The sequence below is a fragment of the Carassius gibelio genome, chromosome A20 (genome assembly GCF_023724105.1).
Source record: "Carassius gibelio isolate Cgi1373 ecotype wild population from Czech Republic chromosome A20, carGib1.2-hapl.c, whole genome shotgun sequence".
NCBI lineage: Eukaryota > Metazoa > Chordata > Actinopteri > Cypriniformes > Cyprinidae > Carassius > Carassius gibelio.
In genome coordinates this window covers 25,185,785-25,251,393 of record NC_068390.1, presented here as the reverse complement: position 1 = coordinate 25,251,393, position 65,609 = coordinate 25,185,785, and the positions used below count along the sequence as shown (strand labels likewise).

General features: G+C 39.7%; 7 protein-coding genes and 1 pseudogene across 11 annotated transcripts; all 8 read right to left on the bottom strand.

Annotated features, from left to right (window-relative positions):
* Window positions 1-7,516: 7,516 nt before the first annotated feature.
* Window positions 7,517-8,694, bottom strand: LOC127938522 (trace amine-associated receptor 7e-like). Its single transcript, XM_052535185.1, has one exon. It carries the CDS (start codon window positions 8,510-8,512, stop codon window positions 7,517-7,519), a length of 996 nt encoding a protein of 331 aa, XP_052391145.1. The 5' UTR covers window positions 8,513-8,694.
* A 5,289-nt stretch (window positions 8,695-13,983) lies between these two features.
* Window positions 13,984-14,979, bottom strand: LOC127938521 (trace amine-associated receptor 8b-like). Its single transcript, XM_052535184.1, has one exon. The coding sequence runs from the start codon at window positions 14,977-14,979 to the stop codon at window positions 13,984-13,986; it is 996 nt and encodes a 331-aa protein (XP_052391144.1).
* An 8,206-nt stretch (window positions 14,980-23,185) lies between these two features.
* LOC127938523 (trace amine-associated receptor 7e-like) lies at window positions 23,186-24,302 on the bottom strand (annotated as a pseudogene).
* Window positions 24,303-29,777: 5,475 nt separating this feature from the next.
* On the bottom strand, window positions 29,778-31,225 carry LOC127938512 (trace amine-associated receptor 7e-like). Its single transcript, XM_052535176.1, has one exon. The coding sequence runs from the start codon at window positions 30,908-30,910 to the stop codon at window positions 29,891-29,893; it is 1,020 nt and encodes a 339-aa protein (XP_052391136.1). The 5' UTR covers window positions 30,911-31,225; the 3' UTR covers window positions 29,778-29,890.
* Window positions 31,226-41,302: 10,077 nt separating this feature from the next.
* On the bottom strand, window positions 41,303-54,760 carry LOC127938526 (syntaxin-7). Of its 5 annotated transcripts, none has more exons than XM_052535189.1 (10): window positions 54,707-54,760; window positions 52,071-52,181; window positions 47,632-47,701; window positions 47,445-47,535; window positions 46,995-47,132; window positions 46,240-46,289; window positions 46,056-46,152; window positions 45,858-45,930; window positions 44,679-44,761; window positions 41,303-44,235 (listed from the first exon to the last, which is right to left on the bottom strand). In XM_052535189.1, the coding sequence occupies exons 2-10, from the start codon at window positions 52,147-52,149 to the stop codon at window positions 44,140-44,142; spliced, it is 777 nt and encodes a 258-aa protein (XP_052391149.1). In that variant the 5' UTR covers window positions 52,150-52,181; window positions 54,707-54,760; the 3' UTR covers window positions 41,303-44,139. The 5 variants fall into 5 exon arrangements, with proteins under 5 accessions (XP_052391149.1, XP_052391150.1, XP_052391151.1 ...); XM_052535190.1 differs by having other exon boundaries at window positions 54,610-54,707; XM_052535191.1 differs by lacking the exon at window positions 44,679-44,761.
* A 371-nt stretch (window positions 54,761-55,131) lies between these two features.
* On the bottom strand, window positions 55,132-56,130 carry LOC127938518 (trace amine-associated receptor 13c-like). The gene has a single exon (XM_052535181.1). The coding sequence runs from the start codon at window positions 56,128-56,130 to the stop codon at window positions 55,132-55,134; it is 999 nt and encodes a 332-aa protein (XP_052391141.1).
* Window positions 56,131-57,572: 1,442 nt separating this feature from the next.
* LOC127938510 (trace amine-associated receptor 13c) lies at window positions 57,573-58,598 on the bottom strand. The gene has a single exon (XM_052535174.1). It carries the CDS (start codon window positions 58,596-58,598, stop codon window positions 57,573-57,575), a length of 1,026 nt encoding a protein of 341 aa, XP_052391134.1.
* Window positions 58,599-61,378: 2,780 nt separating this feature from the next.
* On the bottom strand, window positions 61,379-62,404 carry LOC127938511 (trace amine-associated receptor 13c-like). Its single transcript, XM_052535175.1, has one exon. The coding sequence runs from the start codon at window positions 62,402-62,404 to the stop codon at window positions 61,379-61,381; it is 1,026 nt and encodes a 341-aa protein (XP_052391135.1).
* Window positions 62,405-65,609: the final 3,205 nt, after the last annotated feature.

Sequence of the window (65,609 nt, the reverse complement as noted above, 5' to 3'; positions counted from 1 at the left end):
GCTTTTCGCCGAGGCGGAGCAGTGGTTGTGCCAGCAGGTTTCGCTTTCGGATCCGCTGGAAGGAATGTAGACGGGCAAGTCCCTATCTTCTTCCTTAACTACCAGATCCGGTGCCCGCTCTCGGGGGTTTTGAAGCCCAAGTTTGCGGATGGATGTGGAAGGCTTTGATGAGCTCGCCAGTTGCACAAGCATCAGTTTAACAAGCACCAGTTACACAAGCATATTATGCCTAATATTATAATAAGCAGCATTAATGAGGAGTGGAGCTCGCTCTGTCGGCTCTCGGGGGCTGATTGTGCTTTTCTGGCATTTAAGCGCTCCACTCTTGACGGGCACGCTCCGAGGAGTGCGTCCGTTCATGCGATCTTGCAGTTGTGGTCGTGCTGCTGCTGAGGCTAAGGCCTAGGACTTTTTGAGGGCCATCTCTCTCTGGGGAAGAGCGGTGTACACCGCATTAGATGGTGCCCGTCTCTCCTCAGTGCCCTCAGGAGATCGATCTGCCAACCCTGACAGTGTTCCAGGGTTTAGTGGTCTCCACGGAGGTCTCTAGAGCAGCTAGTACGGCCATTCTCTGCCGGTCCGACCGCTTCTGGGCACAGAGCTAGTGGCTCTAGGTGTACCAGAGGCCAGTCTCGCGAGACTGGTTCCCTTTGGAGGTCACATGGTGTGGGAGCCACTGCCAATTGTGCTTCATGGGGCCCTGCCCTGTACAGGCTCTGGTCTAGTCTTCCTAGCAGACGACGTGGGTCTGAGGACCGTCGTTTTTAGGAGACTTCAGCTACAAGTGTCCTGATGCTGTGGCTCAGGACCTCGGAGGGCAGGCCCCTCTGGGGAAGAGCGGTGTCCACCGCATTACACAATGCCTAAGGAGATTGATCTGCCAACTCCAGCACTTCTCTCAGTTACTGCCTGGAAATGTAGTGGTGCTAAGATCCTCGCGATCCTCTTGAGAGGATGATTCCATCAGTAGACTATTTGGCAGTGTGAAAGCTAATGCCAGATGTGTCTCAGTGGGTCCTGCATACTGTAGTGAGAGGCCACAAAATCCAGTTCTGGTGGGCCCCAAGCAGGCTCTGGTAATGGAACAGAAGTAGACTCTCTCTGAGGACGGAGGCCATCAAGGTGGTTTCTCCTCGGGTTGCAGAGTCCTGGTGCTACAGCCAGTACTTCACTGTTCCGAGGAAGGATGAGGTGTTGTGTCCTTTTTTAGATCTGTGTTTTTTTAACCGCTCAGTTAGGGGACTGAAGTTCAGCATACTTGCACAGGCCAACTCCAAGGACTGGTGTGTGACGATCTCTCAAAAAGATGCACTTATCTCCATCCTTCTTCATCTGAAGTTCCTGAGGTTTGCTTCTGGGGGCAAAAGCCTACCAATACAGATCTTCCTCAGACCTTGCACTCTCACCCCACACTTTCACAACTCAACCACATTGATGATTGGTTGATATTGGCTCAATCAGAGCAGATGACGATTTGGCATCGAGGTGTCGTTCTCGCTCAAATGAAAGAGCTGTGGTTAAGTCTTAACGCCAAGAAAAGTGTGCGTTTCACCCTGCCTGCGATCTGTGGAGTGGCCACCATCCGACATGGCATATCATCTGCCAGAGGATGCTGGCCATGCTTCAAACATTACATTACTTTTTTCCCAGACCTAAGAGGTCACCATGTGCTGCTGCACACCGACAAAATAGCAGTGGTCTCTTGCATCATCCACCAAGTTGGTTTGCGCTCATGCCATTTATACAAACTAGTGTACCAGATCCTTGTGTGGTCCCAGGGTGAACTCCTTTCACTGAGAGCAGTCCACATTCCAGGGCATATTAATATGGGAGCAGACATCCTGTCGAGGCAGGGGCCGAGGCCTGGGGAATGGCGGCTTCACACCGAGGTGATGAAGCAGAGTTGGAGAGGTTGGCCAGACTCGGTGTATCTGTTTGCAACTCAAGACATATTGCACTGTCCCCTCTGGCTTCCTCTGACTCATCCAGCTCCTCTTGGGCTGGACGCCATAGTACAGATGTGGCTGAGGCTTAATCTGTACATTTTCATCAGGAGAGATCACCTCATCGCAGGCGGAGGGTGCACCCCTGCATGGAGCTTAGAGGCTGTAGGTGTGGTCTCTGAGAAGGCACAACTCTTAGCTTCCGGTCTCTCAACCAAGGTTGTTAAGACCGTTCTCCAATCCAGAGCTCCCTCAATGAGGAATCTGTATGCCTTGAAGTGGAAGCTTTTCAGTTCTTGGTGCAGAGACTGCCAGTTCAACCCAGATAACTGCCCAGCTGGTACAGTGCTGGAGTTCCTGCAGGCCAGGGCTGGACTGGGACAAAAAATCAGCCCTGGACTTCATCCAGACCGGCCCACTATTCATGTAAACATGCACATGCACACACACACACACACACACACACACACACACTACATGTCTATACATACATTAATCTGCATGTAAAATTACTGATTAGAATGTATTACTATCAAAACCAAGAAAAAAATATTAAAATAATAAAGAAAGAAAATGCAAATGATTTTATCAGGCTTTATTTTAAATATCTCTGACCTGTTAGCTGCTATAATAGGCTATAGTATTAAGACCACTGATCTACAGTAAACGTGATTTATAAAGACCACTGCTATACAATAAAATAAAAGTAATTAAAACAAAGAATGTTGTGTAGTGATTTATTTAAAAATTTTCTTAACATAATCAAAGGCCTTTAAAAATCCTTGAAGTAGACTGGCTTATATATTCAAATGCAGATCTCAATGCTAGGGTTCAAAACTGTACTTGCCCTGCCAAAAATAAATATATACAAATAAAATTGCTATTGTTTTCTTTGTAAATAAGCTGCAATCTCATTTCACAATTCTAATTTCAATACCACAATAAACACTAACTATTAAGTTCAAACATTAATGAAGACAAGTGAACAGTCAGGAATAAAATAAGAAAAAATTATCATAAATAGCACCATTTTCAGGTACAGATATTACATATCCAAATATAAAATACTTCATTTAACACACACACACACACACACACACACACACACACACACACACACACACACACACACACACACACACACATACATATATATCCTTGTTAAAGCTGTTATTCAAGAGCAGTGAGTTATTTCTCTTTGTCTTTTGTTCACATTAATGACAGAGACCGACAGTAGGTATAAGGCTTCTGCCTGGCACTATTAAGAGATTTTTTTCTCAATTGATTACAAATTGAAAAAATATATATGCCATAAATGCTGTAAATATACAGAGACATAGAGCATCAGCTTGTATTATTAAATGTTAAAAATAATTGAATGTAATGCAGTTTTCATTATAATAACAATTATTTAATGGCAGGTGAAAATATAATAAATATGTACTATAGTGCACACATTTAGCAAAATACTCCTTTCTTATGGCTATTTTTCTCAACTAACCTGCTATGGTCTTTAAATGACTTTCTTGAGGTAAATGTAACATTCTGTGATAATTGTTCTCCTGCTGTTTTGACTGATGACTGATTGATAGATATTATTTATGAGGCATATATACATTTCGGTAAGTTGTACTGTATCTTTAAACAGAAAGTAACAGATGATCGGTTTACTCGAACTGAGGCGCTAAAGCGATCTGTCACGTCACATTTTCTGACGCCAAAACGGTATTGTCTGAATTTTGTATTAACCTGAGAGCTGAGAATTTTAAATGTAATTTATATAGATCAGTGAGTGGTGGCATATTACAGCATGAATATCCTAACTTTTTGAAACAAAACAATGCAGTAGCCTACGTGTATCACTACACTTCTGTCTCACCTCAGCAGTAAAGTCCCGCCCTGCTGACATCTTCACTGAATCTTTTGCCTTCCAGCAAATAATTTATATATCTTGACACATTTGGTGGCATCTGCCTCAAGTGCTTGTCGTTTTCTCTCTCTCAACGTTCGGCCCCTCCTTTACACGTAGATATTTTATTATTTAACATATTGAATTTCGTTGCAGTTGTAATGGGCCGCTTTTCAAGGCTAGAACTTGATTCTGATTGGCCAATGAGCAGTGAACACGTCACGTCTCGCAGCTCGCATCAGCATCATGTGCACGCGTCGTTTTATCTGTTATTTATAGTGCTTTTTGTAATGTTTTAAATAATTAATTGTGATTAACGTAAAAAAAAAAAAAAAGCATCATGCAGCTTCATGAGAGAGACAAATAAGGCCGGAATTGTACCATACAACAATATAATTACGAATATAGTTGCGATTATTAATGATTTAAAAACAAAATACATAACGCACCGGCCCAACCAGACCGCGGCCCACCGGGAATCTCCCGGTAGTCCCGATGGCCAGTACATGCCTGCTGCAGGCCCTTCTCTCAGTCAGTGGGCAGAAACCCTCTGGTTACATTTTTTCTCCATGCTGCACTGAGGCTGCGGCCTATTGTGGCAAAATTAAATCAACTCTCATCAGCATAAGAGACAGACTCACTCTCAGGGTTTAATTAAAAAGAAAGCTTTTATTCTTTGCAAAGAAGGTGAGACAGTCATACAGCAACACTGAGTTCCCTGCAGAGTGCAAACGACCCAGGAAGAGGGCAGTCCTCCACCTTGTATCCCTCTGCTGCGTCAAGGTTACAAAGTCTTAGAAGCTGTACATTTCCATGGATAACATAAAAAACACTCTCTGTGGTTTGTTTCTCACACACTGTAAAACTGAACAGTGAAATTAATCAAATGAAATTAGTTAATTGCACTCAAATAATAACGAAAGTTCATTGGACTTAATTTAAATAAGTTCTGTTAACTCAAAAATTTGTTGTAGTGAGGTGAACTTAAAATGATTGTGTGTTCTAGTTCCAAGCATGCTTTGAATCAGAAAACAAGGAAAATAAATTTAGAAATTAAGTGTTATTTTGTGTGTTTTTACACAAGATTAACATAGAGGGACATAAGTTAATACATAAATGTTGTGTTATATTAGATTTTACAAAGGTTTATGTCATGTTGGATTTGTAGTGTTACCGTTGTGGTGAAGAGTAGAGCCTGTGGTTAGACTGAGGATGGACAGCAAAAGCCTAATTTTGAGTGTATTTCCCACATTATAGGAGTTGAAAAATAGATAAAATTATGAGTGAATTACTCCCTAATTATATGTTCAGAAATATAATTATTTAATATAACTCTAAGATAATTTAAGGCAACTGGAATTAATTTTTTTAAGTTTATGTAAACTTAAAACATTTAAAAACATCACTTAAATGTTTTTGTGTAATCTGTTACAAAATATTTTTTGAGTTCTGTGAACTTATCAGGGTTTACAGTGCACATTTAGGACTTAGGTGACCCCCTCAGGTCATCCTCAGGCATTGTCCCCCCACTATATGGCCCAATGACCCTCTCAGGTCATTCTCAGACATCTGTTTCCCCCCCAGCAATTCTAAGTAAACACATGCATATATAGGCATACAGAAGCAGTGTTAAATGAATTTTTCCACCACAGGCCTCTGGCCAGAAGAAGCTTATGCTAAGCGGTGATCAGGATGGTATCCTAAGCCTCGAGTCCTCTGATCTCCCCTCTCTTGGGGGTCAAGACTTACTCCTTCTGAAGTTTAGCCATTGGACGGGTTGTCCCCGATTACTGTCAGGGTCCTGTCTCCTTCTCTTGCTTTAGCTGTGCTCTTCCACACTAGGCAGAGATTTGAAAGTCTGATGGCATAGGCATTCTCATTCCCCAAAGCGTTCTCGACGCAGCTCTATTTCCTGAAGAAGAACGTCTAAGGTTATGTATGTAAGGTTATGTAAGGTTATGACTGTTCAATTCATTCATTGAATTCAACTGAATTCAAGTTTATTTGTATAGCACTTTTTATGATACAAATCATTGCAAAGTAACTTTACAGAAAATTAAGTTTCTACAATATGTAGTAGTAGCTTATCATGCAATCTTTTTACATTTTTAACACACTCTGTTAGCTTAGATAATTTAGAAGTTTCATCTGGTCTCATTGAGATATATAGTTGAGTATCATCAGCATAACAGTGAAGTCAAAAACTTTCAGAGAGGGAAACATTTGAAATGGGACTGTGACACTGACCACTCTCTTGTTGGGACCAAGGTAGACACAAAGACAATATGGACAAGGTCTGTGTCAGTAGTTAAAATTACTCTTACTTTCTCTGGATTTAAACATTCTTCAAAACATTGGGATATTTTACTAAAAAAATCTTACATATTGTGCCTTTAATATAAACATCCAATGTTACACAGGAGAGAAAAGATTGCACAGCAGGTTAACCATTTTTTCTTTTTTTTGGTGTAAATGCAATTTATTCTGAAGCAATGGCCTCATCAGGACTCTATCAGATCTTATTTTAATCAGATTATTTGTTATGTTTGCCTTAAATTTATTTCTAGGACATTTTTTTTTACTATCTGAATGGCAATATTTTCCTTAAACAATTCACAAAGAGTGAAAGACAATATGGACATGGTCCATGTTACTACTTAAAATTGCTTATTTCTCTGGATTTAAACATTCTTCGAAACAATTGGGATACTTTACAAAAAAAAAGTACATATTGTGCCTTTAATATAAACATGTAATGTTACACAGGAGAGAAAAGATCGCACAGCAGGTTAAACAATTATTTGTAAAAATTTTGGGGCGTAAATGCTATTTTTATTTTGAAGCAATAGCCTCATGAAAGTGAAAGTCGTGGAATTGGTGCTCTGCATTAAACCCATCCAAGTGCACACACAGAGAGAAATCAAAAGTGAAATCATTGCTCTATCAAGTCTTACTTTAATCAGAATATTAGTGATGTTTGCCTTAAATTTATTTCTAGGACATTTTTTTTTTTTACTTTTTAAAAGACAACTAATTAAATATACATGTCATCATTTACATAAAATGTTTACATTTGATCAATAGTCAAGTGAACAAGCTTTAATGTCTGGCCCTGCTATGGCCTATGTCTCATCATCTAAACTTTTCTACCATGAGGATGATGGCCTAAAACATGTATTCATCCCCACAATAACTAGACATTCATTATATATTCAGAACAATAATAAGACTGCTCTGATAAACCTGTTAAATATTGAAAGTTATATTCCATGTTTTTACCAAAGATTTGACCAAAGAAGCATATGAAACTTGACTTTTATTAGAATTAATTTATATTTCATTAATAATTTTGTAATATTCTAAAAATAAAAAGAGTGATCAGTTTTACAGATGTCTAGAATTAACATTTTGAATCAAATTTATGGATATATTACTGATCTGTTGAAAAAGTTTTTTTTATGTCATCCAACAAACATTTTCACTTTTGATAAACAATGCTGATTTGTGCATGTAATGAGGAAGTGGTTTTTGAATAACATGCCTGGTTTTATTCATCAAAATATATGAATAATTATATTTTTACTGCACAATAATGATCAAAATTAACATTAGAAAATACTGAAACATAAACAATAGAAAATAGAGTACATATGTTTGTTTTTCATTAAGAATTTAATGAAAGGACATTCATCAGAGAGGAGTCTGTGTTCAATATTTTAAAAGTAATAATTATCTTTACACTTTTCTTAAACCAAGGGTACAACAGAGCATAGAGAAGTGGATTGATGGAGGAATTAAGGTAAAAGAGAACCAAAACACTGTTGATAAGATTAGAAAATGAGTCATTTTTTAAGAAATTTGTTAAAGAAAATATATAATATGGCAGTAAACACAGGAGAAACACAAAGACCAGAATGCCGAGTGCTAATGCAGCTTTTCGCTCTGATTTGTCACTGACTCTATTTTTGGAGGATTCTGTTCTTTTGTGAATTTGAAGAGCTCTTATAGCAGTCGCATGTTTCTTAGCAATGACAAAAACATGAGTGTATAATATTATAATAAGTGTACAGGGCATAATAAACACAACTATGAGGTCAACGAGAGAAGAAACCTTGTCTATAATATAAAGACATTCTCCTGGACACATGATACCAGTGAAGTTATTAACGTAAAGAAGAGCAAAGATATAAAGGAGTGAAAACAGCCAGTTAAATAAAGTTGCTATGCAGATCACAGTGGGTGAGATCTTTTCAGAGTAAAGAAAAGGAGAACTTAAAGCCAAAAAGCGATCAACTGCTATGAGAGCCACAGTATGAACAGACACGGTTGGTGCCTGAAAAGTCACAAAACTGAAAACTGAACACATCACTGGGCCAGAAATCCAACATGATTCAATGAGCCACGATAAGTGAAACGGCATCACAAAAACTCCAACTAGAAGATCAGACACAGCCAAAGAGAGGATGAGGATGTTCGCAGGTGTGTGGAGCTGCTTGAAGTGACTAACAGAGATTATGACCAGCAGGTTTCCACACACGGTCAGAAGAGACACAGCTGCTGCAGCCGCATACAGAATCACATAGACAGAAAAAGAAACAGATCTCTCTGGACACAGATATTCCTGACAGACATCGCTTTGGTTCACTGCTGTAAGATTCATTTATGAAGTACTCTGGAGAGACATCAAGTTTTCCTTCTTGAATTGTATAGAACAAAGCAACAATGAATTTGAATCTATTAGTTGTATGTCCACAAGAGTGAGTCCAGTCCCATTCGGTGCTCAGTGTAAAGGGTTTGCATTGTTCCCAGTGAGCAAGAAGACACCAACTTTGGCAAACAATACATTTTGCAATTGTTTTATATGTAAATGTCTCCTCCCCTCAACAATAAATGTTTAATAATGTGCTTCTGCTGGGAGTTCATGTTAATTACATCTTCATCTTTGCACATAATCACTAAATATTTTTTTCATTCTTTCATCATTATATCTTCAGTTTCAAACTCAATACACAAGTGTTCTGTTTTCACTTTTAAATGAAAAACAAACAAACAAAACAAAAACATCGATATACGTTCTATAATTTTTTCCAGTGTTCACTTGTCAAATTTGCGATACTAAATTTGGCACTTTTATCCAAAGTACCACAGACGTTCAAGAAGAAGTTTTTTTTTTATTTATTTTTTTTTTTTATATTAATTTATACTTGGACTCAGTCTGAACAGCAAATTGAGTTTCTCTCACTTCAAAGTTCAAAATAACAACCAAACACATCTGTATTTGTTTCTAATTTCCACAGCAGCATTATAGTAACACACACACACACACACACAAAAAAACAATAATAATAATAATAATAATAATAAAAAAAATTAAAATAAAAGAGTGATTCAACATTATTTACATAATTTCAATTTCAAATTGCTATAAATCATGGGGGAAAAACAAAAGCTTTTCAAATATAACATTTTACAAAAAGAATATAAAAAAACAATGAATTAATTAGGCAGCCCTTTAGCAAGATTTTTAAATTTGTTTCTCATTTTCAGCCCTGTGTGTGAGCAGGTCAAAGGTGAAGTGACTGTCATTAGACCGGAGCTTAACATGCAACTCCACATTTGACATAGTGGTTATTTCCTGTCAAAACGTGTCAGCTGGTAAATCTGATTCCTCTTCAGCAACATGAGCTGCGTCGAGAAAGCTGTGGATAAAGCCTCCAGCGTAACGTCTCTGAATAATGTGTGTAATCAGTCCAATGGATGGGCAAGACGTCATAGGTGGGTGACGTCAGAGACCAGGAAACATAAGAGCACGAGCAGCGAAACCGGCAACCAGCCTTCTGTCTTCAGAAAGCGCTCTGTGCGTGTGTCAGTCGCTATCTGTTTCTGAGTCTTATTTAGTGTCATTTGTCCACTGATAAGCTCCATTTGTCAAAGCTTCAATCAAGAGAAGGCAGCGTTCAGGCTGTGTGTTTTCCCTGCCAGCAAAAAAAAAAAAAAGGGACACACACAGTTCGCTTGAGAGTGAAGTGCCCAGAATCAGCTCTCGAGGGAGTTGATGGCTGCGATGCGAGCATTTTGTTTCACTCTCATAAAGCTCTCTTTGAGAAGTGAGCCTTCACTGTCCTTTCTCGCGGTGCCAGCCCTGCTTTCGATTTCGATTTCGAGGTGGAGCATTGGTTGTGCTTGTGGGTTTAGCTTTCGGATCTGCTGGAAGGAATGTAGACGGGCAAGTCCCTATCTTCTTCCTTAACCACCAGATCCGGCGCCCGCTCATGGGGGATTGGAAGCCTTTGTTTGTAGTTCTTTCTCCATGGTGAGATGGCGAACAGGTTGGAGATGTCTCGTCCTATCTCCACCTGTGTTCCCTAGATGTAGAGCTCGTTCTCGAGGCTTGGAAGCCCGTGCTGCGGTTTCTTCGCCCTATGAGGCAGATCTCGCTGCAGCATTCATCTTGCTCTGAGGAGATTGATGTTTGTGTGACTGAGTGGCAAAAAAGAAAAAGACATGCGTGCTGCCGAGGCAAAGTGTGCATTACATTTTTTCGTTTTGATGTGAGTTTTTCTACACCAGACCGTGTTGACTCGTCTGTTTGTTGACTAAGTTTTATTCTGAGCAATAAAATTACATATTTATCTGACTATGTGAAGTAAGATGTACAGAGGCCCTTGGGATGAAATTTCTTGTGTGAGAACACGTTTACCTCTCTTCCTCTGAGGAGGTTGAGGCAGTCAGGGGCTGCTGGGCGGAGCAGTCCCAACCGTATCGTGTTCCAGCCCCTCGTGCCGGGGGTGTCACATTTTATACACCGCAGATGCTAGAGTCAGAGTGGCGCTCCCAGGTCGAAGGCTTCTAGTGGAAAGCGGTTCTGCAGAGCGTCGTTTTCGCTGGATAGCCTTCGTAATAACGTCCTGACGCCCAAGGCCTAGGACTTTTTGAGGGCCAGCTCCCTCTGGGGAAGAGCGGTGTACACCGCATTACACGGTGCCTATCTCCCCTCATTGCCCTCAGGAGATCGATCTGCCAACCATGTCGGTGTCCCAGGGCACAACAGTCTCTGGCGAGCGTTCCAGTTACGGCCTGGAAACGTAGTGGTGCTTAGAGGCTTGCTACCTCTACGGAGGTCTCTAGAGCAGCTAGTACTGTATAGTCGTACCCTACCGGTCCGCCACTTCAGGGCTCTGAGATAGTGGCTCTAGGCTTACCAGTGGCCAGTCTCGTGAGACTGGTTCCCTTAGAAGGTCACATGACGGTGTGGGAGCCCCTGCCAGGTGTGCTTCATGGGGTCCTGCCCCAAGCAGGCTCTGGTCTAGTCTTCCTAGCAGACAACGTGGGTCTGAGGACCATCGTCTTTAGAAGACTTCAGCTATGAAAGTCCAGATGCTGTGGCTCAGGACCTAGGAGGGCAGACCGTCTCCTGCCGGTGCTCCACTTCAGGGCACCGAGCTAACTGCTCTGATGACACCAGCCATCAGCCTTGAAAGGCTGATTCCCTTAGTAGACTACTTGGCAGAGTGAAAACTACTGCCAAATGTGTTTCAGTGGCTCCTGCACACTGTAGTGAGAGGCCGTAGAACCAGTTCTGGTGGGCTCCAAACATGCTCTGGTAATGGAACAGAACCCCCTGTGGAGTTGCCACCATCCGACATGGCATCTGCCCGAGGATGCTGGCTGAGCCGGGTATGGTTCCTGGGGACTGTTTTCACTTTTTTGATGGCACTCCATGGGAGGTTCCCGTCAGGAGAAATCTCCTTGCGCAGGCGGAGGGTGCGCCCATGCATGGAGCTTAGAGGCAGTAGGTGTGGTCTCTGAGGAGGCACAACTCTTAGCTTCTGGTCTCTCAACCGGGGTTGAGGTTCCTCAAGAGGAAACTGTATGCCTTGAAGTGGAAGCTTTTCACTTCTTGGGGCGGAGACCACCAGCTCGACCAAGTTAACTGCCCGGTTGGTACAGTGCTGGAGTTCTTGCATGCCCTTCTCTCCACAGGGTTCCTGAAGAGGAATGTCTAAGGTTACGTATTAAACCCTGGTTCCTCGAAGGAACGCGATGCTGCGTCGCAGTGCCTCACTTCCGGCTCTCTGGCCAGCGCTTGCTTCATCCTTTGAGGCTGGTTGCCGGCTTCACAGCTCGTGCTTTTATGCTACCTGGTCTCTGATGTCACCCGCCTATGATGTCTCGCCCATCCATTGGACTGATTACACACATTATTCAGAGACGTCATGCTGGAGGCATTCCCCAAAGCGTTCTAGATGCAGTGTCTCGTTCCTTCGAGGAACCAGGGTTATATACGTAACCTTAGCCATTTATTCTCTTTTTAGGTCATATAACATTTGTACACAACAATATCATAGAGATAGACAAATGGCACCAGCTGGATATGTTCTTTACCATGCTGAACTTTATTCTTACTACCCACAGTTACCACAGCACCGACTGTTCAATTCAATTTAATTCAAGTTTATTTGTATAGCACTTTTTACAATACAAATCATTGCAAAGTAACTTTACAGAAAATTAAGTTTCTACAATATTTAGTAGTAGCTTATAAGTGGTGACTGAATAGGAGAAAATTATTGGTCATTCAATCTTTTACATTTTTAACACACTCTGTTAGCTTAGATAATTTAAAAGTTTCAACTGGTCTCGTTGAGATATATAGTTGCATATCATCAGCATAACAGTGGAAACTAATCCTTTATTTTCTATTAATGTTGCCAAGGGGCAACATGTATATTTAAAAATAGAAGAGGACTTAGGACAGATCCTTGTGGCACTCCATATTTTACTGGTGATAAACGAGATAACTCCCCATTTAAATAACAAATCGGACAGGTAGGATCTAAACCATCTTAGAGCCTGCCCTTGAATACCTATATAGTTTTGTAATCGATCTATAAGTTTGTCATGATCTATGGTGTCGAACGCAACACTAAGATCAAGTAAAACTAGCAATGAGATGCAGCCTTGATCTAACGCAAGAAGCAAGTCATTAGTCATTAACAAGTGCAGTTTCTTTGCTATGGTTGGGCCTGAAACCTGACTGAAATTCTTCATACAGATCATGTTTTTTGCAGGAAGGAGTTCAGCAGTGAACAGACACAGCTTTTTCAAAAAAGTTTGACATAAATGGAAGATTTGAAATGGGACTGTGACACATGACCACTCTCTTGTTGGGAGCAAGGAAGACACAAAGACAATATGGACACGGTGCGTGTCACTAGTTAAAATTGCATATTTCTCTAGATTTAAGCATTCTTCAAAACAATTGAGATATTTTACTAAACCAAATCTTACATATTGTGCCTTTAATTTAAACATGCAATGTTACACAGGAGAGAAAGGATTACACAGCAGATTAAAACAATTCTTTTTTGGCGTAAAAGCTATTTATTCTGAAGCAATATCCTCATCAGTGATCTATCAAGTCTTACTTTAATAAGAATATTTGTGATGTTTGCCTTAAACTTTTTTCTAGGACATTTTTTTTTTACTTTTTGAAGGGGAACTAATTAAATATACTTCACCATTTACATCAAATGTTGTAATTGGTATATAAAGTGGACAAGTTTTAATGTCTGGCCCTGCTATGGCCTATGTCTCATCATCTAAACTGTTCTACCATGAGGATGATGGCCTAAAACACGTATTCATCCCCAAAATAAATAGAAATTCTTTAGATATTCAGAACAATAATTAGACTGGTCTGATAACCATGTTAAATGTTGAAAGTTATATTCAATGTTTTTGATCAAAATGTTTGACCAAAGGAGCATATGAAACTCCCCTTTTATTAGAAATTATTTATATTAAATTAATAATTTTGTAATATTCTAAAAAGAAAAAGATTAATACGTTTTATAGATGTTTAGATTTAACATTCTAATCCTATTTATGGATATATTACTGATCTGTTGAAAAAAAATGTTCATGTCATCTAACAAACATTTTCACTTTTGATAAACAATGCTGATTTGTGCTTGTAATGAGGAAGCGTTTTTTTAATAACATGCCTTGTTTTATTAATCAAAATATATGAATAATTATGTTTTCTACTGCACAATAATGATAAAAATTAACATTAGAAAATACTGAAACATAAACAATAGAAAATAGAGTACATATGTTTGGTTTTCATTAAGAATTTAATGAAAGGACATTCATCAGAGAGGAGTCTGTGTTCAATACTTTAAAAGTAATAATTATCTTTACACTTTTCTTAAACCAAGGGTACAACAGAGCGTAGAGAAGTGGATTGATGGAGGAATTAAGGTAAAAGAGAACCGAAACACTGTTTATAAGATTAGAAAATGAGTCATTTTTTAAGAAATTTGTTAAAGAAAATATATAATATGGCAGTAAACACAGGAGAAACACAAAAACCAGAATCCCGAGTGCTAATGCGGCTTTTCGCTCTGATTTGTCACTTACTCTGTTTTTGGAGGATTCTGTTCTGTTGTGAATCTGAAGAGCTCTTATAGCAGTCGCATGTTTCTTAGCAATGACAAAAACACGAGTGTATAATATTATAATAAGTGTACAGGGCATAATAAACACAACTATGAGGTCAACGAGGGAAGAAACCTTGTCTATAATATAAAGACATTCTCCCGGACACATGACACCAGTGAAGTTATTAACGTAAAGAAGAGCAAAGATATAAAGGAGTGAAAACAGCCAGTTAAATATAGTTGCTATGCAGGTGACAGTGGGTGAGATCTTTTCAGAGTAAAGAAAAGGAGAGCTTAAAGCCAAAAAGCGATCAACTGCTATCAGAGCCACAGTATGAACAGACACAGTTGGTGCCTGAAAAGTCACAAAACTGAAAACTGAACACATCACTGGGCCAGAAATCCAACATGATTCAATAAGCCAAGATAAGTGAAACGGCATCACAAAAACTCCAACTAGAAGATCGGACACAGCCAAAGAGAGGATGAGGATGTTTGCAGGTGTGTGGAGCTGCTTGAAGTGACTAACAGAGATGATGACCAGCAGGTTTCCACACACGGTCAGAAGAGACACAGCTGCTGCAGCCGCATACAGAATCACATAGACAGAAAAAGAAACAGATCTCTCTGGACACAAATATTCCTGACAGACATTGCTTTGGTTCACTGCTGTAAGATTCATGTGTGAAGTACTCTGGAGAGACATCAAGTTTTCCTTGAATTGTATAGAACAAAGCAACAATGAATTTGAATCTATTAGTTGTATGTCCACCAGAGTGAGTCCAGTCCCATTCGGTGCTCAGTGTAAAGGGTTTGCATTGTTCCCAGTGAGCAGGATGACACCAACTTCGGCAAACAATACATTTCGCAATTGTTTTATACGTAAATGTCTCCTCCCCTCAACAATAAATGTTTAATAATGTGCTTCTGCTGGGAGTTCATGTTAATTACATCTTCATCTTTGCTCATAATCACACATTTTGCATAAAATTTGTGATACTAAATTTAGCACTTTTATCTAAAGTAGATGTAATTCAACATTATTTACATAATTTAAATTTCAAACTGCTATAAATCATGGTGGAAAAAACGAAAGCTTTTCAAATATAATAATATAATATATAATATAATATAATATATAATATAATATAATTTTAAAGAAAGCATCCCTTTAGCAAGAATTTTGCATTTGTTTGCCCTGTGTGTGAGGAGGTCAAATAAAGCCCTGCATTTCAGCCCGAGCTGGATGGGCCCCGATTTATTTATGCCCCTAGGCCAATTTTCACGTTATAGCTCACACGCTTTTTTGGGTTATCCTTCTATTTATATTTTTAGGCATTAATAAAAAAAAAAAAATAAAAAAAAGAGAAGTTGACGTCGACGATAGAAAAACAAACATAGAAAGACATACATAATTAGCATTTCTGTGTCTGCACCTGTTGCTGCGGGCCACGCAGCAAAGAAGAGAGCGCTGGCCGAGTTTGAAAACATTGTGGAGCAGGACGAGGATGACGACGATGAAGTACAGCAATACATGCGCCTCAATCACAACACGGAAGGTGATGGACGAGATGTGCTGCTATGGTGGAAACAGCACGAGACCCTGCTACCGCGACTGTCTAGACTGGCTTGCTCTGTGTTTAATGTCCCGCCAGCAGCAGCAGCGAACGTGTCTTCGGCGCAGCGGGAAGAGAGGAGGACGGGGTTAAAACCTTCCACTCTGGATGCTATTCTTTTTCTCCACGATGCTCTGTAAGAGACTGTTCTAACTTTTCGTTCGACTGGACTTTATTTCCGTTTAACTGTTGGAAAATGGAAAAAAGAATGGACATGTTCTGTGGTGCATTTTTGAGGTAAAATAATTTGCAGGTTTGTTTTTAATTAATTTAATTTAATTTGTTTAGATTGTAGGCTATTTCGCACTTCGTTTGCGAACGCTGTTGCGAGCCTGCCCCGGTATTTCAAATTTTTTCATTTTACTCACTGTGGTTTAATAAATAAACATTTATTAAACTAACTGGCTGTGTGATATGCTTGAAGTGTTTTATGTCTATGAATTTTATTGTAGCCAAGTAAAGTATTAGCGTTGATTTGAGAGGCTTTATTGATTAAATATGTTTTAGGCTACTCGCTGTCGGCTTGGCTGATTAACGTTAATCGTCATTTAAAAAAAAAAAAAAAATTCCAAACATTTTTCTAAATTAACTTGATAAAGAAATGAAAAGAAACATAACACAAAATGGATATATTTTAATTGCTGCAAATAAGACAGGCTTCCGCTGTGTGATAAAATAAATAAATAAATAAATAAAAACACAGACTCGTGTCGGGCTGATAATTCTGATGAGCTGTCGGACACTCGTTGGGCTAGGGCCTGAGCGTCTCGGGCCAGGGCCGGGCTCGGGCCTAGATTTGAGGCCTGTGCAGGGCTCTAAGGTCAAAGGTGAACAGACTGTCATTAGAGCGGAGCTTAACATACAACTCCACATTAGACATTGTCTCCATCTAGTGGTTATTTCCTGTCACAACGTTTCAGCTGGTAAACATAATTCCTCTTCAAGAACTCGAGCTGCGTCAAGAACGCTTTAGGGAACGCCTCCAGCATGACGTCTCTGAATAATGTGTGTAATCAGTCCAATGGATGGCCAAGACATCATAGGCGGTTGGCATCAGAGACCAGGAAGCATAAAAGCATGAGCATTCACTCTCATAAGGCTGTCTTTGAGGACTGAGCCTTCATTGTTGTTTCTCGTGGTGCCAGCCCTGCTTTCGCCGAGGCGGAGCAGTGGTTGTGCTCGCAGGTTTTGCTTTCGTATCCGCTGGAAGGAATGTAGACAGGCAAGTCCATATCTTCCTTAACCACCAGATCCAGCACCCGCTCTCGGGGGTTTGGAAGCATGCGTTTGCGGATTGATGTGGAAGGCGTCGATGAGCTCGCCAGTTGCACAAGCATCAGTTGAACAAGCACCAGTTACACAAACATATTATGCCTAATATTATAGTAAGCAGCATTAATGAGGAGTGGAGCTCACGCAGTCGGCTCTCGGGGAGCTGATTGTGCTTTTCTGGCATTTAAGCACTCTACTCTTCCCAGGCACGCTCCGAGGAGTGTGTCCGTGCATGCGATCTTGCAGTTGTGGTCGCGCTGCTGCTGAGGCTAAGGTCTAGGACTTTTTGAGGGCCATCTCCTTCTGGGGAAGAGCAGTGTACACCGCATTAGATGGTGCCCGTCTCTCCTCAGTGCCCTCAGGAGATCGATCTGCCAACCCTGACAGTGTTCCAGGGTCCCAGCGGTCTCCACGGAGGTCTCTAGAGCAGCTAAGTTAAGTTCAGGGACTTAAGTTCAGCACACTTGCACAGGCCAACTCCGAGGACTGGTGTGTCACGATCTCTCAAAAAGATGCACTTATCTCCATCCTTCTTCATTGGAAGTTCCCGAGGTTTGCTTTTGGGGGCAAAAGCCTATCAATATCGATCTTCCTCAGACCTTGCACTCTCACCCAACACTTTCACGACTCAACCACATTGACAATTGGTTGATATTAGCTCAATTAGAGCAGATGACGGTTTCGCATCGAGGTGTGCTTAATGCAAAGAAAAGTGTGGGAAGTCGTGGCCTAATGGTTAGAGGGTTGGACTCCCAATCGAAGGGTTGTGAGTTCTAGTCTCAGGCCGGACGGAATTGTGGGTGGGGGAGTGCATGAACAGCTCTCTCTCCACCTTCAATACCACGACTTAGGTGCCCTTGAGCAAGGCATTGAACCCCCAACTGCTCCCCGGGCACCGCAGCATAAATGGCTGCCCACTGCTCCGGGTGTGTGCTCACAGTGTGTGTGTGTGTGTGTGTGTGTGTTCACTGCTCTGTGTGTGTGCATTTCGGATGGGTTAAATGCAGAGCACAAATTCTGAGTATGGGTCACCATACTTGGCTGAATGTCACTTCACATTTCCATTTCACCCTGCCTGCGATCTGTGGAGTGGCCACCATCTGACATGGCATATCACCTGCCCGAGGATGCTGGCCATGCTTCGAGGACTACATTACTTTGTCCCAGACCTAAGAGGTCACCATGTGTTGCTGCGCACCAACAAAATGCCAGTGGTCTCTTACATCAACCACCAAGTTGTTCTGCACTCATGCCATTAATACAAACTAGTGTACCAGATCCTTGTGTGGTCCCAGGGTGAACTCCTCTCACTGAGAGCAGTCAACATTTCTGGGCATCTTAATATGGGAGCAGACATCCTGTCGAGGCCTGGGGAATGGCGGCTTCACACCGAGGTGATGACACACCAACCCCCTTGACCTGCAAGACAATTTGCTGTGGAGAACAACATTTATGAAATCAATTTAAAAAAGGCATCAGTAAAGTATTAGAGAAAGTTTGTTAATACATTTTTGAGTGATTCTGAGAGTGGAACATTGATGAATCATGATACAATTCGAATTGGCTCTAAACATTCATGTTCAAAATTATTCAACCCCCTTTGTGCAGAATCTTTTATTCTTTAAAATCACCAATAAACGCTGTTTGTAAGTGTTTAGAAACTTCTGTCACCTCTCTACTACAGTCTTGGCCCATTCCACGCATGAAAAAGCTTTCAGATCACTGATAATCTTTGGTTTTCCCATTGCCACTGCTTTCTTCAAATTCAACAAGATATTTAAAATGAGAATTAAGCCTGGAGACTGAACAGATCACTCAAGTACATTCTGTGATTGATCCCTGAACCAAGCAGAAGTAGATTTGAATGTGTACTTTGGGATGACTGTCCTGCAGCAAAGTCCATTGATCATCAGCTTCAGTCTTTGCACCAAAGGAATCACAATTCTTTTCAAAATGGCCTGATACTTCAAAGAATCCATGATGTCCTTCATACAGTCATGATTTACACTTCCTTCTACAGTAAAGAAACCCCATAACAGGACTGATCCACCTCCAAGTTTGACGATGGAGCTTTGCCTTTTTTGCAGCAGACATAACGCTGTTCCATGGGTCCAAAAAGTTCCAGTTTGGTCACATCACTCCTTATAACATTCCTCCAGAGCTCCACAAGTCTACACAAATTAATTTTATCAAGTTCAAGTTGTCCTTTTGTTCTTCTTGATCAAGAGTGTTATGCTGCAAGATGTCTCAACATAAAGGCCATACTTGTCTAGTGTTCTTCTTACACAATGCTTTGAGCATCTTGCAAGTCTTTGGCTGTACATTGCAGGTTTTTCTCAGTTGCTCTTATTAAACATTTTATGATATTCTGCTTTTTCTTCCACAACCTCTCAAAGTTTTTCTGGTTAAACACACTTTAAGCTAAGGAATTAGGCTGAGAACTGTGTCTCTAGGAACTTTCAATGTCTTGGAAATCTTCATATAGCCTTACCCTTTCTAAAGTACTATGGTATTTGTCCTCTTTAGCTTTTTTGAGATCTGTGTTGACATTTTTCTACTCAACTTCAACACATGCATGGGCTAACTGTATGTGTAACATCTCAAGCTAACTGTTTTTAATAGAGTTTCTAAAAGCTTAATTGTGTTTTGAGACTGTTTTATTCCCCACCATGCAAATAAGTGATTTAAAAACAGCAATGCTGAATAGGGGTTGAATAATTATGACATAGCAGTATTATTAAAAAATCTTATAACCCAAAAGTATTACATTATATATTGACAATATGACTTTTAATATTCCAGTGAACTGTTATAGATGGAATTTTTATTTTATCCTGGATCTTCAGAAAAGCTTGTATTTGTAAAGTACTGCAGTCTCTGGGGGGTTGAGTAATTTTGATTGCAACTGTAACTCAAGACACATTGCACTGTCCCCTCTGGCTTCCTCTGACTCATTCAGCTCCACTTGGGCTGGACGCCATAGTACAGACATGGCTGAGGCTTCATCTGTACGTTTTTCCCCCGATTGCTCTGCTTCAGGGAGTTCTGGAGAGAGAGCACCGGAAAAGAGTCTGGCTGCTGTTAGTAGCCCCGTTCTGGCCGGGCCGGGTATGGTTCCTCAGCCTCATTTCTCTTTTTGACGGCACTCCATGGGAGGTTCCCGTCTGGAGAGATCACCTCTCGCAGGCGGAGGGTGCACTCCCGCATGGAGCTTAGAGGCTGTAGGTGTGGTCTCTGAGGAGTCACAACTCTTAGCTTCCGGTCTCTCAACCAAGGTTGTTAAGACCGTTCTCCAATCCAGAGCTCCCTCAATGAGGAATCTGTATGCCTTGAAGTGGAAGCTTTTCACTTCTTGGTGCAGAGACTGCCAGTTCGACCCAGTTAACTGCCCAGTTGGTACAGTGCTGGAGTTCCTGCAGGCCCTTCTCTCAGTCAGTGGGCAGAAACCCTCTGGTTACATTTTTCTTCCATGCTGCACTGAGGCTGAGGCCTCTGGCCAGAAGAAGCTTATGCTAAGCAGTGATCAGGATGCTATCCTAAGCCTCGAGTCCTCTGATCTCCCCTCTCTTGGGGGTCAAGACTCACTCCTTCTGAAGTTTAGCCATTGGACGGGTTGTCCCCGATTACTGTCAGGGTCCTGTCTCCTTCTCTTGCTTTAGCTGTGCTCTTCCACACTAGGCAGAGATTTGAAAGTCTGATGGCATGGGCATTCTCATTCCCCAAAGCGTTCTCGACGCAGCTCTATTTCCTGAAGAAGAACGTCTAAGGTTATGTATGTAACCCTGGTTCCTCGAAGGAACGAGATGGTGCGTTGCAGTGCCACACTTCCGGCATCGCTGGCCAGAGCTTGCTTCATCCTTTGAGGCTGGTTGCCGGCTTCACTGCTCGTGCTTTTATGCTTCCTGGTCTCTGATGTCACTCGCCTATGATGTCTCACCCATCCATTGGACTGATTACACACATTATTCAGAGACGTCACGCTGGAGGCGTTCCCCAAAGCGTTCTTGATGCAATGTCTCGTTCCTTAGAGGAACCAGGGTTACATACGTAACCTTAAGACTTTATTCTCTTTTTAGGTCATATAACATTTGTACACAACAATATCATAGAGACAGACAAATGGCACCAGCTGAACTTTATTCTTACTACTCACAGTTAGCACAGCACCGACTGTTCAATTCAATTTAATTCAAGTTTATTTGTATAGCACTTTTTACAATACAAATCATTGCAAAGTAACTTTACAGAAAATTAAGTTTCTACAATATTTAGTAGTAGCTTATAAGTGGTGACTGAATAGGAGAAAATTATTAGTCATCCAATCTTTTACATTTTTAACACACTCTGTTAGCTTAGATAATTTAGAAGTTTCATCTGGTCTTGTTGAGATATATATTTGAGTATCATCAGCATAACAGTGAAAACTAATCACTTGTTTTCAAATAATATCACCAAGGGGCAACATGTATATTGAAAATAGAAGAGGACCTAGGACAGATCCTTGTTGGACTCCATATTTTACTGGTGATAAATGAGATGACTCCAAATTTAAATAAACAAAATGGTAGCGATCGGACAGGTAGGATCTAAACCATCTTAGAGCCTGACCTTGAATACATGTATTGTTTTGTAATCGATCTATGAGTATGTCATGATCTATGGTGTCGAACGCAGCACTAAAATCAAGTAAAACTAGTAATGAGATGCAGCCTTGATCTAACGCAAGAAGCAAGCCATTAGTAATTAACAAAGTGCAGTTTCTGTGCTATGGTGGGGCCTGAAACCTGACTGAAATTCTTCATACAGATCTTTTTTTTTTTTTGCAGGAAGGAGCTCAATTGAGCAGACACAACTTTTTCAAAATATTTTGACATAAATGGAAGATTTGAAATTGGACTGTGACACTCACCACTCTCTTGTTGGGAGCAAGGTAGACACAAAGACAAAATGGACACGGTCCGTGTCACTAGTTAAAATTGCTTATTTCTCTGGATTTAAACATTCTTCAAAACATTGGGATATTTTACTAAAAAAAATCTTACATATTGTGCCTTTAAAATAAACATCCAATGTTACACAGGAGAGAAAAGATTGCACAGCAGGTTAAACAATTATTTACATTTTTTTTGGGGTGTAAATGCTATTTTTATTTTGAAGCAATAGCCTCATAAAAGTGAAAGTTGTGACATTTGCCAAGTATGGTTACCCATACTCGGAATTGGTGGTCTGCATTTATCCCACACAGCATTTAACACAGCAGTGAGAAATCAAAAGTTAAATCAGTGCTCTATCAGGTCTTACTTTAATCAGAATATTTGTGATGTTTGCCTTAAATTTAATTCTAGGACGTTTTTTTTTACTTTTTAAAGGACAACAAATTAAATATACGCCATCATTTACATCAATTTTTTTTTAATTTTATCAATAGTCAAGTGGACAAGCTTTAATGTCTGGCCCTGCTATGGCCTATGTCTCATCATCTAAACTTTTCTACCATGAGGATGATGGCCTAAAACATGTATTCATCCCCACAATAACTAGACATTCATTAGATATTCAGAACAATAATAAGACTGCTCTGATAAACCTGTTAAATATTGAAAGTTATATTCCATGTTTTTACCAAAAATTTGACCAAAGAAACATATGAAACTCGCCTTTTATTATAATTAATTTATATTTAATTAATAATTTTGTAATATTCTAAAAAGAAAAAGAGTGATCAGTTTTACAGATGTCTAGAATTAATATTTTTAATCAAATTTATGGATATATTACTGATCTGTTGAAAATTTTTTTTTTCATGTCATCCAACAAACATTTTTACTTTTGATAAACAATGCTGATTTGTGCTTGTAATGAGGAAGCAGGTTTTGAATAACATGCCTGGTTTTATTCAACAAAATATAATATTTTTACTGCACAATAATGATCAAAATGAACATTAGAAAATACTAAAACATAAACACTAGAAAACTGAGGACAGTTGTTTGTTTTTCATTAAGAGTTTAATGAAAGGACATTCATCAGAGAGGAGTCTGTGTTCAATACTCTTAAAGTAAGAATAATCTTAACACTTTTCTTAAACCAAGGGTACAACAGAGCGTAGAGAAGTGGATTTATGGAGGAATTAAGGTAAACGAGAACCAAAACACTGTTGATAACTTTAGAAAATGAGTAATCTTTTAAGAAATTTGTTAAAGATAAAATATAAAATGGCAGTAAACACAGGAGAAACACAAAGACCAGAATCCCGAGTGCTAATGCGGCTTTTCGCTCTGATTTGTCACTTACTCTGTTTTTGGAGGATTCTGTTCTGTTGTGAATCTGAAGAGCTCTTATAGTAGTCGCATGTCTCTTAGCAATGACAAAAACATGACTGTATAATATTATAATGAGTGTACAAGGCATAAGAAATACAACTATGAGGTCGACGAGGGTTGAAACCTTGTCTATGACATTAAGACATTCTCCTGGACACATGACATCAGTGAATTTATTAACATAAAGAAGAGCAAAGATATAAAGGAGTGAAAACAGCCAGTTAAATATAGTTGCTATGCTGGTGACAGTGGGTGAGATCTTTTCAGAGTAAAGAAAAGGAGAACTTAAAGCCAAAAACCGATCAACTGCTATGAGAGCCACAGTGTGAATAGACACGGTTGTTGCCTGAAAAGTCACAAAACTGAAAACTGAACACATCAAGGGGCCAGAAATCCAACATGATTCAATGAGCCACGATAAGTGAAAAGGCATCACAAAAACTCCAACTAGAAGATCAGACAGCCAAAGAGAGGATGAGGATGTTCGCAGGTGTGTGGAGCTGCTTGAAGTGACTAACAGAGATGATGACCAGCAGGTTTCCACACACGGAAAGAAGAGACACAGCTGCTGCAGCCGCATACAGAATCACATAGACAGAAAAAGTAACAGATCTCTCTGGACACAGATATTCCTGACAGACATCGCTTTGGTTCATTGCTGTAAGATTCATTTATGAAGTACTCTGGAGAGACATCAAGTCTTCCTTCTTGAATTGTATAGAACAAAGCAACAATGAATTTGAATCTATTAGTTGTATGTCCACCAGAGAGAGTCCAGTCCCATTCGGTGCTCAGTGTAAAGAGTTTGCATTGTTCCCAGTGAGCAGGATGACACCAACTTTGGCAAACAATACATTACGCAATTGTTTTATACGTAAATGTCTCCTCCCCTCAACAATAAATGTTTAATAATGTGCTTCTGCTGGGAGTTCATGTTAATTACTTCTTCATCTTTGCACATAATCACTAAATATTTCTTCATTCTTTTATCATTATATCTTCAGTTTCAAACTCAATACACAAGTGTTCTGTTTTCACTTTTAAATGAAAAACAAACAAACAAAACAAAAACATAGATATGCGTTCCATAATTTTTTCCAGTGTTAACTTGTGATACTAAATTTGGCACTTTTATCCAAAGTACTTCAGACGTTCAAGAAGAATGATATAAGAGACACAACACTGGAACAAATATACAGATAATCAAACATTGTATTTGTTTTTATATGAATTTATACTTGGACTCAGACTGGACAGCAAATTGAGTTTCTCTCACTTCAAAGTTCAAAATAACAACCAAACACATTTGTATTTGTCTCTTATCTCCACAGCAGCATTATAGTAAAAAAAATAAAATAAAAGTGATTAAACATTATTTACATAATTTCAATTTCATACTGCTATAAATCATGGGGGAAAAACAAAAGCTTTTCAAATATAACATTTTACAAAAAGAAGATAAATAAACAATAAATTAATTAGGCAGCTCTTTAGCAAGATTTTTTCATTTGTTTCTCATTTGTGTGTGAGCAGGTCAAAGGTGAACAGACTGTCATTAGAGCGGAGCTTAAGATGCAACTCCACATTTGACATAGTGGTTATTTCCTGTCACAACGTGTCAGCTGGTAAACCTGATTCCTCTTCAGGGTCTTGAGCTTCGTCGAGAAAGCTGAAGAGAAGAAAGGAAACATACTGTAAGAGCAAGAGTGGCGAAGCCGGCAACCAGCCTTCTGTCTTCAGAAAGCGCTCTGTGTGTGTGTCAGTCGCTATCTGTTTCTGAGTCTTATTTAGTGTCATTTGTCCACTGATAAGCTCCATTTGTCAAAGCTTCAATCAAGAGAAGTTTTGGACAAGAGCAGGCAGCGTTCAGGCTGTGTGTTTTCCCTGCCAGCAAAAAAAAAAAAAAAAGGGACACACGCAGTTCGTGTGTTGTCTGCTTGAGAGTGAAGTGCCCAGAATCAGCTCTCGAGGGAGTTGACGGCTGCGATGCGAGCATTTTGTTTCACTCTAAGAAAGCTCTCTTTGAGGAGTGAGCCTTCACTGTCCTTTCTCGCGATGCCAGCCGTGCTTTCGCCGAGGGGGAGCATTGGTTGTGCTTGCGGGTTTGCTTTCGGACATGCTGGAAGGAATATAGACGGGCAAGTCCCTATCTTCTTCCTTAACCACCAGATCCGTTGCCCGCTCTCGGGGGTTTGGAAGCCGGTTTGTGGTTCTTTCTCCACGGTGAGAGGGCGCATTGCTCTGCTCGTCTTTCTCTGAGGAGATTGATGTGGAAGGTATCGATGAGCTCGCCAATTGCACAAGCATCAGTTACACATGCCTAATATTATAATGAGCAGCATTAATGGGGAGTGGAGCTCACGCAGTCGGCTCTTGGGGGGCTGATTGTGCTTTTCTCCCTGTAAGTGCTCCGTTCTTGCAGGGCACATTCCGAGGAGTGTGTCGTGCATGTGATCTTGCGGTTGTGGTTGCGCTGCTGCTGAGGCATGGCAGTGTCCGTGATCGTGGGAATTGCACATGATCTGGTGAACAGGTTGGAGATGTCTCGTCCTATCTCCACCCATGTTCCCTAGATGTAAAGCTCGTTCTCGAGGCCTGGAAACCCGTGCTGCGGTTTCTTCACCCTATGAGGCAGTGTTCACTGCAGCATTTATCTTTCTCTGAGGAGATTGATGTTTGTGTGACTGAGTGGCAAAAAAAAAAAAAACGTGTGCTGACGAAGCAACGTGTGTATTACATTGTTTCGTTTTGATGTTAGTTTTTCTACACCAGACCATGTTGACTCGTCTGGCTGTTGACTAAGTTTTATTCTGAGGAATAAAATTACATATTTATCTGACTATGTGAAGTTAGATGTACAGGGGCTCTTGGGGTGTAATTTCTTGTGTGAGAACACGTGTTTACCTCTCTTCCTCTGAGGAGATTGACACGGTTAGGGGCTGCTGGGCGGAGCTGGGGGTGTCAAATTTTGTATACCGCAGACGCTAGAGTCAGAGTGGCGCTCCCAGGCTGAAGGCTGCTAGTGGAAAGCGGTTCTGCGGACCATCCTTTTAGCTGGAAAGCCTTCATCATAATGTCCTGATGCCCAAGGCCTAAGACTTTTTGAGGGCCAGCTCCCTCTGGGGAAGAACAGTGTACACCGCATTGCCCATCTCTCCTCATTGCCCTCAGGAGATCCATCTGCCAACCCTGTTGGTGTTGCAGGGTGCAGTGGTCTGCGGCGAGCGCTTCTCTCAGTTACCGCCTGGAAACATAGCGGTGCTAAGAGGCTTGCTACCTCTATGGAGGTCTCTAGAGCAGCTAGTACTGTATAGTCATCCCCTGCCGGTCTGCCACTTCAGGGCACCGAGCCAGTGGCTCTAGGTGCACCAGAGGCAAGTCTCGCGAGACTGGTTCCATTAGAAGCTCACATGGCGGCGTGGGAGCCCCTGCCAAGTGTGCTTCATGGGGTCCTGCTCCAAGCAGGCTCTGGTCTAGTCTTCCTAGCAGACGACGTGGGTCTGAGGACCATCGTTTTTAGGAGATTTCAGCTATGAAAGTCCTGATGCTGTGGCTCAGGACCTAGGAGGGCAGACCGTCTCCTGCCGGTGCACCACTTCAGGGCACAGAGCTAACTGCTCTGATGACAGCTGAGATCAGCCTTGAGAGGCTGATTCCCTTAGTAGACTATTTGGCAGCATGAAAACAGCATGTGTCAGCATGTGTCTCAGTAGGTCCTACACACTGTAGTGAGAGGCCACAGAATCCAGTTCTGGTGGCCCCCAAGCAGGCTCCAGTAATGGAACAGAATACCCTGCCCGCACTATGTGGAGTGGCCGCCATCCGACATGGCAGATCATCTGCCTGAGGATGCTGGCCGTGGTTTGAGCACTACATTACTAGTACTAGTAGCCCCGTTCTGGCCGAGCCGGGTATGGTTCCTCAGCCTAATTTCTCTTTTTGATGGAACTCCATGGGAGGTTCCCTTCAGGAGAAATCTCCTCTTGCAGGCGGAGGGTGCGCCCCCGCATGGAGCTTAGAGGCAATAGGTGTGGTCTCTGAGGAGGCACAACTCTTAGCTTCTGGTCTCTCAACCGGGGTTGAGGTTCCTCAAAGAGGAAACTGTATGCCTTGAAGTGGAAGCTTTTCACTTCTTGGTGTGTAGACCACCAGCTTGACCCAGTTAACTGCCTGGTTGGTAAAGTGCTGGAGTTCTTGCATGCCCATCTCTCCGCAGGCCAGGGTTCCTGAAGAGGAATGTCTAAGGTTACGTATGTAACCCTGGTTCCGCGAAGGAATGCGATGCTGTGTCGCAGTGCCTCACTTCCGGCTCTCTGGCCAGCGCTTGCTTCATCCTTTGAGGCTGGTTGCCGGCTTTGCCGCTCGTGCTTTTATACTTCCTGTTCTCTGATGTCACTCACCTATGACGTCTCGCCCATCCATTGGACTGATTACACACGTTATTCAGAGACGTCATGCTGGAGGCATTCCCCAAACCGTTCCAGATGCAGTGTCTCGTTCCTTCGAGGAACCAGGGTTATATACGTAACTTTAGCCGTTTATTCTCTTTTTAGGTCATATAACATTTGTACACAAAAATATCATAGAGATAGACAAATGGCACCAGCTGGATATCTTAATTCCCAGAAGACCCCTGCTGAACTTTATTCTTACTACTCACAGTTATCACAGCACCGACTGTTCAATTCAATTTAATTCAAGTTTACTTGTATAGCACTTTTTACAATACAAATCATTGCAAAGTAACTTTACAGAAAATTAAGTTTCTACAATATTTAGTAGTAGCTTATAAGTGGTGACTGAATAGGAGAAAATTATTGGTCATTCAATCTTTTACATTTTTAACACACTCTGTTAGCTTAGATAATTTAGAAGTGTCATCTGGTCTCGTTGAGATGTATAGTTGCATATCATCAGCATAACAGTAGAAACTAATCCTTTATTTTCTAATAATATTGCCAAGAGGGCAACATGTATATTTAGAAATAGAAGAGGACCTAGGACAGATCCTTGTGGCACTCCATATTTTACTGGTGATAAATGAGATAACTCCCCATTTAAATAAACAAATTGGTAGCGATCGGACAGGTAGGATCTAAACCATCATAGAGCCTGCTCTTGAATACCTGTATAGTTTTGTAATCGATCTATGAGTATGTCATGATCTATGGTGTCGAACGCAGCACTAAGATCAAGTAAAACTAGCAATGAGATGCAGCCTTGATCTAACGCAAGAAGCAAGTCATTAGTAATTAACAAGTGCAGTTTATGGTGGGGTCTGAAACCTGACTGAAATTCTTCATACAGATAATTTTTTTGGCAGGAAGGAGCTCAATTGAGCAGACACAACTTTTTCAAAAACGTTTGACATAAATGGAAGATTTGAAATGGAACTGTGACACATGACCACTCTCTTTTTGGGAGCAAGGTAGACACAAAGACAATATGGACACGGTCCATGTCACTAGTTAAAATTTAATATTTCTCTGGATTTAAGCATTCTTCGAAATAATTTAGATATTTTACTAAACCAAATCTTACATATTGTTCCTTTAATATAAACATGCAATGTTACACAGGAGAAAAAAGATTGCACAGCAGATTAAAAAAATTATATTTTGGCGTAAAAGCTATTTATTCTGAAGCAATAGCCTCCTCAGTGCTCTATCAAGTCTTACTTTAATTAGACTATTTGTGATGTTTGCCTTAAACTTATTTCTAGGACATTTTTTACTTTTTGAAAGGCAACTAATTAAATATACGTCATCATTTACATCAAATTTTGTAATTATATCAATAATCAAGTGAACAAGCTTTAATGTCTGGCCCTGCTATGGCCTACTGTATGTCTCATCATCTAAACTTTTCTACCATGAGGATGATGGCCTAAAACACATATTCATCCCCACAATAACTAGACATTCATTAGATATTCAGAACAATAATTAGACTGCTCTGATAACCATGTTAAATGTTGAAAGTTTTATTCCATGTTTTTGCCAAAAGTTTGACCAAAGCAGCACATGAAACTCGCCTTTTATTAGAATTTATTCATATTAAATTAATTATTTTGTAATATTCTAAAAAGAAAAAGAGTAATCAGTTTTATAAATGTCTAGGGTTAACATTTCAAATCAAATGTATGGATATATTACTGATCTGTTGACATTTTTTTTCATGTCATCCAACAAACATTTTCATTTTTGATAAACAATGCTGATTTGTGCATGTAATGAGGAAGTGGTTTTTGAATAACATGCCTGGTTTTATTCAACAAAATATATGGATAATCATATTTTTACTGCACAATAATGATCAAAATTAACATTAGAATATACTAAAACATAAACACTAGAAAACTGAGGACAGATGTTTTTTTTCATTAAGAGTTTAATGAAAGGACATTCATCAGAGAGGAGTCTGTGTTCAATATTTTAAAAGTAATAATTATCTTTACACTTTTCTTAAACCAAGGGTACAACAGAGCGTAGAGAAGTGGATTGATGGAGGAATTAAGGTAAACGAGAACCAAAACACTGTTGATAACTTTAGAAAATGAGTAATCTTTTAAGAAATTTGTTAATGAAAAAATATAAAATGGCAGTAAACACAGGAGAAACACAAAGACCAGAATCCCGAGTGCTAATGCAGCTTTTCGCTCTGATTTGTCACTGACTCTATTTTTGGAGGATTCTGTTCTGTTGTGAATCTGAAGAGCTCTTATAGCAGTTGCATGTTTTTTAGCAATGACAAAAACATGAGAATATAATATTATAATGAGTGTACAAGGCATAAGAAACACAACTATGAGGTCAACGAGGGATGAAACCTTGTCTATGATATAAAGACATTCTCCTGGACACGTGACACCAGTGAAGTTATTAACATAAAGAAGAGTAAAGTTATAAAGGAGTGAAAACAGCCAGTTAAATATAGTTGCTATGCAGGTGACAGTGGGTGAGATCTTTTCAGAGTAAAGAAAAGGAGAACTTAAAGCCAAAAAGCGATCAACTGCTATTAGAGCCACAGTATGAACAGACACACCCGGTGCCTGAAAAGTCACAAAACTGAAAACTGAACACATCACTGGGCCAGAAATCCAACATGATTCAATGAGCCACGATAAGTGAAATGGCATCACAAAAACTCCCACCAGAAGATCAGACACAGCCAAAGAGAGGATGAGGATGTTCGCAGGTGTGTGGAGCTGCTTGAAGTGACTAACAGAGATGATGACCAGCAGGTTTCCACACACGGAAAGAAGAGACACAGCTGCTGCAGCCGCATACAGAATCACATAGACAGAAAAAGAAACAGATCTCTCTGGACACAGATATTCCTGACAGACATCGCTTTGGTTCACTGCTGTAAAATTCATGTGTGAAGTACTCTGGAGAGACATCAAGTTTTCCTTCTTGAATTGTATAGAACAAAGCAACAATTTATTTGAATCTATTAGTTATATGTCCACCAGAGAGAGTCCAGTCCCATTCGGTCCTCAGTGTAAATGGTTTGCATTGTTCCAAGTGAGCAGGATGACACCAACTTTGGCAAACAATACATTTTGCAATTGTTTTATATGTAAATGTCTCCTCCCCTCAACAATAAATGTTTAATAATGTGCTTCTGCTGGGAGTTCATGTTAATTACATTTCCATCTTTGTACATAATCACTAAATATTTTTTTCATTCTTTCATCATTATATCTTCAATTTCAAACTCAATACACAAGTGTTCTGTTTCCACTTTTAAAAATAAAAATATTTTTAAAAATATTAATTTATACTTGGACTCAGACTGGACACCAAATTGAGTTTCTGTCACTTCAAAGTTCAAAATAACAACCAAACGCATCTGTATTTGTCTCTTTATTTTCCACAGCAGCATTATAGTTTTTGTAAAAAAAAAAAAAAAAAAAAGAAGAAGAAGAAGAGTGATTCAACAATTTTTTACTTAATTTAAATTTGCTATAAATCATGGGGTAAAAAAACAAAATATTTTCAAATACAACATTTTACAAAAAGAAGATAAATTACTGCCTAAACAATAAATTAATTAGGCAGCCCTTTAGGAAGAATTTTGCATTTGTTTCTCATTTTCAACCCTGTGTGTGAGCAGGTAAAAGGTGAACTGACGGTCATTAGAGGGGAGCTTAACATGCAACACCACATTTGACATTGTCTCCATCTAGTGGTTATTTCCTGTCACAACGTTTCAACTGATTCCTCTTCAGGAAGTCGAGCTCGAACCATAGGTGGGTGACGTCAGAGACCAGGAAACATAAGAGCACGAGCGACGAAGCTTGCAACAGTCCTTCTGTCTTCAGAAAGCGTTCTATGTGTGTGTCAGTCGCTATCTGTTTCTGAGTCTTATTTAGTGTAATTTGTCCACTGATAAGCTCCATTTGTCAAAGGTTCAATCAAGAGAAGTTTTGGGGGTCATTATACGAAAACGTGCCATTTCCCACTTTTAATGTTTGATTTTCAAATTTCTGTTTTGAAAATCTTTAAGCCCCTTTTTGGATTAAGTAGATCCTTACCTCTCAGGAAAATGTGCCGTGCCATCTCAGGCTATCTTATTTTTTTCATTTTTTTTCATTTAACTAATTTAAATGTGTGTTTTTGGTCAACCCTGTTACCAACATATTAATTACTTTTTGAAAAGGTTTTAAATACATGTATAGAACAAATCTGATATACTGTGGAAGATATACTCCCCCTTGTAACATTAAGAGTGTTTGTGAATTGAGAATATTGAAAGTTTTATTTTTTTAAGGGGATGAATACGTTCATTTCCAAATTACACTCTCCCAGCATCTTCTGTTTTAAGAAAAATGTATGGAAACAAAAATTAAACACCTCAATTCAATTTTGAGTGGATTATTAGCCTCTCTTACTAAACATTTACAATTAATTGATTACATTTTTATTTACATTTTTTAAGTTATATTAGAATATTATACAAGTAACAGGGTTGACACATCAGTTACAGGGTTGACAACAGCTACCGTATTGATTATACTGCTTGTTTGAGTTACAATTATGGTTGTAATGGAGTCTTAATTGGACATTCATTAACCTTTAATTCAACATGACTAATCAGCATATTATGTAGACGGCTCTATTGAGATATTTTAGCATAAAAATGATGAAAAACCGAAACTTATCTGTTTGCATGAACTTTAACTTTAAAATGTTTTAACTGTTGCCCCGCCTTCTACTTCTCAAACCTCATATTTCTATGATATTGTGCTGAGAAAACACAGATTTACCCATTCTGTGTTGGTAGTGGCGTGTACCACAGTTTGCTTTGCCAATTGAGAAACTTGATTGGTAAACGGTTTGCCAGAATATACCCTGACCCAGATCTATCCCGTTAGTGAAGCATTGGTTTCCACACTGGTTTCATTAAATAAATAAATAAAGGAAATTATTATTTTAAAAGATTCACGAATAAGAATCATCTGTTCACGAATTGGATCGTGAACTTGCATTACCGAGCCAAAGATGATACTGAACATTTCGAATGAATAAAGAAGTTCATCTGTAAACCACATAAAGCTATTGTTTGACTTCATAAACCTTTATTTTATGCATGCTTCGTATGGATCTGTTGACTGAATGCATAGTGTGATTTCTAGGAGAATGTTTGTGTCGTTATGTGCTTGTAACGGGAAAAAATCAGTCGCGGTATTGTTTGAAATCCCCAAACTTAAATATTAAATTAATAAATTACATCAAAATAAAAGTAATCACTGGTAATCTAAAATAGTTTTCAGATGTTACTGTAATCTGATTACCCCTTATTTAAAATGTAATTTTAACGAAATACAGTTACTCATATTTTGTATTTTACATACGTAACGCTGTTACATGTATTTCGTTACACCCCAGCCCTGATTATTTATGATTGTGTAGCATACTGTAAATGTAAGTAGTTCACATGCCATCAAATAATCATACAAGTCACACAAGCTTGATTTATTTTTTGACAAGAAAACTTTTTCAAACTATTTGGATGGAGTGCATGTATGGAGAGTATCCCAAATGCAAACTGAAAAGCTTGTTAATTTATTGACTTCTCATAATAAAAAAAAATAATGACTTTTGATTTATAAAGCACATTTATAAAACCCAATGCACTTGTGTGTATCAGTATAGATCAGTAACCTCAACATATTTTAGCCTATCTATCAGTAGAATAAATAAAAAAACATGATTTTTAGGGATAAAAACTGTAAAAACATGTATATTATGTATACTATTTGTAAGAAAAGTATGTCTGTTAAAATTCTCAGTCATCCAGGTCATAGTTATCCAAGAAGGGTTGGCTCAGGGGTGACAACCCCACAGAGGTTAAATGCCTGGCACTCCCCATCAGTCATTTAGAAATGAAGAAACCCCTTGGATGAGAGGCAATAGCTTCAAATATGGACGTACCTAGTCCAGTTGCCCTTGATTTAACCCTTCTTGTGTATACAACATGGGTAAGACACACAAAAGCGTACTTGGGTCAACCCTCTTACCCTGGAATGGTTACAGGGTTGACGGTAACAGGGTTGACGAAAAAGGTTATTGCCGGCCATTACTAGCCATGAGGTATAGGTAATGACACTACATTACGTGCCTTAATGAGAGGCTTAAATATTATCATATATGTAAATTTTTAAATATGTACAAATAACTTTTTAACGTATGCTTTTCTGGTAACAGGGCTGACACAATGAGCGTGTCCCTGTCTTTCAGACATTACATAAACTCAAAGAAAATTCATTAAAAAGAAGAGAACACTTACTTGTCTTCTACCATCAACTTCATGAAAGTCAGATAATGTCACTTCCTGGAACTGATGCAACTTTTGGAATAGTCCATTATCTTTAAAGAGGTGTTTTAATAAAAAGTAACAGGGTTGACGAGAACCTAGGGACCCGACTAAATTGTGTGTTTTTTTATTTTATTTCACACGTTAAGAATAAAATCCATTTATGACTAATGAACTGACACTTAAGGCTTTATACAAGTATATGTTTTTTTATGATAGTTTGACTTTTTTGGCCTCGATAGCAAGTAGAAGTAGAAAAATCTTACTGAGGGACAGGCCATTTTCAACATTTCTTCAAGATGCTTTGTACAAAAATGTGATTAAAATCCTTTAAAAACCAAAGAAACAGAAAATAATTTATTCTTATATTATGAGACATTATGGAAACTAAAATATAAAATATTCTATTTCTTTTATGTTTTATTAAGATTTACAGAGCTTTTTTTTCCTGAGGGACACAAAATGGCACGTTTTCGTATAATGACCCTTGGACAAGAACAGGCAGCGTTCAGGCTGTGTGTTTTCCCTGCCAGCAAAAAAAAAAAGGTAGGGACACACGCAGTTTGCTTGAGAGTGAAGTGAGCAGAATCAGCTCTCGAGGGAGTTGATGCCTGCGATGCGAGCATTTTGTTTTACTCTCATAAAGCTATCTTTGAGAAGTGAGCCTTCACTGGCATTTGTCGCGGTGCCAGCCGTGCTTTCGCCGAGGCGGAGTGGTGGTTGTACTTGCGGGTTTCACTTTCGGTTCTGCTGGAAGGAATGTAGACGGGCAAGTCCCTATCTTCTTCCTTAACCACCAGATCCGTTGCCCGCACTCGGGGGATTGGAAGCCTGTGTTTGTGGTTCTTTCTCCACGGTGAGAGGGCGTATCGCTCTGCTCGTCTTTCTCTGAGGAGATTGATGTGGAAGGCGTCGATGAGCTCGCCAATTGCACAAGCACCAGTTACACAAGCATATTAAGCCTAATATTATAATGAGCAGCATTAATGAGGAGTGGAGCTCGCGCAGTCGGCTCTTGGGCAACTGATTGTGCTTTTCTCCTTGTAAGGGCTCCTCTCTTGCCGGGCACGCTCCGAGGAGTGTGTCATGCATGTGATCTTGCGGTTGCGGTTGCGCTGCTGCTGAGCCATGGCAGCTACCGGGATCGTGGGAAGAGTACATGATCTGGCGAACAGGTTCGAGATGTCTCGTCCTATCTCCTTCCGTGTTCCCTAGATGTAGAGCTTGTTCTCGAGGCTTGGAAGCCCGTGCTGCGGTTTCTTCGCCCTATGAGGCAGAGCTAGCTGCAGAATTCATCTTGCTCTGTGGAGATTGATGTTTGTGTGACTGAGTGACAAAAAAAAAAAAAAAAAACATGCGTGCGTGCAGCCGAGGCAACGTGTGTATTACACTGTTTCGTTTTGATGTGAGTTTTTCTACACCAGATCGTGTTGACTCGTCTGTTTGTTGACTAAGTTTTATTCTGCAGAATAAAATGACATATTTATCTGACTATGTGAAGTTAGATGTACAGGGGCCCTTGGGATGTAATTTATAGTGTGAGAACACGTTTACCTCTCTTCCTCTGAGGAGGTTGAGGCGGTCAGGAGCTGCTGGGTGGAGCAGTCCCAACCATATCGTGTTCCAGCCCCTCGTGCCGGGGTGTCACATTTTGTACACCGCAGATGCTAGAGTCAGAGTGGCGCTCCCAGGCCGAAGGCTTCTAGTGGAAAGCGGTTCTATGGACCGTAGTTTTCGCTGGATAGCCTTCGGCACTGAGCTAACTGCTCTGATGACAGCTGAGATCAGTCTTGAAAGGCTGATTCCCTTAGTAGACTACTTGTCAGCGTGAAAACTACTGCCAAATGTGTCTCAGTGGGCCTGCTCACTGTAGTGAGAGGCCACAGAACCAGTTCTGGTGGGCTCCAAGCAGGCTCTGGTAATGGAACAGAACAACCTTCCCTGCGCTATGTGGAGTGGCCGCCATCCGACATGGCATATCATCTGCCCGAGGATGCTGGCCGTGGTTCTCTTTATGATGGAACTCCATGGGAGGTTCCCGTCAGGAGAAATCTCCTCTCGCAGGCGGAGGGTGCGCCCCTGCATGGAGCTTAGAGGCAGTAGGTGTGGTCTCTGAGGAGGCACAACTCTTAGCTTCTGGTCTCTCAACCGGGGTTGAGGTTACTCAAAGAGGAAACTGTATGCCTTGAAGTAGAAGCTTTTCACTTCTTGGGGCGGAGACCACCAGCTCGACCCAGTTGAGGCCTGGTTGGTACAGTGCTGGAGTTCTTGCATGCCCTTCTCTCCGCAGGGCTCCTGAGGCTTTATTTATGTTTGCTTTTTATTTGTGCGCATCAGTCGTCCGTGAGGGGCTGATGCGCTGTTTTGTGTTTATTTTTGTAATTAAAGTTTCATTTGATTGTCTGCCGGTTCCCGCCTCCTTCTTCCTGTAGTTATGGAGTTTTTATTATTACAGTGGTGCCAAAGCCCGGGAGAAGGAGGGATGCGCTGCTGGAGATCCCTCGCCACTGTGGTGAATTTGTGTTGCTATTGAGCAGGCGAGGAATGTGCCACCATGGACGCTCGAGGCGGTGGGCTGGAGCGAGTTGCCGGGGACGGGCGAGCGCGATGTGGAGGGGCGGCTGCCGTCCGTGAGGGAGCGGAGGAGTCGGCGCCGTTCGCCAGGGGGCCGGAGCCTGCTGCCATCTGCCAGAATGGGGAGGAGCAGGGAACGGGGGACTCCTGCCGGCTGGCCAAAACCGGAGGAGCCGTCACCGTCCATCGGGCGGCGGAGGGAGTGTCGTGCCGTCCGCCGAGGGCCGTCCAGTGCCACCGCCAGGCACTGCGGAGGAGATCACCCAGCTGGTGGAGGGCCGAGCAGCTGATGCGTCTGGGAACGGGAATTTTTTTTTCCTCTCCCCCCTCTCTCATCTCTGTCGCTCCTCCTTCCATCTCCTTTTCTCTCTTCTCGTCTGTCCTACCCCCAGGTTCCCGTGAGTGCCCCCCAGAGTGCAGTCTCGAGGGTACCCCCCGGCCTGTGAGGGGCGATGGGGGTAGGTGACGAGTGGGGCAGCGCCGAGGGACGTGGGAATGAGGAGTGAGGCCGGTGTAGTGATTGGAGATGAGCTACACTTTCGACCCACCACCGTTCTCGAGTCCCACGTAGGAGATGGAAGGATATAAAACTGGAGCGACGACAGTGAAGGATGAGAGAGCACCAGGCCTGGGCTTTAGTTTATGTTTTTATTTGTGCACATCAGTCGTCCGTGAGGGGCTGATGCGCTGTTTTGTGTCTATTTTGTATTATTAAAGTTTAGTTTGATTGTCCTCCGGTTCCCACCTCCTTCTTCCCGATGATTATGGAGTTTATATTATTACAGTATGTAACCCTGGATCCTCAAAGGAATGCGATGCTGCGTCGCAGTGCCTCACTTCCAGCTCTTTGAGGCTGGTTGCCAGCTTCGCAGCACGTGCTTTTATGCTTCCTGGTCTCTGATGTCACCCGCCTATGATGTCTCACACATCCATTGGACTGATTACACACGTTATTCAGAGATGTCAAGCTGGAAGCGTTTCCCAAAGCTTTCTAGATGCAGTGTCTCGTTCCTTCGAGGAACCAGGGTTATATACGTAACCTTAGACGTTTATTCTCTTTTTAGGTCATGTAACATTTGTACACAAAAATATCATAGAGATAGACAAATGGCACCAGCTGGATATCTTCATTACGAGAAGATAATTTAGAAGTGCCATCTGGTCTCGTTGAGATATATAGTTGCATATCATCAGCATAACAGTGGAAACTAATCCTTTATTTTCTAATAATATTGCCAAGGGGCAACATGTATATTTAAAAATAGAAGAGGACCTAGGACGATTCCTTGTGGCACTCCATATTTTACTGGTGATAAATGAGATAACTCCCCATCTAAATAAACAAATTGGTAGAGATCGGACAGGTAGGATCTAAACCATCATAGAGCCTGCTCTTGAATACCTGTATAGTTTTTTAATCGACCTATGATTATGTCATGATCTATGGTGTCGAATGCAGCACTAAGATCAAGTAAAACTAGCAATGAGATGCAGCCTTGATCTAACGCAAGAAGCAAGTCATTAGTAATTAACAAGTGCAGTTTATGGTGGGGCCTGAAACCTGACTGAAATTCTACATACTGTCACGGGAGGAGCACAAGACAGACACAGTGGGTGTGGCGTCAGGCCTCGGAGAGGCTTTTATTAACAGAAATCATAAAACAAAGGGGATAAAAGTGGCCAAAGGGGGGGAAGTGTCCAAAATAACAGGGGATCTGGTGTCCTCGTTGTGCTGCGGGGTTTGTGTGGGTCGGGCAGTGTTCATCAAGGAAGGGTCCAGGCAAGGGGCGGAGTCCGGCGGCCGCACGCGCTCCCCTCCTTGGTCCGGGGCGCGAGGGGCGGCGGCTTCTCCTAGCGGCCGCGTCTCTCTCGTTGGCCGCGGCGCTGGTAGGGGATGGACGGCCCGGCATCCTGGCCCGTCGGCCGTGTATACGGGTGCGGTTCCCATCCGGATCGCGGGTCCGGCAGCTCACGTCTTGGTGGCGCGGGAGTCCCTCAACGCACCCTTCCTGGACCCACGAGGACACCAGTGTGCATGCACGGGGAAGAGACCGGTCTCCTGAGGAGAGGCGCGTTGGGCTTTTAAACAGCGGCGGTAATGAGGCTCCACTTCCTTCAGGTGTGCCCCATCACACGCCGCCAGCCCTGACTCGTCCAGCGCCCCTCCTCTCACACACCCACTCCAGTCGGGAGCCTGGTGAAGGGCGGCGATTTAGGACGGGGTGCCGGTGACAATCAGGGAGGAGGCAGCTGACTCGTCACATTCCCCCTCCCAAGCGACATCCCCGTCCCCAGGGCGCCACCCACACGGGAGTGCTACCATCCTCAACCAGGCTCCAAACGGTCGGAGTGGGCGGGGCTTCCTCTCCGGGCGGTCCTCCCTCTCGCAGCGCACCAGAACAGGGACAGAGAAACCGGGTTTTAGTGACAGCCTCAACCAACCACAGGGTAAAATGACAATGGAAAAGTCACTTACCCCTTGTGTGGCTGGGAGGCTGTCCCCAGTTTTCCTCCGTCCCAGTCTGGGTTCTCACGAACGTTTGCAAGCGAGAGGGAGTGACGTCACCAGACGTTTCCCAACTGCGCTGTCTAGGCTCCGCCTGCCCGCATTCTCCACCAGTGTCACGGGAGGAGCACAAGACAGACACAGTGGGCGTGGCGTCAGGCCTCGGAGAGGCTTTTATTAACAGAAATCATAAAACAAAGGGGATAAAAGTGGCCAAAGGGGGGGAAGTGTCCAAAATAACAGGGGATCTGGTGTCCTCGTTGTGCTGCGGGGTTTGTGTGGGTCGGGCAGTGTTCATCAAGGAAGGGTCCAGGCAAGGGGCGGAGTCCGGCGGCCGCACGCGCTCCCCTCCTTGGTCCGGGGCGCGAGGGGCGGCGGCTTCTCCTAGCGGCCGCGTCTCTCTCGTTGGCCGCGGCGCTGGTAGGGGATGGACGGCCCGGCATCCTGGCCCGTCGGCCGTGTATACGGGTGCGGTTCCCATCCGGATCGCGGGTCCGGCAGCTCACGTCTTGGTGGCGCGGGAGTCCCTCAACGCACCCTTCCTGGACCCACGAGGACACCAGTGTGCATGCACGGGGAAGAGACCGGTCTCCTGAGGAGAGGCGCGTTGGGTTTTTAAACAGCGGCGGTAATGAGGCTCCACTTCCTTCAGGTGTGCCCCATCACACGCCGCCAGCCCTGACTCGTCCAGCGCCCCTCCTCTCACACACCCACTCCAGTCGGGAGCCTGGTGAAGGGCGGCGATTTAGGACGGGGTGCCGGTGACAATCAGGGAGGAGGCAGCTGACTCGTCACAATACAGATACTTTTTTTTGCAGGAAGGAGCTCAATTGAGCAGACACAACTTTTTCAAAAAAGTTTGAGATAAATGGAAGATTTGAAATTGGTCTGTGACACATGACCACTCTCTTGTTGGGAGCAAGGTAGACACAAAGACAATATGGACACGGTCCGTGTCACTAGTTAAAATTTCATATTTCTCTGGATTTAAGCATTCTTCGAAATAATTGAGATATTTTACTAAACCAAATCTTACATATTGTGCCTTTAATATAAACATGCAGTGTTACACAGGAGAGAAAAGATTGCATAGCAGATTAAAAAGTTTCTTTTTTGGCGTAAAAGCTATTTATTCTGAAGCAATATCCTCATCAGTGCTCTATCAAGTCTTACTTTAATCAGAATAGTTCTGATGTTTGCTTTAAAAATTTTTCTAGGACATTTTTTTTTTTTACTTTTTGAAAGGCAACTAATTAAATATACGTCATCATTTACATCAAATTTTGTAATTTTATTAATAGTCAAGTGAACAAGCTTTAATGTCTGGCCCTGCTATGGCCTATGTCTCAACATCTAAACTTTTCTACCATGAGGATGATGGCCTAAAAAACATACTCATACCCACAATAAATAGACATTCATTAGATATTCAGAACAATAATTAGACTGCTCTGATAACCATGTTAAATGTTGAAAGTTTTATTCCATGTTTTCGCCAAAAGTTTGACCAAAGAAGCATATGAAACTAACCTTTTATTAGAATTTATTTATATTAAATTAATAATTTTGTAATATTCTAAAATTAAAAAGAGTAATAAGTTTTATAAATGTCTAGAGTTAAAATTTTGAATCAAATTTATGGATATATTACTGATCTGTTGACATTTTTTTTCATGTCATCCAACAAACATTTTCACTTTTGATAAACAATGCTGATTTGTGCATGTAATGAGGAAGTGGTTTTTGAATAACATGCCTGGTTTTACTCAACAAAATATATGAATAATCATATTTTTACTGCACAGTAGTGATCAAAATTAACATTAGAAAATACTAAAACATAAACACTAGAAAACTGAGGACAGATGTTTTTTTTTCATTAAGAGTTTAATGAAAGGACATTCATCAGAGAGGAGTCTGTGTTCAATATTTTAAAAGTAATAATTATCTTTACACTTTTCTTAAACCAAGGGTACAACAGAGCATAGAGAAATAAGTGAAATGGCATCACAAAAACTCCAACTAGAAGATCGGACACAGCCAAAGAGAGGATGAGGATGCTTGCAGGTGTGTGGAGCTGCTTGAAGTGACTAACAGAGATGATGACCAGCAGGTTTCCACACACGGTCAGAAGAGACACAGCTGCTGCAGCTGCATACAGAATCACATAGACAGAAAAAGAAACAGATCTCTCTGGACACAAATATTCCTGACAGACATCGCTTTGGTTCACTGTTGTAAGATTCATGAAGTACTCTGGAGAGACATCAAGTCTTCCTTCATGAATTGTATAGAACAAAGCAACAATGAATTTGAATCTATTAGTTGTATGTCCACAAGAGTGAGTCCAGTCCCATTCGGTCCTCAGTGTAAAGGGTTTGCATTGTTCCCAGTGAGCAAGAAGACACCAACTTTGGCAAACAATGCATTTTACAATTATTTTATATGTAAATGTCTCCTCCCCTCAACAATAAATGTTTAATAATGTGATTCTGCTGGGAGTTCATGTTAATTACTTCTTCATCTTTGCACATAATCACTAAATATTTTTTTTCATTCTTTCATCATTATATCTTCAATTTCAAACGCAATACACAAGTGTTCTGTTTTCACTTTTAAATGAAAAAATAAAAAATAAAAAAATAGATGTACTTTCCATCATTTTTTCCACAGTGTTCACTTGTCAAATTTGAGATACTAAATTTAGCACATTTATCCAAAGTAGAAGTTGACAAGAAGAATGAATGAAGAGACGTGACACTGGCACAAATATACTGAAAAACAGACTGTATATTTTACTGTCTCTTTTTGAATATTAATCTATACTTGGACTCAAACTGAGTTTCTCTCACGTCAAAGTTCAAAATAACAACCAAACACATCTGTATTTGTCTTTATTATCTCCACAGCAGCATTATAGATTTTGAAAAAAAAGGGGGGGGGGGTAAAGGAGTGATTCAACATTTACATCACTTCAATTTCAAACTACTTTGAATCATGGGGACAAAAATAATGCTTTTCAAATAAAACAATTTACAAAAAGAATATAAATGACTGCCTAACCAATAAAGTTAATTAGTCCCTTTAGCAAGAATTTGGATTTGTTTCTCATTTTCAGCCCTGTGTGTGAGCAGGTCAAAGGTGAACAGACTGTCATTAGAGCGGAGCTTAACATGCAACTCCACATTTGAAATAGTGGTTATTTCCTTTCACAACGTGTCAGCTGGTAAACCTGATTTATTTCCGTTTAATGATAACCTCTTCAACACTTTCTTTTTTTTAATGTCATATATACATACATTTGTACAAAACAATATCATAGAGATAGACAAATATAGTGACATTGTTGGTTTGTTGAAACTGTAGCGTCTATTTCAGGATAATTTTACAAAAACACATATACATATGAAGCTGGAATGATTATCTATTAACAGAAACCATGTTAAAACTGTTTTAAACACAAGTTAAGCTCTATGTACAGCCTCTGTGGAATGTTAAACTGAATGCATTTTTTGCTTTACAGTGGTGTTATTATGCTTTTTCACCTTTTCAACTTTAGTTAGTCTGTAATGTTGGTGTTTGAGCATAAAAAAAAAAAAAAAAAAGAGTCCACTTCAAAAGGAGATATTTTATGTAAGAGAAATCACTTTTTAAAAACTACAACAAATGCCCGGTTTTATAAATCAAACTCAAATTAAAGCAGCAGTTGGTAACTTTTGACGCTCTAGCGGTTAATAAACTGAACTACTTGCGTCTTGCAGAAGAACATCATAGCCGGATACTTCTCTCTGTTTATGTCTATGAAGAATCACGAAGGTACTGGGTTACTCCGCCGCGGTACCCCCGAAGCAATCTAAAATAGTCCGAATATAAACACTTATTATAGGTGCACCCTAGTGATTCAGGACAGGCTAAAAACACGGTTTGGAAAATGGATTCATGATGTACTCGCTTATTATATACATTTGTCTACATTTTGAACAAGGACCGCAAAGTTACGGACCGCAGCTCTGATTGGTTGTTTCTTACCGGGAGCGGTCTGTAACTGCAAATGGCAAGGACCACTGGGAGAAGCCAGAGGAGCTTGATTTTTTCACAGATTATCTGTCTCATATTCTACTGTCAGGACATACAAATATGTAAAAAATATATTTTTACAAAAGTTACCTACTGCAGCTTTAAACCCAAACTCAAATTGATTTGATGTTGACAAAATCTTTACACTAAAGCTTGCAGGGAGCTATTGTAAGGGGCATTACATTTCCCGCCGAGTCGCCGAGTGGAGCTAATCACAACACACACTGGCCCAGCTAACCAATCACAGCACATTTCATATTACAGAAGGCGGGCATTCCTTTGATACAGGAACTATTGAAGCTGTTCATGCCAGACTTGGGAGAGAGGTGTTGTTATAATGTAAAATATGTGAAAAATAATGTTTTTTTTTAACAACCTAGTATGAGAGCCTGTTCTTGTACACCCCCAAAACAAAATTAAGACTTTGCCAAAGAGCATAACAGGACCCTTTTAACAAATGGAGTTAAAATAAGTTTCTGTGGTAAGGAACTGCACACTAAAGATACTGTCCTTAGAGCTCAACTTGTATTAAACATTCTGTTAGTGACAATATCTTAACGGTATTTAGAACGCAAGTCAGGACAGCTTCAGTTAGTGACAAACCTCCATAACTAATGCCAGTACAAATGCTGTGGGACATCTGATGGTCAAATTTAGTTTTTGACAGAAGCCCAGATAATCAAACCAATAATGACAGCAAACACAATCAGAACAGCGATCAGGATGAAAATCTTCTTGCGGAATGACGTCTAAAGTGAACAGAAGAAATGAGTCACTAGTTTTATAATAATAAAATAATAATAAGGGTTGTCAATTTAGCATGTCCATAAAATAGTACATTTAATAAATGGTTGTATGTTTATTTATTTAATAGCAATACAACTTTAAAAAAATGTGAAAACAATTACAGCATTAATGGAAATTTGCTGTAATATATAATAAACCACCAAAAGTTGGCCAGTACAAGGTAAACGTACAAGCAAATTAGAATTTAAATTTGCATCTATTTCTCATGCAAAGCTTGCGTATGTCTAAAGGGGCCTTGGAATATAGCGCATTTATGGTGCTCCATCTACATTCATTCAGCTCAGTTTCTTGTTTTGTGTTCCCCAGAAGGAATAAGGAAAGATTGGTTTGAAATGATGTAAGAGAGAGTGAATGATTGGTCATTAGTAAAAAAAAAAAGCTGTACCTGGTGACTTGCTGCTCTACCCAGCTGTTGTGTGGCCGTCTGCACATTCATCTCTGCGTTTGATACATTGGCCTCTATACTGTCTGCGCGATGGAATGGAGATGAACAGAGAAATGACTTTCACAGTTAAACACTGAATTCATTTCTACAGTTTTTCAATGACAACTAACCAAATATTCGATCTCTGTTATCATTAAAAATATATTATTCATTGTATAGAACATGGATGATGCATTGTCCTCTTGGATATTAGTTAATTTCCATTTAAAATCCTTTAGTAAGCAATATTTCATCATTCATTCAGGTATGCATGTCAACGTTTTGGTGGACAGCACAGGCAATGATGCAAACTCTTGTAATTTTGATGAAATATCAAATATGTAAACAACACATACTAATAGCTCACGTCTCATCATTAAAAGTTTAGTGCTTGAACAAACAGTCCCACTGAGCTGGTTTGTGTGAAGCCTCGCAGGTCTTCATTATCAGCATCTGCTTCTCCTTTTTAACACCTTTAATTGCACTTTCCTGTCTAAGAGTTTCATCACTAAACAGACACTCCCTCAGAGCCAAGTTTAAACAAAACCACACAGATTTATTTTATTTGAAATGATTTTTGTTTTATATTATTTTTTATTGAATTTTATTTTAATAGGAAATCTCCAGGCCTGGAGATGTGCTCTGCAAGGTTAGTGTTAGCTGCAATTAAACAGGAAAAAAAAATTGTTGTAAAATAACAATTTCCTTAAATTGTAGGTAGCAACCAGTTCATAAACAGATATGTCACTAACCTTGAGGGAAGCAGAAATTTGTTTACTGTCCACATGATTTTGGCTCATTAGTCACAGGAAAATCTCCATGTGTTTAATTTTCAACAATGAGAGGACACAAGCACATTCTGGTGCAAACTAACAGTGATCTGACATCAAAGTTTGGGTTGTTTAATGATATAAATGCTTTTCTGTGAACTCAATTGTGTGTGAACTGAACCGAGTCACTATTTGGAAGAAAGCCATTATATCATAGGCCTAATATCATAGAGATTTTGGGATGAACTATTTTGACTTGAGCCATTTCAATGCACTGATAACCTCCCGAACAACTGAGAGAGTTCGGCATGGTTGCCACTCAATTTAATCAAGTAAGTGTAAAAATCTAGCAATGCCTCTCTGATCTTACCAATCATGTCTCCCTGTTCATGCACCATCATGCCCAGATCTCTGAAGATTTCATTAATGTCTGTGATGTCCGACTGAAAAACAAGAGAGTATGTTTTACGCAACCCTAAACCAACCATTCAAATTGCATTACATTACATAAGCACAATGCTTATCAATTAGTTCTTCTTTGTTGTCTCTGTGATTGAACGCGTCTCACCTCCAGCTGTCTGATCACTGATTCTCTCTCCTGAATGAGCTGCAGATCTTCTTCTGTGATGGTCTCCTCATATCTCTGATCTTGAGCATGAATCTCACTGAAAACACACACAGAAGCAGACAGTTGGAGACACACATTCCAATTTTTATGCATAAATATGACAAATATTATTAAAGTGCCAAACCTTTGAAAGGGGGATGGAAATCCTCCAAAACCATCATCTATATCACCACCCTGGGGACAGACAGAAGATTGTGAGGAAACAAAGAAAACCTTAATAATGTATGCCAATATGCCACTTTTATTACTCACAAAAAGAAAAATGCCATTATACTTTAAACAAACTATTATCTGCATCATTACGACAAAGTTGTCATTCACAATCATGCTCTTTAAATAAACATTAGATGCATCCTATCTTGTGACATGTTGCATTTGAGTAGTATGTATAAACAGGGTTATTATAGCTAAATAAATCTAAAAAAAAAAAACAAAAAAAAAACCTTAAACTATTTCAGCTAGTTGCCACAACAACATTTCTCATTTTCCTTTAGTTTAACTTGAATTACTAAACTGGCCCAAACCAAATAAACTAAAACTAATACTAGTAAATAAAAACTACATAGATTAAAAAAAAATAAAAACAATAATAAAAATGACAAAAGCACAACAAAATAAAAAATAAAAACAAAAATTTAATTAAAAACTATAAAAAGTACAAAATATAAAAATAAAATCTAAGATATTAACAAATTATTTTAGTAAATAAATTATACTTAACATTGTATAACTATTTAAAATATTAGGACTATAGAAACTGGCACTTTCATGTTAAATATTAGTGTCTGTATAAATTATCTTATGATTTAACCTTCAGTTGGTTGGATATGATTTTATTAATGTAATTCTTTGAGCAAAAATGTAACAGATGAAACATACCGAAATTCTTGAGCTCGCTCGGACACGCGCCACAAACTCCTTCTCTTTCTTTGCTACCTCTCGCTGAGTTTTCTGGAAAAGGGCCAGTGCATTGGAGAATTCAGTGATTAGACGTTCTCGCTGGATTTTTCTTTGCCGCTGTGTGAGAAAAGAGGAACGTCACATCTGAGCAGGACTGTTAAAGGGATAGTTGTTCACCCAAAAATGAAAGTTTGATTACAACTGGAATATAATGTTAAACAGAACTGTTACCAACATTCTTCAAAATATCTTCTTTTGTGTTCCACATATGAAATACAATTTGGAATGATGAGGATAAGAAAATTATAATTTAACTTTAATGTTTTTTATTATTATTTCTAAATCAGAAAGTTCTGGATGTTGAATGTTCCATCATAAAATTCATATTTGTTTTAGTCTATTTACAAGCTGTCACTTTTGATGCTGTACCTGTTCTGTTGACACAGGTAAAGCACTGTATACTTTCATGCATTTGTCTGTCACTTTAGCAAGCTGATTGACTTTCTGTTGTTTCTCCTGTCTGCAGGTTTTGACAAATACAAAAAAAGAATGAATTGAATTGAAATATATAGGTCAATTAAGGGGAATTGAACTAGTTGGTTGTATTCAAACTCACAATGTCTGTCGCAGGTCAGTTGTGTCTTGTGCTGTTCCAAAATGTCTCATCATCTGCTGGATTTCATTAGCTGGTAAAAATCAAAGATAATATCTAGACAAACACACACGACTGGAAAACACCTCCTGTGCTAATGGTTTATGTCAGTGGTTTTCAACCTGTGGTCTGCGACCCACTAGTGGTATTGCAGGTGGGCCGCCAATTACTATTAATAGAAACAATAATATTGTTCATATATGTAAAAATGTCTAAGTCATAACATGACACCATTTCATATATATAATTAAATAACAAAAAAAGAAATATTAAACTGATACTATGCTATTCGAGCTCGCTGATTGGTTTAAGAATAAACCACCAATTTATCTTAGATATTTTTGCTGCATATGCTACAGAACAACAAATTCAAACATGCATAAATGTCTGTTGTGTTTCCTCCTGACTGCTTGCTCCAGTGACTATCTAAGCCGAGTTCTGCCGTATCAGGTTTTCCCGTTTTGCTGAGCGGAGCCAGCCCGAGTTATTTTCTGTTCATTTCCAGTTCATTCTAGGGCTGTGTGATTAATCGAAATTGTGCACGCTTTCTAAATCGCTTTATAGCACGCAGTATGCTATCCGATCCAATCAGAATGCAGCGCTCCTAGCGCGAGAACAGAACTCCAGGTTCACACACTGTTTGTGATGCGCCTTTTTTCCGAGCCCATGTTAACGGATCAGAGCGTTCACACTGCACGCAGTAAAAGGCTAGAAATAAAAACGTGCGAAAATAATTAATATCTAGCACATGAGCATAGAGAGAGCATGAGAGGAGACACGTTTTAAGTGCTTGCACTCTCTCCGGGCGAGAGCAGCGTGTATCTGAGCATGCGCTTCTGGTTTTGTAACAAAGCAAAGGAAATCTGCGTGTGAGCTGAGAGATTCGCGTTACATTAATGAGTTCTCGCTGCTGCTTCTGCACCGCTCACACATACTGTATACGCACTGCAGACGGAGTATACATGTGAACAGGGGCGGATCTAGAAAAATATTGATGGGGTGGCGAGAAGGGGGCAGGAATTTTTGAGGGGTGGCAACATATGGCAGACGTATATGTACTGAATTTAGTCACAGTTATCACAGATTGATGATAAATATATGTGCACACTACAAAAGGACTCAGGCTATCATTTACAAACGTAATCTCATGCAATCAATGTCTTGCATTTGAAACAGTTATAACAAACATTACAAACATATAAGGAATAAGTGACCATACCCCATAAGCACCACCACACTCACTAATGCATACAGTATGCATCAACATGTAATTAAGAGCATTAAAAAAGGTTCAGTGTTATCAATATGTCAATTTATCATAAGAAACACAAGATTTGAACAGCCAATGAAAATTCCACTTGGGGAGACTCAACTGATTTTCTACTGTTTAGTGTTAATCATCATCTAACTCAACCAGTCAAGAGCTACATTTAGCCTTAGATGTTATATGAATATGGTCTCTGAAGCATAGGTTTTATTAGCTTACAACAATAATAATAAATAAACATTATAGGCACAAATACAAAATGTACTTTTAGAAAATGTTTTTGAAAAATATTGTGTTATTGTTTTGGTAAGCTTAAATTAAAACTTTATGAAAACTTGTGTGATATTCCTTTAAAATAATGTTTTAGTATATCTTTTAAGTATATTTTACTAAGCAATTTCTTACATAATTTCTTTGAGTTAGAACAAAATTTTATTTTGGTGGGTTGTAACCAGAGTTTCTGTGTTTTTTAATCAACTATTATTATTAGCTAATAGGAAGTATAGCATATCAAGTATGCTAATACTTGAAGTATAGCATACTCTACTGTGCAATAGTACTATATTTCTGTTTGAATTTCTTCAAGTTATACCGAAATTGTATTTTGACAGGTGGTATACGATACGAATGAATGACGATAGTTTTATCAAATGAAATGGTGAAATCCTCTCATAGCGCACTGACGTGCACATGTGTAGCATACATCAACATAGTGAAGAGCTGAAAACACCATGCGTGCTCTAGTGTGTGTGTGTGTGTGTGTGTGTGTGTAGTAGAGCACACATTCCCAGAGACGTGTATAACAACACCTTAAGGGTTCCCATAAGCAGGATTTATTGTTGTGCCCCCTTCCTCAAATATGATGATGGAAAAAAAACTACTATAGGGGTGAAAAAATAACTTTAAATCAAACAAAAAACTAAATGAATAAATTGTATTATTTACAAATCACAATTGTAGCTCTCGACATTTACCTGTGGCTATAACTTTATTATGACTCTAATTTTTTTATAGTCTCAAGCATTCAGAAATCATGCAAAAGGAAACTAAGCAGTTTTACTATGATAAAACCATGGTTTATTTTTGTAAGGGTTGTGATATGCACGTTTTTTGTTGAAGAAATGATAAAGTCTGTGTCATGTAGGTCAGTAGCCTAAACAAGGATTTGATTGTCCTGTAAGTGTAACAGCAGCAATCACATGTCATTTGTAATAACATGTACATAAATAGTTTATTTTGTATTTGCCTACATTATGTATTTTAACAGTGTTATTATTAACCAATTATTATTGCCTCATTTTTTATATATAATGCATTTCAAGCCATTTTAAAGGCTATTGATGGCTTAGGTCTGTTTTTATAGCAACAACAACAACAAAAAAATATTACAGTATATTAATACTTTGTAAATTATTAGAGTTTGGGGTTCGCAAATCATTTGAATCAGTTCGGCAGTTCGTAGCGGGATCGCGAATCATTTGAGTCAGTTCGGGAGTTCAAAGCGGGTTCGCGAATCATTTGAGTCAGTTTGGGGATCGCAAACCATTTGAATCAGTTCGGGAGTTCGGAGCGGGTTCGCGAATCATTTGAGTCAATTTGGGGATCGCGAATCATTTGAGTCAGTTTGGGAGTTCGGAGCGGGTTCACGAATCATTTGAGTCAGTTTGGGAGTTATGAGCGGGTTCGCGAATCATTTGAATCAGTTTAAGAGTTCGGAGCGGCTTCGCGGATCATTTGAGTCAGTTTGGGAGTTCGGAGCGGGATCGCAAATCATTTGAGTCAGTTTGGGAGTTTGTAGAGTGTTCGCGAACCATTTGAATCAGTTCGAGAGCTCAGAGTGGCTTCGCAGATAATTTGAATCAATTCGAGAGTTCGGAGCGGGATCGCAAATCATTTGAGTCAGTTTGGGGATCGCAAATCATTTGAATCAGTTCGGGAGTTCGGAGCGGGATCACAAATTATTTGAGTCAGTTTGGGAGTTCAAAGTGGGTTCACGAATCATTTGAGTCAGTTTGGGGATCGCAAATCATTTAAATCAGTTCGGGAGTTCGTAGCGGGATCACGAATCACAAAAGATTTGCGCTCGTAAATTTTAAAATTGGCCATAACCTTTAATTCGTTGCTGCCAACTGGGGTAGATCCACCCCTGTCTATGAACAATGCATGGCAAAAAAAGTCCCTGGACAAGGGATTTATTTATTTATATACAAATATAATATTTATATATATATATGCCATAAGTCTATAAAGCTTGTTACACCTTGAACAGTTGAAAAAGGTTGGGAACCACTGGTTTATGTAAACATTTGCATTATTGTTTCCTTTCATTTCCATAATAAATTCTGACTTTTGCATGTTGTGGTTTGATGTGTTCTTTTCCAACTCATTAATATGAGTAACAGAAATATTGACAACATTTGGCCGGAGGACTGAGCAACCTTCCAGTTTTATAGTTTTAGGCCAAAATGAACGGTTATAAAATATATACAGTGGCATTCAGTGGTGTTTGATTGTTAAATGCATTATTAAAAGTAGTGTTCTATTTTTGTAATATCGATTATTTTCTTATCCAATTTTGAGGAGAGGAGACACTGCCTGATATTTGTGCCCCTGATATTTGTGACCCTGGAGCACAGAACCAGTCTTAAGTCACTGGGGTATATTTTTAGCAATAGGTAAAAAAAAAAAAAAATTGTATGGGTCAAAATTATTGATTTTTCCTTTACGCCAAAAATCATTAAGATATTAAGTAAAGATCATGTTCCATTAAGATATTGTGTATATATGTCCTACCGTAAATATATTAAAACTTAATTTTTGATTACTAATATGAATGGCTAAGAAATCATTTGGGCAACTTCAAAGGCGATTTTCTCAGTATTTAGATTTTTCTGCACCCTCAGATTCCAGATTTTCAAATAGTTGTATATCAGTCAAATATTGTCAGTTCCTAATAAACCATACATCAATGGAAAGCATATTTATTCAGCTTTATGATGATGTATGAATCTCAATTAAAACACACACACACACACACACACACACACACACACACATATATATATATACAACATATGCTGGTTCAACATGCATGGTCAACAGTCTACACATCACAAAAATTAGGATGGATACTCACTTAGCGATGTTATTCTTTGGATATTTGAACTTATAGTCTGTGCCAGCACATTTGCATCCACTCCGCTAAATCTGGACATGATGGAGATCTTCACACAATAATTCACCAAACCTAGAAAGATTACAAATTAAATCACATTTCTCAAAAAAATTACAGGGCAAACATACGCTCACCTAAAGGATTATTAGGAACACCTTTTCAATTTCTCATTAATGCAATTATCTAATCAGCCAATCACATGGCAGTTGCTTCAATGAATTTAGGGGTGTGGTCCTGGTCAAGACAATCTCCTGAACTCCAAACTCAATGTCAGAATGGGAAAGAAAGGTAATTTAAGCAATTTTGATCGTGGCATGGTTGTTGGTGTCAGACGGGCCGGTCTGAGTATTTCACAATCTGCTCAGTTACTGGGATTTTCATGCACAACCATTTCTAGGGTTTACAAAGAATGGTGTGAAAAGGGAAAAACATCCAGTATGTGGCAGTCCTGTGGTCAAAAATGGCTCGTTTATGCTAGAGGTCAGAGGAGAATGGGCTGTCTGATTAAAGCTGAGAGAAGAGCAACTTTGACTGAAATAACCACTCGTTACAACCGAGGAATGCAGCAAAGCATTTGTGAAGCCACAACATGCACAACCTTGAGGCGGATGGGCAACAACAGCAGAAGACCCCACCGGGTACCACTCACCTCCACTACCTAAAAATAGGAAAAAGAGGCTACAATTTGCACAAGCTCACCAAAATTGGACAGTTGGAAGACTGGAAAAATGTTGCCTGGTCTGATGAGTCTCTGATTTCTGTTGAGACATTCAGATGGTAGAGTCAGAATTTGGCAAACCGAATTAGAACATGGATCCATCATGCCTTGTTACCACTGTGGTGCTTGTGGTGGTGTAATGGTGTGGGGGATGTTTTATTGGTACACTTTAGGCCCCTTAGTGCCAATTGGGCATCGTTTAAATGCCACGGCCAACCTGAGCATTGTTTCTGACCATGTCCATGCCTTTTTGACCACCATGTACCCATCCTCTGATGGCTACTTCCAGAAGGATAATGCACCATGTCATAAAACTCGAATCATTTCAAATTGGTTTCTTGAACATGACAATGAGTTCACTGTACTATAATGGCAAACACAGTCACCAGATCTCAACCCAATAGAGCATCTTTGGGATGTGGTGGAATGGGAGTTTCATGCCCTGGATGTGTATCCCACAAATCTCCATCAACTGCAGGATGCTATCCTATCAATATGGACCAACATTTCTTAAGAATGCTTTCAGCAACTTGTTGAATCAATGCCACGTAGAATTAAGGCAGTTCTGAAGGCAAAAGGGGGTCAAACACAGTATTAGTACGGTGTTCCTAATAATCCTTTAGCTGAGTGTATGAATGTGAAGTGACATTCAGCCAAGTATGGTGACCCATACTCAGAATTTGTGCTCTGCATTTAACCCATCCGAAATGCACACACACAGAGCAGTGAACACACACACACACACACACACTGTGAGCACACACCCGGAGCAGTGGGCAGCCATTTATGCTGCGGCGCCCGGGGAGCAGTTGGGGGTTCGATGCCTTGCTCAAGGGCACCTAAGTCATGGTATTGAAGGTGGAGAGAGAACTGTACATGCACTCCCCCACCCACAATTCCGTCCGGCCCGAGACTAGAACCCACAACCCTTCGATTGGGAGTCCAACCCTCTAACCATTAGGCCACGACTTCCCCAATGTCCCAGTCCATAATGTGTATATATAGTAGATGTTTTATAAATAAAACAATATAATAACATATCCTTTTTATATACTTATGTTGCTTTTGAACACCTAGTTTGTCTTAAATTAAAATAGTGTAAGTCTTAAAATATTTATGTGCATTCTTTCCTCCAATAACTTTCACATATCATTACATTCATGTGCTGTAGTTCATACATACAGTTGACAATATAATAAAGATAGATTTAAACAGAAAAGTTTAAATATTATTATTATTATTCATATATGTTTTATGAATCTCATGTCTGGGCAAGCTGGGCTTGAAGCTGTAATGTGTTAAAAACGCTAAAATGTAAGACAAAGTATTCATATTATTTCCAGTCCATAACAGCATAATGGTAAATGCTATAGAGCCTATAATGTGCAGGTCTCATTGTGACAGCTTGCTCCATATAGTATGACTACATGCCTCGCATTATATCTAGTAATAGTTTAAAAATTATACGAAATATCTAATGTTGTTCAAATGCTAGCAGGCTAACTAGTGCACCTTGTTCATGTGACTAGTTTACCGACCTTTACTGCACCTGCAAAACGAAAGAATGCGGAAATCACAGCGCCAGAACGCAGAAACAACATTCATTTATAAAATCAGACAGTTTTTATTTTTACTTCACTGACACACAGCAAACATTCACTAAGAATGGTCAAGAATAAAAAGTGTGGGAGTGTTTCAAATAAATGTTCAGGTCACGCGCTGTCAAAATGAACACATTATGAAGTTCAGAATCAACGACGCTACTTTTACTTTCTCACTGACCTTTTCTGTAAAGTCCTTGTTAATAAAGTCAATTTACTAACACTGTGTATAATGACACATCTTCTACTTTAATATGTATGTTGGTTGTCTAGTTTACCTGTACTTCCTGAGTGAAACTCCGAGATCCCAGCTGATTTCTCTTGACGCCTGAGTCACGTGATTTCGCTTCAATCTTTCGCGTGAGTTCAGGTCATTTGTCTATTTGTATACAGGTATTTTTATTCCAAAATATTTGATGGCTGTCTCTAAATATGAGACTTCTCAGCTCAAAAAGAAACCATAACTTGTTCATGTGTTTACTTTAATATTAAAGACTTTAATATTAATTATGACTTACACCGATAATTATTAATCATTAAAATTCACAAAGACAGTTACAGCTCTCTTCACATTTTAACATCTCCTAATTTGAAAGTTTTTTTTGCACTGTCATTCCAAATGAAGATAATCAAGGATGCAAAAGGCCTACAAAGATTACCAATGCAAACATAATTTTTTGTAACAAATGCATGCGTTTTCAAATTAACAGTCTTCAGGATATAAGTTCATCTGGTTAGCTGCTGTCTGCAGTATTTTTAGGCTAAGCACAAGCTTCACTGACTTTTTGAACCAGGGGTAAGATATTGCATATATAAAGGGATTGATGCATGAATTAGTGTAAAACAAACACAGTAAAGCTGAGAGGATCACAGATGACTTCTGAAATTGTTTCATATTTAGCATACTTATATACCAGGGAACCCAGCACATGAAATACACGAAGACAATTATACTCAATGTTTTTGTTGCCTTCACCTCTGATTTCCTGAAAGATTTTGGATTTTTCTGAGATGTCCTTTTCTTCGAAGTAATGGAAATGGCTTTAGCTTGTCTCAAGGCCACATTGAGAATTCTTATATACAGTATTACCATTACTGTACACGGAGCAATGAAGCTCACTATCAGGTCAACTGGACCCCAGGCGTTGCTGACAGCCACTGCACATTCCCTTAGACAGAAGACAGTCGTTCCTGTCTGGTTTGAATTCCCCAAATTCATTGGTACTAGATTATAACAGAAGGACACAGTCCATCCTAAACTTATGTACATCAGTGTTTTTCTAATTGTCATTTTAGACATATACATGAGTGGCTCACATACAGCAAAATAACGATCAATAGCTACAAGCATGATATTAATGAGTGACGCAGATCCAATAATAGACATAATCACATGAAAGATCTGACAGTGTGACCTTCCCATATAAAAACAGGAGTTAATGCTCCTAAGGCTTTCAACCGGCATCACACAGATTCCCACCAAGAAGTCAGAAAGGGCCAGTGAGAGGATGAGGATGTTGGTCGGTGTGTGAAGCTGCTTGAAAATTGTTATTGAGATGATGACAAGTAGATTTCCACACACCGTCAGCACAGAGACTGCAGATATGTACAAGAACAAGAATACATTGACATAAGTCAAATGAAAGTCAAGAGAGCAGCTTGTATTCCGGAGGGGAAAGCAGTGATGTTCAAGAAATTCCATGGAGAACGTCTTCACTGCTTTAAAGGTCCATGTTTATGATATGACTGCAGATCCAGGATAATAAACCAGAATTTCACTGCAAGTTTCCTTATATAAAGGCAAATGGGAGTGGCCAAGAATTACATCAGCATCAGCTACCATCCTGAACAATATTTACAGATGTTTACTAGAGTTTACAGCATGTTTCCCCCCATACCTCTTACGCAATTAAGTAAAAAAAAAAAATTAGTTATCAAGTAAGAAAATCAAGCAATAGGATTAATAAAAAATTTTCAGGAAGGCCCAATATTCAATAAATGCTTCAAATTTCTTTTATAAAGTCATCAAATATTAATATAAAATACTTAGTCTTCACTGTATACATTAAATAGGCTACAAAAGCTATTCTGTAAAAAACAGTGAATGATTTGTACAAATTATTTTCTTAAATATACAGGAAGAAACCTGTACTGAAGAAAAACATTTTTACTTTTTTATTTTATTGTACAAGAATGTTACACAGAAGACAATCATATAATTTATGTTCACTGAGAAAAAAAGAAACTCCAGATACATAAAATATGAGCAATCAGCATTATAAAAAGCACATGATTTTTAGACATTAGAATTGTTTGGCTTAATGATTTAATTCTTAAAAACAATACATATAGGCTTTTGGCTACTATATTTGCTTCAGTGAATATGTATTGTTCAAGTTCATGTAGCAAATGCTACCAGTACACAATTATTTTATTGACATTGTCATATATAGTAAACTATATAGTGAATAAGCGATAATGTACACAAAAAAATATAGAGTTCATGTTAAATACTTACCACTTTGGATTATTTTAGTATTTGTGTCATTATCTGCAGCCATAGAATCTAGTCTACAAAGCTGTATGACATATGACATTATATAAAGCTTTTTAATTAAGACTCGTTTTTAAGCTCATATGTTTTTACCTTAATGTGTGCATATATAAATTCACTTGACAAATTCATCTAAACTGAACTAAGATGGACTGTTTTTGTCTGATGTTGTCATGAAAACTTGACTTGCAACCCTGGCTTTTGATGTAGGCCACTAGTTGGACTGACACTGTTTTTTTTCTTTGCCAGTCTATAGATTTTTAGAGCCCCCTTTAATCTTACATGGGTTAAACACCAGAAATGGATCATAACAAAACCACTTGAGTACAGAGTGCAAAATATATAAAGTGGTTGTTCAAGACTAAATGTGTATTTACTTCTGTATATACAGTAGTGTTTTACATTTTATATATGGGGAAAATGTGTAACTGTGTTCCAATGTTTATACACTGTTCATTATTTGTGCACAATACACAAACCATTTCAGTAAGAAAGTATGCGCTATGTTAAAAACAACAACCAGATCAAATTCTGCTGCTGACCAGATCAAATTCTGAATCAGATCAAAATTACATGAAAATGAACCAAAGTCAAACAGTGAAAACACTGATGTCAGATGAGTTTGGTTCAAATATTTTCAATGTTATAATTAGAGAAAGAGTTTTTCTAAACCATGGGTAGAAAAGGCCATATATGATGGGGTTTATGGTTGAGTTAATGTAGCCTAACCAGACGAATGCTTCAAACAGAGCAAAAGGAGTGGAAAAGTTGATGTAAGGGTCAATCAAAGAGTTAATAAAAAATGGCAACCAGCAAATAATAAAAGCTCCAACGACCACACCAAGAGTTTTTGCTGCTTTACGTTCAGACTTTCGAGAGCTTTTAAAAGTGCTCTCATGTTCATGATGGTTTGCCTCACCGATTGTTCTAATGTGCTTTCTGGCAACTACAAAAATTCTTGCATAAAGTGCTATCATGACAGAACAAGGCAAGAAAAACGTTAGTAATGTGTCTAAAATAGACCACAATGCATTGAAAAGCAAAGTGCAACTTCCCATACAGTATATTGATTCAATATATTCCTCCAGTCCTTCCACATTAGCTTTTGAATACACTAAGCCATAAGAATATAATGCAGCCATACTCCAACTTATCATCACCATGACCCATGCAACAGATATGGTTATTCTTGTAGGATACTGAAGTGGATAACAAACAGCCTGATGTCGATCAATAGCAATAAAAATGAGATGAAAAATTGACACTGAAGTGAGAAACAAGTCAAAACTTGTGTGTAGCAAACAGAAGGCATCTCCATAGTACCAGCAGCCATCCACAGATCGGATCATACTGAAAGGCATGACCACCAGTCCAAGCAGCAGGTCCGCTAGAGCCAAAGACATCACCAGGATGTTAGTTGGAGTCTGGAGCTGTTTGAAGTGCGCGATGGAGATGATGACCACCAAATTTCCTAGAATGGTCACAATCATTGCTAAAACCAACAGAAGATACACCACAGTCTGAGTGAAAACATGATATGTGCCTTTAAGACAAGAGTTGTTCACTGCAGGATAACAAAACTGAGTGGGATCATATTCTTTTGATGATAATTCCATCCTCTCAATCTCAGAAAAGTAGAACCTATAAAATGCTGTTTTAGTCAGGCCTTTAAATAGTCTTCCTGCTATTTTCTGAGCCTCCCACATCATCACAGGGCAGCAAATGGCAATCAAGCACTCATAAAAAAATTCTTCAATTTTCAATTTTTTTCAATTATTTATCTTATAAAAGTATAGTTTAAATAAAATTGTTAAATAAAAGAATTAGATGTATTAAATATTTGTAATACAGAGCATATTATTAGATAAACACTCTCTAGAGTTGAGGGACATTGAATAACTTGCCTTAGGTAAAGTGACGTCTTTCTGCAGTAACTAGTAAAGGTGAAAAGATGATCGGTTGATCATCTTTGGCCAAAACTGTATTTATTAATAAAATTTTGTAATAAAATAAACAATCTTAAAGCTAAGTTTTGATTACATATCAGAAGTTACAAAGCACACAAAGCATACAACAATTTATTGGACGGGCGGCACGCTACAAATAGATGTCTGTACCATCAGATCTGAATTCAGGTTGTTTTTTCATCATTTGGGAGGCAGTATTTAATTTAAGGCATAGATTGACAGAATTACTTTATTTTTGATCACACAAACAAAAACAAAACTGAGTTGATTGTATTCTTGTTATGATAAATCCATCCTGCCTTCGTCTTTGTCTCAGAAAACACAAATCTAGTTGATTCTGTTTCAGTTGGATCAGTTAGGCCCTTAAATACTCTTCAGGCTTTTTTTTTTTTACCTTTACCTTTTTTTACACTATAGGGCAGCAAATTACCAACAAGCACTTATTAAAAAGGTTAAATATATACTCTTATTAAACGATATAAAACTTTCACTGGGGCAGTATCCTTTTAAATGGAACTAAAATGTCACTTTAGGCACGAATATGCACTTTAAGTATTAGTATGTACCTTTAAGGGTGCCAAATTCTGTTCCTGGAGGGCCACTGTCCTGCAGAGTTTAGTTCCAACTCTAATTAAATACACATTAAACCAGGTAATCAATGTATTCAGGACTACTAGAAACTTCCAGGCAGGTGTTTTGAACCTGGTTGGAGCTATACACTCTGTAGGATAATGGCCGTCCAGGATCAGAATTTGACACTTGCTTTAAAGGAGTCATATGATGCTTTTTAAAGATTATTATTTTGTGCATTTGGTGTGACAGAATGTTGACATGCTTTAATGTTTAAAAAAACACATTATTTTTCAAATACTGTACATTATTGTAGGTCCTCTATGCCCCGCCTCTCTCAAACGTGTTGTTTTCTACAAAGTCCCTTCTCCCGACGAGTGCAGTCCTATCTGATTGGCCAACTGACCCAGTGCATTGTGATTGGCCGAACACCACAAGCATTCGTAGGAAATGTAACACCCCTTTCCATAATCATGAGCTTTATCTTTCATATAAAGGTAACGACAGTTAATAATGTCCTTAGTTTTACCATCAGTTCAAGCCCGAAGGGGAACAGAGTCACGTCACAGACACAGTGATGAAGCTCATATGTGTTTGCAGTACACAAGCCACGAACGGTTAAGACAGCTGATGCCACTGTGTGACCTTCTCTCACACACATGTGCGCGCGACACGCAAAACTCCACATTTGAACATTCAAAAGCAAATACTAAAAGCAAAGTCAGAATGACCTCCTCTCCTAGGTTCACAAAATGTTCGTCCATAAAATGTGTTTCTGTTCTGTTGTAAGTAATCTTAAAGATTCCTAAATGCATCTACTTTCGGAAGGCCAAATAAAGTGCTTTTGCTTTCGGCTAGATACACACAGCATCTCACTGATATGAATGCTTCAACACTAACCGTGGTTACTGAAACCATGCCTTCTTTCTTTGCATGAACATTTCCAAATAGTGATGTAGGCATGTGGGGGCGTGGCAGAGTCTTAACTTTGATAAAGAATATCTCTTTGAATTTGAGACTTTAGTCTTTGCAACTTCAGAGATCTTCTTAATGCACCAGAGCTTGTAACACTCCAAAGAGAAAGGAAAAATTGAAATCACATCATATGACCATTTTAAGGTACTACCATTTATGGGTAAATAAGATACAGATATATACCTGGGCTTTTGTACTTTAGTGGAACACCAAGCGACAGCTTGTACATTCTCTCTGATTGTGTACCAACTGAAATTACATTAATGTTTAGTTTGTCCATAAATGAAAGCTATGCCGTTTTAGCTGAACATCCACTCCTTTCTACTAGAATAATTTATTATCTTTAATGGTCTTCTGAAAAGACAAATAAATACTATGAATCAAAATGCAGCAACACTGATCAAACCTATCATGCCATTTTCTGGTTAACTGCACAGAAAGGCAAAAAAGGCAAACAAGCTTCATATGTTACATTGGGAATAGTCAATGTCAATCCTGGAGCACCCCAGCCCCTCTAAAACAACAACAACAATATTCACAGTATGTTCAATTTTCTTCACTTTTTCAAGGTAACACTGTATCTTCAGCCTTATAATCTAATTAAAAAAACCTCTGGAACTGAAAACGAGCAAATGCAGCAAGCGGAATCATGTATTTCAAATCAAATACTAATGAGATAAATAAAAACACAAAGGGATTACTTTCTCCTGGAAGTCTTTTAGGGAACACACATACTGTACACATTTCATCATTCAGCGTGCAATGTTAGTATAATAAGTGTGGCAGAAATCTGATTTTAGATCACCCTTTAATTTTGCATAGAATAAACACCTGATTTTACACTTTTATGTAATTTGCAAAGGAAATGTGTTGCACAAATGGAATCAAACATTAAAAACATTGATATCAGAAGAATTTGGTTCAAATATTCTCATTGTTATAATAAGAGAAAGGGTTTTTCTAAACCATGGGTAAAAAAGGCCATATATGATGGGGTTTATGGTTGAGTTAATGTAACCTAACCAGACAAATACATCAAAGAGAGCAATTGGAGTGGAAAAGTTAATGTAAGGGTCAATCAAAGAGTTAATAAAAAATGGCAGCCAGCAAATGATAAAAGCGCCCACTACCACACCGAGAGTTTTTGCTGCTTTGTGCTCAGATCGTCGAGAGCTTTTAAATATATTTTCGTTTTCATGCTGGTTTGCCTCACAGAGTTTTCTAGCGTGCTGTTTTGCAATCACAAAAATTCTTGCATACAGTCCTACCATGACAGAACAAGGCAAGAGAAAAGCTATTAATGTGTCTATAGCTCCCCACAATGCATTGAAAAGCAAAGTGCAACTTCCTATACAGTATATTGATTCAATATATTCCTCCAGTCCTTCCACATTAGCGTTTGAGTACACTAAGCCATAAGAATATAACGCAGCCATACTCCAACTTATCATCACCATGACCCATGCAACAGATATGGTTATTCTTGTAGGATACAGAAGTGGATAACAAACAGCCTGATGTCGATCAATAGCAATAAAAATGAGATGAAAAATTGAAACTGATGTGAGAAACAAGTCAAAACTTGTGTGTAGCAAACAGAAGGCATCTCCATAGTACCAGCAGCCATCCACAGATCGGATCATACTGAAAGGCATGACCACCAGTCCAAGCAGCAGGTCCGCTAGAGCCAAAGACATCACCAGGATGTTAGTCGGAGTCTGGAGCTGTTTGAAGTGCGCGATGGAGATGATGACCACCAAATTTCCTAGAATGGTCACAATCATTGCTAAAACCAACAGAAGATACACCACAGTCTGAGTGAAAACATGATATGTGCCTTTAAGACAAGAGTTGTTCACTGCAGGATAACAAAACTGAGTGGGATCATATTCTTGTGATATTAAATCCATCCTGCCCGTCTCAGTCTTAGAAAACTGAGCCTAGATGGACTACCAGTATGTTAGCAGTGAGTTAAGAGTCCCTTAAATACACTTCAACATCTTCTCTGACCCTCCTACATGATGAGGCAGCAAATAACAGCCAAGCACTTAAAATATACATTACTTTAGTTTTCTGGTTTGTCCATGGCTCATCGATTCTTCAGCCTAGTACATAAACTACTGTCAAAGAGTTTGGGGTTGGTGAGTTTTTTTTAGTGTTTACACTCACCAAGGCTGATTTATTTGATCGAAAATAAAAATTGTACACATTAAAATATCATTTTTCTACTTGATTTAATATATATTTAATATAATTAATATTTATTCCTGTGAAGCAAAGCTGAATTTCCATTATAATTACAGCCTTTAGACATGTGATCCTATAGAAATTATTCTAATTTTCTGATTTGCTGCTCAAGAAAGATTTATTATTATTAATGTTGAAAACACTTGTGCTGCTAGTGTGCCAGAAATCTGAAATCTTTTAGATCACCCTTTAATTTTGCATAGAATAAACACCTGATTTTACACTTTTATGTAATTTGCAAAGGAAATGTGTTTCACAAATGGAATCAAATATTAAAAACATTGATATCAGAAGAATTGGTTCAAATATTCTCAGTTATGTTAATGTAGCCTAACCAGACAAATATGTCAAAGAGAGCAATTGGAGTGGAAAAGTTGATGTAAGGGTTAATCAAAGAGTTAATTAAAAATAGCACCAGCAAATAATACTCATGTGATCTTATAGAATTATTCTAATATTCTGATTTGCTGCTCAAGAAAGTTTGATTATTATTAATATTGAAAACACTTTCACTTTTGATTTAATGCAAATTTGCTATATATATTGTGACACGTGTCCTGAGCTCTCTTCAGTGTCTCCCTGGAAACGGAGCAGGCACACTTGCACCTGCTCATCATGGGCTGAGCGACCACACCTGCGCCCCATCAGCTGCTGCTCATATGAACCCCACAAGTGGGCACAGAGGTGAGAGATGTCTCCACAAGACTCGGCTAATCTTGTCTTTCCCTTTGCCCGCAGAGAGCAGCATGTGACCGCCAGCCCCAATGCCCACGGAAGAGCACGGACCCACACTGCACCAGCGCACCCATAGCAAAGACGCAGAGCACCGAGCAATAAACAGCCTCACAACAACGCCTTCCACAACCCTTTCTGTTAAAAAAATCCACCCTTCGGGGAACTTACCTTCATCCTCGAGTCGTGTCCTACTTCACCCCGCCACAATATATATAGCAAATCTATAATTTAGCTTTACTATTTCATGCATCAAGAATTATTAACATAGAAAGTTTTGCATTGTATATATATATATATATATATATATATATATATATATATATATATATATATATATATATATTGTGACGAGAGCTGGGGATCCATATCAACAACCACGGGAGTCAAGCTGGTGTAGGCCAAGAGCTGGGGCCCGGTCCCGACCCAGCGCTTCAGAAGATTGAAGTGGTAGAGCTGATCCTCTTTTCTTCTGCCTGGTTGCCGCACACGGTATGTAACGGGGCTGACCTTTTCGTTGACGTTGTACGGCCCCTGCCAGGTGACCAAGAACTTGCAGGCAGCTGTGGGAACCAGAACCAGGACGTGGTCTCCTCGCTGGAACTTCCGTGGTTGGGCCACCTGGTTGTGGTGCCGCTGCTGCGCCTGTTGTGCCTTGACGAGGTGCTCCCGGATGATGGGCATGACTCAGTCGATCTGCTCCCACATCTCGCGCACGTGTTCCATGGTGGTGCGGTGTACCACCGGGTGTTGTTTCCTAGGCCTCTCGGGCAACGTCAAGCAGACCGTGGGGTTGTCGGCCGAAGAGCAGCTCGAATGGCTTAAAGCCTGTGGAGGCCTGAGGGGTCTCTCGGATACCGAAGAGCACGTAGGGCAGTATCTGGTCCCAGTCCCACTTGTCTTCGGCCGCCGCTCAGAGCAACATCTGTTTGGTCAATGATTGAAACGCTCGACGAGCCCATCGGTCTGGGGGTGGCAGAACCGTCGAACTACGGCCTCTAGGCCTGGCCACTGGAATTAGTTGCGGAGGTGCTGGATCGTGTTCTGAGCCCCCAGGTAGCCTGCCATCGGATGTGCATGGGCTATTTCTATCACTGCCCCTGTCTTGCTGCGCGGGATGACCAGCAGGGTTTTTTCCTCCCCCCTCGGTTCTCGGTGTGCACGGCGCAGCCTGCCAGCTAAGGTCATCCCGGAGAGGGGGTTGCTTCAGTGTGCATGGGCTCATGTTGAGGGCAGGGAACCGCTGTCCTGCTAACCGGTCGATGGGTGCCCTCAGGTGTGCGCTGCTCCTGGACCACCCTTCGAGGAAATGGCGGCATTCTCTCCCCTACCTCCCGGTGTTGGGTGGCCTCAGCCTGCTCTATGGCCTCAACCAGCTCATCCACTTTGGTCGGGTTCCGCATACCATCTGCCTGACGAAGCGGGTGGGGAAGGGTCCACAGGAGGTGATCGACCACAACGTGCTCCGCTACCTGGTGTACGGTGGGACCCCCGGCCAGTAACCAGTGCTGGGCCAAGCGGGAGAGGCTTGCGGCTTGAGCCCGGGCCGGCTGCTGCAGGTCGAAGGTCCACTCACTGAAGAGTTGGGCGATGCTGATTAGAGATAGCCCCATCCGGCCCAGGATATCCTTCCGCAACTCCTCGTAGGAAGTGCTTTGTTCTGGGGGAAGCGCAGAGTAAGCTCATTGAGTCTCTCTCGTTAGCAATGGGGCGACGATGCGTGCCCATTCCTCCTTGGGCCATGACTCCCACTCAAGTTTTACTGACTCTAAACTTTTGAATTGTATAATGGATTTCAAAGCTATTCATTCATACATTTGATGTGATATTTTATTTACTTGATTATGGGGCGACTATTCGTCACCCATATTCTTAATGGTAGATCTCAGAAATACAAATGCAAAATTTATTAAGACAATTTACAATCCTGCAATGCATTGCAATAAGAAGATAAAATATAAAAATGTATCTCTCTTTTTTTAAATACAAAAAAACAAACTTTTCTTACACCAAATAAACTCTTTAAAGGCTTAATAATGATTTTCATTAATCTTGTTCTTATGACTTTTCTGAACCTTACTCCTTATTTTTCTGTATTATTTCATTAACACAATCAGAATGATGCAACTCTACATG

Bases quoted from the DNA above. Each gene is read 5' to 3' on its own strand.
- LOC127938522 (XM_052535185.1), bottom strand. From the start codon at position 8,512: ATGAATCTTACAGCAGTGAACCAAAGCGATGTCTGTCAGGAATATCTG.
- LOC127938521 (XM_052535184.1), bottom strand. From the start codon at position 14,979: ATGAATCTTACAGCAGTGAACCAAAGCAATGTCTGTCAGGAATATTTG.
- LOC127938512 (XM_052535176.1), bottom strand. From the start codon at position 30,910: ATGTCTCTCCAGAGTACTTCACACATGAATTTTACAGCAGTGAACCAA.
- LOC127938526 (XM_052535189.1), bottom strand. From the start codon at position 52,149: ATGTCCAGATTTAGCGGAGTGGATGCAAATGTGCTGGCACAGACTATA. The intron at 47,133-47,444 runs GTACAGCATCAA...TTTCTCACACAG, and splicing joins TACCTGTGTCAACAGAACAG to CGGCAAAGAAAAATCCAGCG. The intron at 46,290-46,994 runs GTATGTTTCATC...GTCTGTCCCCAG, and splicing joins GAGCGAGCTCAAGAATTTCG to GGTGGTGATATAGATGATGG.
- LOC127938518 (XM_052535181.1), bottom strand. From the start codon at position 56,130: ATGGAATTTCTTGAACATCACTGCTTTCCCCTCCGGAATACAAGCTGC.
- LOC127938510 (XM_052535174.1), bottom strand. From the start codon at position 58,598: ATGGAATTATCATCAAAAGAATATGATCCCACTCAGTTTTGTTATCCT.
- LOC127938511 (XM_052535175.1), bottom strand. From the start codon at position 62,404: ATGGATTTAATATCACAAGAATATGATCCCACTCAGTTTTGTTATCCT.